We start from the raw sequence: 72,089 nt of genomic DNA, 5'->3' as shown, positions 1-72,089 counted from the left end.
TCTCCGGTGGGTCTGGGGTTCGAGTCCCGCTTGGGGTGCCTTGCGACGGACTGGCGTCCCGTCCTGGGTGTGTCCCCTCCCCCTCCGGCCTTACGCCCTGTGTTACCGGGTAGGCTCCGGTTCCCCGTGACCCCGTATGGGACAAGCGGTTCTGAAAATGTGTGTGTGTGTGTGTGTGTATTTTCCTGTAGTAATGACAAATATTTCTGTACCATAGGAAAAGTTAGGAAATTCTGAAATTATTATATAAACTAGGAGAAAACAAAAAGAAAACTTCATATTTGTATTACTTTTTTAGTATTCATTGGGCATTTTGTCCTGATATTGAGAAACCAGCACTCATATAACTTTCCTATGGGAAAAAATGGTCTGATGGTGGGTGGGACTGATACAATTTCTGTTCCAAAACAAATACTTCATATCTTGAAGGTGTCTTCCCAGTGATTAAATCAGACAACCTATATCACAGTTCAAAGAGCAGGCAGAGTACTTGGGAGCACCTGGCTGTGGAATCGGTTGCTTGCATTTCAATGTGTGGGCGGCAAGAAATTGGACAGGTTTCTTCTAGCCCCCAAACAGCAGGTGGCTTTGTCAAGCCTCTCAACCACCTGTGAGCTACAGCTTGCCAGAAGTGATGATTCTGCCATCAGTGTATTGGCACTCAGCCCTCTTTCAGACAGAAGAGGTTCACTGGCAGTGTAAAGAGAGCTCAAGGTTGGTAGGGATGTAAATGAGAAGAGCTAATGTGAACTGCCCTCTACATCTGGCAAATTCAAGACTGTCTAAACATATCAAGCCCAGTAAAACACCCAAATGGGGGAACCTGAACCAAGTACAATAGCTCATCAGGAATGGCTTAAAGGGGACAAAAATTATCTTTTGGATTTGGGAATCCTCTATATTCCTAGCATTATCCCCTTGCTACATATATAAAAGCTGCATTTGTACAATATTTTCAAATATATGTAATTTACTTAAGGGCATCACTGCTGTTTTTGTGATACTATTCTGCTGCAGTTCATTTCTGTGATTTAAAGGGGTTTACACCTTTTCCTTAATCTATTTTCCCTGAACACAGAGACCACAAAGCTTGGAGGACAACTTTTTCCATTAATTTACCACATCGGTTCACCATCATCAGTGTTGGATCTGTTTTAAATACTCCTATGTGTCATGTGCATAGACTAACCAATTCTTAGTGGATAATTAAGGAATTATTATTATGTTTACATTTACTCAAATACTAAATAAGTTGTGAATAATTACTTATTTTCTTGTAATTAGCACCTGCCTTCTTATTACTGTTGCTTAGACTTCATTATTGCAAGTTGTGAATGCCCTTGTATGGATTTGAATATTTTGTCTTTTTCTGGTAAAGATATCATTGTCTTCATAAAGCTAGTGTTTTCACTGACTATGCAGAATATGTTAATGCATTACATATAATGGCATGGTGGCACAGTGAGTAGCACTGCTGTCTCACAGCAGCTGGGTGGTGTGAGAAGATGTGGGTTTGATCCCTGCTCAGTGTCTGTGGAGCTTGCATGTTCTTCCTGTGTCTGTGTGGGTCTCCTCTGGGTGCTCTGGTTTCCTCTTGCTGTTCAGGTTGCCCCATAGTTTGTGAATAAGAGAAAGAGAGAATGTGTTCCACTGATGTATAGATGAGTGACCCATTGTAAGTAATGTATCTAGCAGTGTAAGTCACATTGGTGAATAAGGTGTGTGGGCTCAAAACACTACATAGAGTTCATTGAAAGTTGCTTTGGAGAAAAGCATCTGCTAAAAATGTAAATGGAAACATGCACTCATAGTCTACCCCCAGAAAAATGCTGAACATGTTATTACACTGCTGAAATGCTGATGAACCCTATCAAATTAGCAATACAGTAAGAGGCTGCAAATGCAGGATGGACAAAGTTTCATTAGCTTTGAAACACTGAACCCAGTTCAGTCACACTGTGCGTATTGAGGGTATCTTATGGGTTTTCAGGTTTGATCAAATTCTTCCACATGATGAAAAGAGCATGTAAATCTTTTTCGGTCACTTCATCCTTGACACTTATTGAAAGCTGAGTTAGATCCAGAGTCCTCAACAGCAGCAAAGTGTACAGTTACCCCCTCAACCTGTGACTTGAAGCTGCTTCTATTGTGTATACACTTCTTAGGTCAATAAATACAAAAAAAGAAAACAGCAATACTAATATTATTCATTACAGCAGCACACATCAATATTAACTGCAAGTATATATATAAAAGAAAAAACAGCATGCAGGGCATTCAAAAAAAGAAAATGGCAAAAAAAATGCAGTCCAAACACACAAACATTTTCAGAACCGCTTGTCCCATACAGGGTCGCGGGGAACCGGAGCCTACCCGGCAACACAGGGCGTAAGGCCAGAGGAGGGGGGGGACACACCCAGGACGGGACGCCAGTCCATCGCAAGGCACCCCAAGCAGGACTCGGACCCCAGACCCACCGGAGAGCAGGACCCGGTCCAACCCACTGCGCCACCGCGCCCCCGCAATCCAAACATCAAAATACAATTAAATTCATTCTTACAGTTCTGTGGCAAGTAATACATTAAAACCACGCACGAAATTAAGGCGTTGGTGGCCCAGAGGCGACAACATTCCACCATTGCTCATCTTTTTTTTTAGTATTTTACAACAGCCAGGTACAATCAGGTACACAGCCATACAAAAGTGAGGGCTGATATGAGGTCACACCTCTTATATACCAAGAGTTTACCAAAGAGTCAAAATATTGATTCATTTTACACTTCCAGCTTTACCACCAGGATGTCTGAATAGCTGTGACAATAATAGCTGATTTTTTTTTTTTTTTTAATATTTGCTGAGAGCATCCATTTCAAATGGTGGAGTGTACAACAATATATTTGTATCATATGTAGGATACAAGCAGGATGGGGAACTAGCTTCCTACACATTGTTGAAACATTCATTAAAAATTCTTTTTGACACATTGCATTTGCTTCCTAGGTCAATGAGGTACAATAAATGCAACTTTTGTCTGCTCAACACACACTGTGTACGTTATGTTAATGTAGTTAAGGTAAATGCACACTTCCATTTTCTGTGCAGCCATTAGACCAGATGAAGAAACACTGGGATAAAATTTTCTGTTCATACTCAGGTGAAAATAATGTAAGAAAAAAAATAATAATATCAAAATAACATAAAAAGATGTATCACAACTGAAACTTCTCTAGTTCTGTACTTAACTAGTATCTAATCAATGGTGTATTTATTATGTCCCATACCATTAAAAGTGAATGATTTTCTGAAGATCTTGGACTGATTTAGTACTGTAGAACTCCCTGAGATATAGTGAGGGAAGAATTTATTCTGTATACATTTACAGTATTTTACATAGACATGAAGGCACTTTGGCTATAAAGGAAATGTCCTCACCTTGTTTAATTCAGACATACTGTGAAATAATTCAGATATCAAAAGAGTAACTTCACCAGAACTCTCTGTAGTGATGCGTATTCCTCAAGGTCCAGATTTCGGACCTCTATTTTCCACACTGTACATTCTGCTCCTTACTATACAGATGTGTGCCCTGCAGTTAATAGAGAATAGTTCATAGCATAAAGACAACAATCAGTACAATTTGGGGATCAATAAATTTTGCAAAGCAATACTTTTAAATTTTTAAAACAAACACACACGCACACACGCACGCACGCACGCACGCGCACGCACGCACACGCACACACACACCATCTGAACTGCTTGTCCCATACAGGGTCACAGGGAGCTGGAGCCTAACCCAGCAACACAGGGCGTAAGGCTGGAAGGAGAGGGGACACACCCCGGACAGGACACCAATCCATCACAAGGCACCCCAAGCAGGGCTCGAACCCCAGACCCACCAGAGAGCAGGACCTGGTGCAACCCACTGCACCACCACGCCCCCCATTTTTAAACCATGTTTTTAAAAATTTATGTTCATGTCTGAAGGTATATTTTAGATATGTCATTTAGTCATGTGATGTTACCAAGATGAGGCATTTCCTGATTCTAACACATACCAAATATGACTTACTTCTCAGTGGTGTTCAAAACAAAAATTAAAATGCTCTAATGCCTTTCTATCAGGTTGTTTGTATGTCACCAAGAGTGTTTTCCAGCAACTACAAAACACTGGTACTTGCATTCTGACCAAAAACTAAATATTCAATTTTTTCATTCCAACCTTACTGTCATTTCACTATGAAAATATTCAGCATCACAACTCCACAAAGTCTGCTTCATTCACAAGAGAAACAATAAATAGATATTATTTTGCTCAAGCCTCTCTCTGACTTGTGACCCATTAACTGTTCCTCAAAATTAACTGTTCCTCAAAATTAATTAAAAGTCTCAGAAAAGAGACATTGCAATTAATGCTTCAAAATCTGAAAAACAAAGAAATGCCAATTTAAGTGGATTTTTATTTTCTTTGTTTTTTTTTTTTAAAACTCCTTTAAGCAATACTTTACTTCTGACTTATAAGTTGGACTATGTGAAAGTAATTATATAAAATGAAACGTGAAAGTCTGAAATGAAATTGTTAACGATATATTAAAACGGGTAACAGTTCAGTGAAAGGTACGTCTATACTAAATTACAAGTGCGAGTGAAAGTGAAGTACTTAGAATCACTGTTGGAGACCCTTACAGTACACTGACTTTAGAAGATTATCCAATTATGCTGAGTCTCAGTAGAGAACAGTGCACGATGGCTGTGGGCTGAGCACTTCACTGCTTCCAAACAGGTAGCTTTCCTTTTGTACTTGATCATACCTCAGCCTTTGAACCAGGGAGCAGAGATGACAGTTTTTATGTCTTCATATAGGGGGTGAAAATCATACGCAGCTTGCATTGAGCCGTTATGACATCTCTTTCTGCAAAGTGAGTCTGCCAGTGAGCCGATGAAATTGTATAGTCACGCCAAAGGGGTCTTTTCAGGACTATTAATACTAACATGTACTATTATATTAAAACAATTACTGATAATAAATACATAAAAGATAAGTAACATATCAGTCATTTATCCTTGGTTAAATAAAAATAAATAAATATTAGTTTATCTATGAATGATAACACAGCAGATGCAGGGAAAGTCACAGTCCAGAGGACCTGAAAGGTTAGGCAGTCTCAGTCAGATAGCTGTCAATGGAAGTCCTGTAGGTACGTAATAAATAAGCAACTCTGGCCCAAGTCCTTGCTGCCCATGCTAACCTGTGGTTTCATAACTTTGCAGCTCTCCCATGAGGAGAACACAAGCATCTAAAGGAGCTGCTGCACTGAGCAATGCTCTGTTATTCGAGGTACAGGTGCTCCTCGACTAACGATGGGGTTACGTTCCGATAAAGCCATTGTAAGTGGAAAAATAGTAAGTTGAGTACCGCACCTACTGAACATCATCGCCTAGCCTACCCTACCTTAAAACGTGCTCAGAACACTTACCATAGCCTACAGCTGGGCAAATTTAAGCAGGAGACACACATGGGCGTTTAGTAGGCATGACGGGAAGCAAAAACAAATTAATAAAACGCTTTCAAGACAGTATCGGTTGTTTACACTTGCGGTTGTTTACAATCGTTTGCGTGATCGCTGCAGAGACTGTGAGCGTGGATGAGTAAATGCTGCGGCTCACTGCCATCACCCAGCATCAGGAGAGAGTATCGTACCACATATCACAAGTGCGGGAACAGATCAAAATTAAAAATTCAAAGTATGGATTCCACTGAATGTGTATTGCTATTGTACAATCGTAACTTGAAAAAATTGTAAGTAGAACCATTGTAAGTAGAGGAGAATCTGTACTGCAGTCTGAAAGAATTATGAGAAATTACAAAGACATAAATTACTACTGTACCTCTTCTAAGGATAATATCTGTGCCACAGATCCTACATAAAAATCATTGGCACAATCTAGTCACATAGTATTGTACAAACAAATCTGGACACAAAACCACAAACAAAAATAAATTGAAATCATGCCCATAAGTTACATTATAAAGCAAAGTAAAAACAAATCACACAAACAAAACACATTTTTAAATCAACTTAAGCATTGTTCTATCATTACATTTCACTGTTTATTATGAAAAATTTTGTTTCCAATTCAGACATTTTTTTTAAATTCATTAACAAAGTATTTCTAACAACACCACATTTAGTAGATCACTAGGGAAATTAAATCTAATATATTCGGAGCTCAGACACTGTGTGAGGTTTAGATCTCCCTCCTGTCTTAACGTGCCTTTCGCAACTAATGCTGGTCACAGGCACACCAAGTAATATGGTCTATGGTTCCATACAGGGGTTTCTTTATTGCATGAGCTATAGTCCAGTCATATGGGAAATATAACACCCAAAAATGTTGTTGTGGAATTGTTCTTTGCATGTGTGAAAGATGCATGAGATTGCTTGGTGACCTGTTATGTTTTTAAAGAAAATGAAATCTAAAAAGTTTAACTGTGTTTTAGAATCAATTTTCGATGTATGTACCACATCTAGCGGATTTGACTTTTACACGCCATACGATAGCATACATTACATTAGACAGATCACATTAGGCAGATGTATTAATTAGTTGTTTACTACACTTAATGCATTTCACAACAGGGCCAAGGAGGAAATGCTAAACTAATTACCAAAACAGACAACTGAAGAACGTATTAAGTGCCCAAAGTACTGCATTTTGTTTTTAAAGTTTTATGTGTCTGAAGTCACTATTCTCTACTTACACTGTCCTTTCAAAATCAATAAAATAAAATGTACAAAATTCAACTAAGCATGATGCATTAACACACAAAACTGTTGTACCATTTGTAGCCAAAATCAATGGAAATATGCACAAAAAAATCCATCCAAAAGACAAATTACAACATCAAAAACCACAAAACTGGGCACAAAATGAGTGAATGCATGGATAAGGCCAATGATTCATTTGAGTTCCCTAACAGCAGTTTTAAAATTTGGGCATGCTTCTCTTTGCATGGACATTTCCCCGCAGGCATTCTAGCTGAAAACCCAAATAAATATACATTTTTTTTTTTATTTACAAGAATGTATTAACATTACATGTACAATAACTATGGCATATGAAGAATGCTAATCTTTGACAAAGATGGCTCATGCTTTAACACACAAAGTTCCAATAGTACAAATACATGTTCAATGTTCACAGCACATAAAATACACCAAGGAGAAACTTTTTATGCACAGGATGTTCCTTTTCAGAACAGAAGCCTAAGACTGATCATAATACATTTACAAGAATCAGCGTAATACAGGATCAGTACTGCAATAATGCAACTGTAATTAAGGAAATAATTGAGAGAAGAACGGTGTTTTTCTGCTACAAACTATTTCACCCTGCAAGGGCCCACATCCAAATTCCATGCCTCATTTTCCAAGGCTTTCAGGCATAACTGTAGTCAGGATGGACCCATCATGCTTACAGTGGTGTAGCTGAACTTGGAGAGCGAGGCGCCGGTGGTGGCGATGTCATCGTCAACTTGGTGGAGGCGCCGGCAGGGCTTTGAACAGCGGGTGAAGGTGGAGAGTAGAGCTTTGCGGAATCGCTTATTCATGAAGCAGTAGATGATGGGATTGACACAGGCCGAGGTGTACGAGAGCAGGTGAATGAAGGAGATGGGCGCCCCGGACAGGGCGCGATGGGCTGATTGAAAGTCAAAAGCCTTCCAGGTGTTCACAGAGTACACGGGCATCCAGCAGATGAAGAACATAGTAACAATGACAATAAGCATGCGGATCACTCGTTTCTTAGCCATCAACTTAGCCTCCGAGGTGTTGCTACGTGGACACTCTGCCTTGGCTGTGCCCACTGGAGTCAGTGCTGACATTTCCAAAGCGTTGGGCTTTTTTGCCACCTGAATGTAACAGCCATCATCCTCATCACTGCCAGATGACATTGTACCACTCAGACCATTCTTAAGACCTAAGGGGGAGAATAGTGAACACAACTGCAGCAGCTAATGGCAAACCATTTCTGAACATTATTTTTCATTGTACAATATGTGAGTTAAAAAAGTTCTGCTCCAGAGCTGCAGATGTTGAGTCATTACAACTGACAAAAGTTGTACTGAGTTGTAGTTTTATCAGTAGTACTAGTACTTCTACTAATCTTAATAACAATAATAATAATAATAATAATAATAATAATAATAATAATAATAATATAAGGCGTACTTACAGGGTATTGTAATTTTAATGTACAGAATGTTACTTTCTGACACTGAAAGGTGTATTCATTCAGTGATTGAAAGAACAGTATATATTGTTTAATTTTCCATATTTACACATACTGTATATAATTAAATAAACAATTTAATTACCGCTAAGTACAACTGAACACACACAACTGAACACAAAAAATTCTATTTATGGCATATACATGTAAAGGCATAGATTGTACACAAGTGGCACATATTAATATTTGCACAAAGTTGCATTAGCTAGAACGACATTTCTTTATTCACTTGTGCAGTTGGCTGCTTTTGCAAGTGATATATACTTTTCAAAACACTGAGAAAAGCAGACTTAAGTATTTTCAGCTTACCACCTCCTTCTCTTTTTTGCCCAAGTTCAAACCGTATTCCGCGATAGAGTTCCCGGGATATGAGTCCATAGGCAATGATCATCACAACTCCAGGGATGAAGAACAGGACAAACAACAGAAGGATGTACCTGAAAAGAAATGATGTCCAGAGGCAAATAAAATCCTTTCGGTGGAAAGTAGAGAACTTTGCACAGGGATCTGACAGGAGCCGAATACTAAGATACATGTGAAAGTCCAGAAGGAATAAGAAGAGCACGCAGAGCTCTGTGAGCACAGACAGCTCCTCTGAGTACTCACTGGCTGACTTTGGCAATTAAAGTTCTTGGAAGGTAAAGTAGCTGAGAGTGTTCAGCAGACCTTTGCAGTCTTCAAATGAGTGACGAGAGCATAATAAGTCATGAACCCCTGTCTCTCGGTGATACTATACAAGCTGATGAAAGAACTTCCTGGCTCACAGATTCTAAATTTGAAATGGGCTAAGCAACTGAAAATTAGCAATTAAATAATAAATATGTAATATGACGATAGCAACTGAACAGCAAATTATATAAAAATTCAATGAAGCAATACAAAGGTGTTAAACTGATATTACAGAATAAACTGAAACAGTTGAGAAAGCAAATGCTCATTGATTTTCCCCTTGCTTTATATTTTGTTCTTTGTAATTCTTCCTACCTCACTACTAATATTTTTGCTAGCAGTCACACTGTTAATGTCTGAAGATAGTTTCTACCTCACAGCTGTCCCTCTGTACCTGAAGCAGATTCCTTCCAGTGTTTTGCTGTGCATTTTTTATCTGTTCTTCCCTTGTGGAGGAAAAACACAGCCTACACTCACACTCTTCTATTCAAAAGCTAAAGTGATTCGGCAGGGGCTTTCATCATTTATTTGTTGAATTTCAAATCAATAACTGACACTAAAGGCTTGAATTAATTAGGGTCTGAAACTTAAAAATAAATAAATAAATAATAAGAGAGGCTTAACAGGAAGTGTCCACAGAATGGCCAGGGGTTGTGAACAGACTCATTCGACCCCTTACATCTCAAAGTAGGAATGCCTAATAGACTTTTTTGAGCGTCTGCCCATTCACTGCTGTCAGCTTTCAACTTATTGGACAGCATAAGCAGTGCCCGAGTGGACAGAAAAGACACCTGTCCTGCAGATTGCTCATCATCAGTCTTGGTCCTTCTGTCCCTTCTTATTCTCTATTAACAAGTGTACTTGGGAAAGTTTAAACTGGAGCATTTTTCTCCTCTGCGGTGTCCTTATTTACTGATTTAATGCAGCATGTTTTTACGAAAAATGTCTGGAAAGAATGTGTTCTGATCATTGGTTTCCAAAACCCAACAATACATACTGTAATTATCTTCTGTCATTGTCGCCTTTTCCGGCATTTAAATTATACTTTAACTTCTCTCCAAAGCGACTTACTTTGCTGAGCAACTTTCAGTTATTTATCCACATATACAACAGTGTAATTTTCACTGGAGCAATTCATGGCAAGAACCTTACTCCAGAGTACTACAGCATGACTACAAATCTGAACCTGGGACCTCTGATGTTCTCTGACCACAACGTTACCTGCTGCCCAAAGTAATTAATTGAAATTCAGATTCTTTAAATAATGCTTCTCAGTTGCTATAAATGAAAAAATTAGGAAGTACTGTATAAAAAGCTGCTCTGTAGGATATGAACAGAGATGGACACACAGACACACTAGCTAAACTGGTGTCTACCTTAGTGCTAGCTGAACTGGCTAACTGGCTAATTGAAAGCAAAGTAAGTTGGTTTTTTGCAGTCAATCACTGCGGAGTGCCACAAAGGCAGAGCCACAACTCATAGTCAGTTCTTTCTTTGCTGTATACATCCATCTTGAAAGTTCCAGAACTCACCATGACTGCTCCACCTGGCTCCGCGGCCAGCTCAGGCGACACATGTGTGCAGTGACATTATTGGGCTTGCTGAACGTTACCAGGGCACTGAAGATGGGGTAGGGGGTCATAAGAAGGAAGGAGATCACCCATGTTGCAGCAATCACCCGGTAAGCATGGGAACGGGTCTGCCACACCCGGGACTTAAGGGGGTTACAGATAGCACTGTATCTCTCAATTGCTATGGCAACCAGGCTGAAGGTGGAGATGCTCACTGAAATCCCTGTGGAGAAATAAAATGATGAAGAGAGTCAGTCACACACTCCACAGAACTCTCTCCCTCTTCTTGATTAACAGAAATTACACAGCACTTTGGTTAAGCACATAAGAGTCTAAACCGGGAATTGTGATAGTATTGTATCAGAAGAAAAAACAAAGAATGAGGCTCTAGAAAGTGTTGTGTTTCACATTATCGGGCTCAAAACGCAGCTGAATCAATATGTGTGATGCACAAAATGAGACTGCAATCAACCCTGCATAATGGCATCCTCAGCTACTCTAACTGCAGTACACTTATACACACTGTGAGGGTTTTTGCCTCTCTTTAATCTCTTGCTTTCAACTGCCTCCACACCTTTTAGCCTGATCCTATTAACGGCAGGTCTGAAGAACAAGAACAAACAGACACAGTAGCATTTCAATCACCTCATCAGACCACCTTTCCAAGTGCAGATTGTATGGACACAGAACAGAGCCTACAAGGTGCCACACGAGGTTTAATTGACATATTACTGCACAACAATTTTTAAAAACCACTTAGCGAATAGAATGGACTGTTGCCCATCGTTGCCTGTGGAGCAACACAAATCCGTTTACATGAATCCCTTGCATAAAGGGGTTAAATGTGAGTAAGGATAACTGTTTTTCAAAAGTGTTGACAAAAAACATTGCTATTGCCATTCATCACGAGTCTTTGTGATTTATGTTTTATTCAGTGTGGCTGTTAAAAATGTGTAGAGATTTGTCACATTGCAAAATCACACTGCTATTTCTCTTTAATTACTTAGACTAATATAAAAAATTGCCTGTGGATATCATAAATCAATTAGCCATACATAATATCCATTGCCAGTTTTACTACACATGTTTATCCATATGCAGTTTAACCCCAAATGAGTAATATCTTTCATAGGGCAGATATAAGAGAAATATTCCATGAGTTTTCTTGGGAAATGCAAGCCATTCCAAAAAGCAAGATTAATAAATGTAGAAATGATATGTAGAAAATAATGATAAATGCAGAAAATATTGGGGTATTAGAATAATTAGGATTATAAAGAAAGGCAGCACAGTGGAGCAGCAGGTAGCAAAGGTGCCTCACAGTGCATGGAATATGCGACTGGATATAAATTCAACCCCCACTCAGCTTGTGTGGTATTTCTGGATCTTCCCTGAATTCTCATGTATTTCCATCAGGTGATCTGGTTTCCTCTCACAATCCAAAGACATGTGTTTCAGGCAAACTGGTGACTCTGAACTACACGTGAATGTGTTCAGTTACCGTGCAATGGACTTATGTGTCATCCCAAAAGTACTCTGCCGCGTCTACAGCCTTCTGTACAATAAGTGGTTACCGACAGTGAATGAGTACTGAAAGATTTATAAAGAGACACTGAGAACAAATTTTTTATTTAATTAATTACTTTGGAGCTATTCATGTAAAATACTAGTCTGAAGACAAAACAATTCTGACCCATCATATCAAAGAAAAATATGCTCACCCAAAGCTCCAGATCAAACTGTTTATTGCAGAAATTGTCCTTTGTGATATAATTCTTTCCCCTCTCACCACAGTCACAACTATCGTGACACTGCATGGAACTGACTCCATTGAATTCCAGGAACTGTCTTACGAAGGTAAACTGTTATAAACACACAAGACCAAAACTATCCTACTCCATGAAAAGGCAGGAGAAAATGCATTTCTCAAGCACATATTTCTTTTTCATTCTTTTTTTTTCTGCCCAGCTTTTATATGACTCCAGGATCCAATCTTCTCATAGGTAAGCTGTAGCTTTCCATTCAAGTGCAATACATAACCAGCAGATTTTAAGAGGCTTTCTGTCTTCTGAAATTCTCAAGAACAGAAACTCATGGCAGAGGACTAAAGGTCTGCTTATTACACTTCTTTTATTTATCTGACCCCCTGCCCCCATTCGTAAAGTCTTAAGAGGAGAATTAACCAGGAATGTTTCTAAACATAAAGGCAGCCCACAGTTCAGTTCATATGACTGGTGTTTGACAGAACTGCAGGAATTTCACAACTTCTATTCTATTTGACAAAGGTCAGAACGTAATCAGAGGTCAGAGAGAGTTTCTACAGACATTGGATAGTCTTTTGTTCCAAAATTAAAGACCATCGAAACAGCAAATGACGCATACAATCTATAATGAAGATTCTATTTTCCAGCATAATAAAAGTCCATGGTGTAACCTATTATCTTATAATCTTTATGGAAAAACTTCACAAAAGGCTGGGAAATAGAGTAGATTTCCACCTTGTCATGAAGTCAGATTGTGACAGAATGCTTACATGACTAACACCATACAGATTGTCAGTTGATGTTGCAGAATTTACTAAATCTGTGATTTAGAGTTTATTTCAAAGTCTAAAGAAGTCCAATAGGTTATTTGGGATCAAAACTACACATTTTTTAGAAACTAGTTTAAATTATAAATTTAATCTTTTAAATGTTTCAATTAAATCCAGTCAAGTTCATCTGATTTTTGTTCCATCACACTTTGTTCATGTTTTGTATCCTTGCATTATTATGAAATATACAGTCTCTCTAAGCTAAATTCATTTGGTTTTAGCCTTGTGCTAACTGCATATGTTTTATACAATAGTAAAGTCACTCTAGCTGTTACGCAAGTTTTCAAAACACAAATTGGTGAATAGGGAAACAATGTCAATGTAATACAAAACTCGCATTGGCTTCCAGGCGATTTCATCCCTAGCATAACAAACTGAATGAGCTGCGCTCGGAGTAACACTGAAGTAAAGCTGAGTGCAGAGGAATACTTGTGACATTTGAAGAAAAGGTTAATTTTATAAAGAGTTCAGAAATTACAACTAAATTTTAATTCTTACTTTTTTGTATGTTAATAGTTTAATGCATTAGTACAGTACCAAACTTTCCACACCTTTTATCAAGGGTATTTTACAGTTGTTAATGCACCTGAAACGACATGGTATCTGCAATGTGTTACATTTATTCATTCAGCAGACACTCTCTAAAGTGACTTCCAGTGAACTCTTTGTAGCGTCATCAGGCAACATCTTATTCACCCAAAGTGACTTACAATGAATCACTCATCCACACACCAGTGAAAAGCACTGTCCCTCTGTTACTTCCTCACACACTGTGGGTGACACTTAGAGTCACCAGTCTACCTGAACAGCATCTCTTTGGACTGTGGAGGGAAACTGGAGCACCTGGAAGAAACTCAAACAGACACAAAACAAGAAAACTACAAACAGACTGAGTGGGGATGGAACTCAAGCCCTCTCTGAGATAGTAGTGTTACTCTCCGTGCCACCAAGCCACCCAATAATTTAACAGTATTAGTAAAATATATGTATTTTTAAGGGATGACTTAAGGAAGTGTTGAATTGTTATGTTATAAAGGTATTAGGATAGGAATTGCTTCACTTTATTGTAATAAAAAGGCTCATCATAGGATTATGACTTCATTGTTAGTCAAGGCTATACCAAGCACAGAGAAAATATTTCACTAAGGTTTTAGGGCACTGCTCTATATGTATCCCAACTGCCAACTGACTGGCTGTAATTGGGACTGTAGACTGCATTTTTTGTACAATGTTCTACTTAATAAAGCTCTTCTCATGACATGTTCATAACATGGTTATAACAATATTATGAAAGTATCATAAAGACAATGTAAACATATCTTTTGCTGTAATATATTTTCTATGAATTGATGCTTTTTGGTACTCTCAGACTGTAATTAACAAAATAAATTAAACATCCACTGAAATGGAACAACATTTACAAATTATAAAAACATTAGAGTTCTAGTTTTTTTCCTTGATAATCAGAAAAAAAGATTGCAGGCTGTCCTTTTTTACAATCTAGAAGTGTCCATTGCAATGTCTACCACAAAACAACAAAAGGCAATTACCCATGAAGTAGGCAACAATCTTGCACATGGCAGCACCAAAGATGAAGTCCTCCAGCAGGTTAGGGATAAGGGTGAATGGCATGCAGAAAATTGCCATAGTCAGGTCACTGACTGCCAGGGACAGCAGGAAGGAGTTGGTCACTGTGCGCATACGCTTGTTTACCAACAGCACCGTAATGATAAGCAGGTTCCCGAAGACACCCAGTAGAAAGATGAGTGAATAAAGCAGGATCCGCACAGAGTGCATCTCTGAAAAGTATAGAGACAATGAAAACCAGAGTGACAAATCTTTCCATCTTACTATAAAGGAAAATTCAGAAAATTTTATATATATATATATATATATACACACACACATATTTTTTTTAATACAGTGCCAAACTTTCCATACCTTTCACTGAGGATATTTTACAGTTACTAAGACACCCTAAACAACATTGTATACTGTCCGCAATGTGTTACATTTATTTATTTAGCAGACACTTCTCTCCAAAGGGACTTCCAGTGAACCCTGTGTAGTGTCATCAGCCCACACCCTATTCACCCAAGGTGACTTACAATGAGTCACTCATCCACACTCATCCAAACACACAGTCCCTCTGTTACTCCCTCACACACCATGGGTGACTTTTACGATGATGTATGATTATATGATTCTGGTTTTTATTAATTTCAATTAAATATCTCTCTTATGGTGAGAATGTAAAAAATCCATTAATCTATCCATTTTCATTGACAGCTTGTCCTGGTCAGGGTCATGGGGATCCACAGCGTATCCCTCAATCACTGGGCACAAGGCTGAGGGTCACCAGTTTAATGCCAACTCACCTCAACTGCATCTCTTTGGAAGGTGGGACTAAACCGGAGCACCCAGAGGAAGGATGTAAGAAATGTTGTTCACATATAATAACTATTCTTAGATCCTTTTAAGTTGCTAAAGGTCATTTTCACATCAATTGTACATAATGAAAGCAGACAATATTGTGAAGGCTTCCCTTGCACTTTTAGCATTCTGTAAGCAACTACACCAAGCATCTTTAAATACACTACGGACACTTTTCTTTAAAATGCTACATGCCATAAAGCCTACTATCAAAAACCAAGCGGTACTTTTATTGGCAATTATAATTTAAAAAATATGGCAGTTTCAAGATAAATAAATGTTCAAAGATCATTAGATAATTGAATTGTGAGATCATAGTTGGCTCTTCAAAGTTGTCGTTATCTCAAGAAATCGACAAGAATTTTTTTCACGTATAGTACATTAAGCTACATAATTAACTAAATTATTATCTCACTTCAATTAAGACAGAAGGTGTACTGATCTCTGTCAGAAATATAGATTTTAGAGGGCAATCTCATTGAATGTTTCATCATATCAATTCCAATAATAGCATTTAAGCAGTGTCATTAGAAGCGGAGCTGAAACTACATGAGTCTCTACTCAAAGTGCTAAAAGAACCTTATATAAAGAGGCTATTTTCATGTCAGCCTCTATTTACAACACATCCATCTGAAAATCATGCTTAATTTTTCTCACTCCTTGCCAAAACAGCACGGGCTCCAGTCATCAGAGACACCACAGTGATACCGTATCTACAACCAGTCACCTGCAGCCTTCAGCACTGACACTGGCATAAATTAACCCTGGCATCTCACTGAATGGTTTTTCACAAATGGTAGGAAATTCATTGAAGAGTAAATTAGCTTGCGATGAGACGCAAACTAGAACCGAAAATTTGAAAGGCTTTAAAGGATGTCAATGACTGAATTCACCTAAGGTTTTAACACCAATGTTTTTTTATTATTAATTCATTAAATAACTTTTTCCATCTTGATAACTTCCATTAATGGGCTCATTCTGTACTCCAGAATGAATCCAGTGTGACTTTCTGTATATGAAATTTTCTCTTGCTGTCTCTCCTCTCTGCCAGCTGTTTGCCGTCTGCTCATTCTCTGGTGTTAAAACACTATGTGTCAGTGGATTAAAGAATCTGGACATGAGATAAAGCATGCTCCGGGTCAGTCAATCCCCAGTCGTACCTTAAATTGGATCATGGTCTTCCTGGGGATGTCAGCGCATGAACCCTGAAGTCAACTGAGCTTAAGGGATTAGAGACACATGAGTGCTCTTTGTAGCACCAGGCGAAGCTAAGGACAAGTGATCTGAGACACGAGGGACAGATTAGCTCTGCGGCTGACTTCCCTGGGACACTATTTAATTCAAAGCTCACCCATCCATATGCTTATAACAAAGTGGAAGGTAGCTGCTGGTAACAGCAGAGCAGAAAGGCACAAAAAAAAAAATCTGAAAATGTGTTTGTTTATGGTAAACACAGGTGAGAAGGTGTTTGAACAGCCCTTCATTTAACGGGCTGGTGAATGTGCTGCATGGTCCAACCTGCAGTGTAATGTCTGAGAAGTGGTGGCTGAATCAATGACCTGCGAAGGATTTGCAAACTCATTAAACTTACATGCGAATGCAGTCAAAGGACTAACATCAAACTTTCATGACATTTCATGAAAGAAATTACTTGAAGCATGAATTGTATAAATTTCATACCACTATGTCCTTTTTACAAATCAGGAAGTCTGAAAAACTTTTATCTGTTTCCAGGGTGACTTTTTGCTGTGTATTAGAATTTCACAATTATCTGCGTTTTTAAAGTACATAGTTCAATAACAGAAAACAGCATTAACTCCTTTAAAGACAGCTAAATAGAAAGGTACTGTTAAGCTTACAAATTAATACTTTTAGTTATGTACTTCTCTCAGTTGTTCTGAATAATGGGCCAAAGCATGTGGAGAAACAGTTATGAACATGCAGATTTGATGCATGTTTAAAAAAAAAAAAATCATCAACCATTAGTAAAGCTTCATTACAGATTTTTTTCTGATTATTACAACTTCATTGACAAGCCTTTTGGTGAACTAAGCACATTTGAAATACATATATCTACATACTCACCTAATCAACTACATTCACAAGTAACAGTAACCAACTACACACCATTACACAGAGCTTTTCATAGGCAGCCTTTAAAATCACACATAAGGTGTTGAGGTCATTAGGACAGGTAGCAGTAAACAACATCCCAAGTGATTCTACACACAACTTGGATATAATTTTTAGATATGATATTTTTTTAAGAGACAGCGGGTGCAGTGGCGTAGTGGGTTGGACCGGGTCCTGCTCTCTTGTGGGCCTGGGGTTTGAATCCTGCTTGGGGTGCCTTGCGATAGACTGGCATCCTGTCCTGAGTGTGTACCCTCCCCCTCCAGTCTTGCACCCTGTGTTGCAGGGTTAGGCTCCAGCTCCCCGCAACCTCGCAGGGGACAAGTGGTTTCAGATAATGTGTATGTGTGTCATAGGGGGTGCGGTGGCGCAGTGGGTTGGACCACAGTCCTGCTCTCCGGTGGGTCTGGGGTTCGAGTCCCGCTTGGGGTGCCTTGCGACGGACTGGCGTCCCGTCCTGGGTGTGTCCCCTCCCCCTCCGGCCTTACGCCCTGTGTTACCGGGTTGGCTCCGGTTCCCCGTGACCCCGTATGGGACAAGCGGTTCTGAAAATGTGTGTGTGTGTGTGTGTGTGTGTGTATGTGTGTCTCCAGTATGAGGTAAATGCTGGCAGAGATATGCACACTGCGTTCCTTACAGGACAGTCCTCAGTGGTTCAGACTGCGTGCGTGTGTGTGTGTGTGTTTAAAGAAATGAAGGCAATACCCAGGCAGGAATTAGTGAAAGGGCAGAGTGAAAACCAGACAAAAAGGTATTTTTTCACACACACACTGTCTGAACCACTTATCCCATACAGGGTTGTGGGGAGCCAGAGCCTAACCTGGCAATAAAGGGCGTAAGGGTGGAGGGGGAGGGGACACACCCAGGACAGGACACCAGTCCATCGCAAGGCACCCCAAGCAAGGCAGGAGCCGGTCCAGCCCACGGCACCACCGCACCCCCACCAAAAGGTATTCTATAAATTTAAATGGTACATATAACAATGTTAGAACACGTTCTTACCAAGCAGAATAAATGTGAATGAATCACATGTACTTTAACTGATCTATGGAATCTATTAAGCAGTCTAGATTCCAAACCCAGGATGAAAAATTGGATCAATAAAAACAATAACAGTTGATGATGAAATGCCATAAATATTACTGTATATTGAATTTTGGATTAGACATTTGTGTTGTATATGCTACATCCTGCACTGTCCTCTTATCAGTATAAATGTCTAGCTAAAGATTCAGATAATAAAGTTAAGAATGTTTTCTTTTCTGCTAACAAAACATATACATCACTCAATATCAGATTTTCAGATATAATATATATAGGAAAACCAAATCACTTAATATCTATCTAATCTTACAAGACAATATACAGCATATCTGCAATTGCTTTAACAAATAGCATTCAGAATAAGGGTTGAAATACATTGAGCAGATAGATATATGGGTCTTCCACAAATCAGTTTTATTTGTATGATTGCTACAATGTCTTTGATGTAGCAATTTTCACAATATTGGTAAACCACTAAACTGACACATTCCCTGTTTAATTTTGTGGTAAACACGCACACACCAGCTGGAATTGCTTGTCCCAAGTGGGATCACAGAGAGCCGGAGCCTAACCCAGCAACACAGGGTGCAAGGCTGGAGGGGAGGGAACACACCCAGGACGGGACACCAGTCCATCACAAGGCACCCCATGCAGGACTCAAACCCCAGACCCACCAAACAGCAGAACCTGGCTAAACCCGCTGCACCACCATAATAAACAGATGTAAATAAAATATCTAAGTACTGAGCTGAAAATTAATAAGCAAGCAACCTGATTCTGTATAATGACTTGTCTTATTTCTGTAGATACTTTTTGGATAAAAACAGTAGAGTGAGCAGCACTTCCTACTTGCTACACTTCCAAGATTTCTTTGTTCTGTGTTTCTATACTCTCTGTATATTTCTGTAAATATCCGAAAATAGCGGAAATGAAAACTGCCTCAAAATCTTGTATTTCTTAAAACAGCCAGTTTTTATCCCATGAACATTAGTTATTCATTTAGGTGGTGCAACACATGTACTTTTGACTGGTACTACATATGCATTTATACCACTTGAGAGCCAATGGGGGTTCTGGCCCAAGCCAGGAGGTGGGAGCATCTTCACGGACGGCTCCCAGGGACATGCCTCTCCCCTAATTGAATGATGATGGCCAGCTGGCCCCCTTAAGGAGCAATTCTAAGGACTATAAAGGCAGCTGGTCTGAAAACTCAGGCAGCAGTGTTTGGTGGAAAGAGTTTTGGTTCTTGTCAGGTATTGTGTTAGTTGTTACTAGCAACCCAGAACAGTCTGTTGCAGTGTTGTTTATTTTGGTTCAATAAAACCCATTTTTCTTATAGCGCTGTTCTCTCTGGCTTTAGTTGTTCCCTGTGGCTCCCTCTGTCCCAAACCCAGTAAAAACTTATATAATTTATAATCTGCATGGAGGGTCTTACAAGAAACTTTTGTCTAAATTAATTATTGCAAGTAAATGGTGCCACCAGCTGTTCATCTATTTGTGCTTTTAAAAACATATCTTAATATATCCAACACACTTGTCAAAAGAGCTGTCACCTGTTAATAAGGGATAACATCCCATGGTTAAAATGATTGCTCCCTGAGAGTTGAGCACTGCAGCAACAGTGACATGGTGATTCTTTTTTTTCTTATCTGGTTCAGTTTTAAATGACAATCTTACTGTAATGGTTTCCACAAATCAATGTATTGTCAATTATCTGTGTAAAAGGGACACACTGACTGAATTTGAAAAGGTAGGACAAGCAGTTTCAGACAGTGAGTGTGTGGGTGTTTGTGTGTGTGTTTTTGATCAGCAATCTATCAACAAGTGATTTTTTTTTTTTTTTTTTTTTTTTGTGGCACAGTTGATATTTCACACTGCTGTGTAGATTAAATTTGTCTTGTCATAACAGAGGCAAAAATTTTACCATGCAATATGTATCAAAAACATGATTATTTACAACCTCACAGACCCCTAGAAGTTAGTTGGTCCAAAAACAAATTAGGACTAACAACCAAATTCACATGATTCATATGGATTCACATATCATCACTTAAGACAATATTTTGATGCATATTCTTCCACAACTTCTTTGTCCTTTATTCATTATTACATTTCAAAATGTGTGTTTCATTTTAAAAAGACTTTGTTCATGTGACTGAGAGTCCAACCCCATAAAGCCTACTAAGGGAAGAAAGAACATTACTTATGAATAAAATACACATCTGTTGAAAAAACCTGAGAGCGTAGGTATTTCAGTGGTATAAGAACTTGTCAGGTATTGGGGGACAGAAATGATTAACTATGGTAGTCAACCAAGTGCTACAGGTTTGCTTGGCAATTGGGGTATATGCCCCTTTCTCCTTGCTTTACTTATGGAATATTTACATGGAAATCTGATGCAAGCAGAGGTATTATGGGGATAATAATAGAATATGCCCATCAATAACCACAAAGGATAACTGTGCTGTTGTGTTTCAGCAAAGGTCTATTTTACAGAAAGGTTAAATAAAAGCTTGTGTGAATCAATCTTTCTGAACATGCATTTAGCCATTATGTACGCTGTCTGTTAATAAGTGCAAGTAAAAACCTTGTGAAGTGTATTCAACGCTAGAACGTTTGAAGTAAACAAAAACCTACCCCACCAACCTGTATGAAATACAGATGCTTAAAAAGGGTGCCCAAATTGCTGGCATATACTATGAAATATAATGCAATTCATTTCAATTAGTCTAACACATACTTAGATAAATAAAGAATAGATTTTCTTTTGGGGCATCTAGAAATATTTTCACAGACTGTAAAAATGTATTCCACATTTGTGTGGGACTACACCCCAGTGTGGATTTGACAAACTTGTTTACTGACACTATGTCTGTGCAGAAAGGGGTTATTATTTATTTGACACTTCTCTTCAAAGCAACTTGCAAAATTGGGTTTGCATACTGAGCTGCTTTTACCCATTTATACAGCTGGATTATTTCGAAAAAGCTTATTGCAGGAAGGGAGGGATTCAAACCTGGATACTCAGCTTGCAAGGCAGCAGCTCTAAGAGCAACATTACGTGCTGCCCCAGGGATGTGCTCTGTAACAAACAAAAAATGCACATCTCTTTTCAGACATCAAAAAGCCTTTTACAGACCTGAGTCAGTAAAGCACAAATAAACCCTATGTAACTGATGTTCTGTGTGGATGATAAAAGTAAACTGATGCTTCATGTTGTTCCAATACTGCCCATGTGTCAAAAGGGCAATGCTGGAGAAAGATGCTGGAGCTCAGGGTGCGGAATGGGAATGGGTTCCTTTCATTTTTGGCCAAGTGACATGATCTGGCACATCTAAAATGTATTGTAATAAGGGCAGACATCATTAATTAAGTTTATGTTGTAATCTACATAGCAATTACTTGGAATTTTGCCACCGCTAAAAACAATAAATTACATTAATGGACAATACTGAAAAAAGTGATTTTTGTCTAAAGTGCACAAAATGATAGACCTGCCCTCATTCCTACTACAAGGAGTGAAGCTCTATTGTCATTATTACTGTATGAAATCATGGTCAAAAGATACCACGTGGCGAGCTGGAGCCTAACCTGGCAACACAGGGCATAGGGGTGGAGGGGGAGGGGACACACCCAGGACTGGACGCCAGTCTGCCGCAGGGCACCCCAAGCGGGACTCGAACCCCACACCCACCGGAGAGCAGGACCCACCGGAGAACGGCCCCGCCCCCCAATACTAATGCAAACTGCATATTTCAGTTATTTTTATTTTTTTTTAAAAAAGTGATGCAGAACGTCTTCATTATGAATAGTATTTTAATTAAAATTTCACATGGCCAGATGTATTAAAACATTATGAAGACATTTTTTTATCCAGTAAAATGTGTGATCTTGTCAAAGGTCTCAATACCTTTGCAAGCCACTGTAACTACAGGGTGCCTTAAGTCTGTTGTGATCAGCAGACGCTATTCATACTACATTTTACACGAAAAAAAATGTTATTAAATAGAGTAAATAATAAGATAATACTTGATATCTTTTACATTCAATGAATAGGATAAAATAAAACGGAAAGCTTTAATAAGTAATAATTTAGTTCAAAACGCAGTTCGGCATGTGCGTTTTTTTTTCCGTCTTGTACCTTGCATTGAAGTGTATTTCATTAATACATGAGTCGGAGTTGATCTCTAATAATAATAATAATAATAATAATAATAATAATAATAATAATAATAATGTGGGTTGTCATTCGACGTGGGACAGGCAGTTGAATAATTAATAAACATGACAAGTCACCTGTCAAGTGTGATGCAGTCTTACCTTTGTGCGAGGGCGGCTGCAGGTTCGGACCCACGGACACGCTCCCGCAGGCGGAGATGTTCACTCCATCAGCGGCATTCGTGGCCGCGCTCAGGGACGAATTGCTTTGTGCTTTCATACACTCCGCAAAGGAGGAGTCTTCTTCCAACTTTGGTACATCCATTGTTCTTTTAGTCTGAGAATATTTTAACCCGCATTAACAGAAATATGACTATAAGCACTGGACATAATGAGATACAGAATTATTTTGTTGGAAATACGCAATAACGGAATCCGTGCATTTATAACCGCATTGATTGTAACAATGGAGTAACTTCTGTTCTTTTCCGGGCTGAATGAATGAATGAATGAATGAATGAATGAATGAATGAAATATGACGTGGGTCTCGGTTCCACGTGCCCTACAATGTTGGTAGGTATATAACGCTGTGTGCTGAAGTGAGAATACCTGGAGATCCTGCTGTAGCAGTGATTTGTCACTGATCATTAAACTCTTCTCGTTTCTGGTCTTCGCAGGGAGGCACGTTCACTTATTGAATCCCCCCTTTTTCTCGCGCAGCCTTTGATCACCTTTCTCTCGGGGACTGTGGGTCCGCGGAGCACCGAGCCGCTGCTCTCGGTGAGATTTATGTCAGAGGCAATGTCGTGGGTGGAGGGACTCATGCTTTGGGTGGAGAGAAGTTCACCCATTCTGCCGCACGTTACACGGAGGTCCGCGTAGAGGCGCTGCAGCGCCACCTAGTGCTCCTTCCTTTGCATTGTACTCTACGGCCTGTTCGTGCATTTAAACCGAGAACTTGAAAATACGGTTGTACATAGTTGCGTGTCATCAATAATACATATTTTTACATTTTCTGCATTTTACACTTATTTAATCCCAGCTGTCGCACCTGTGTATGAGCTTTATTCTTGCAAGTTGCGAATAAGTAGGAGGAAAAAACAGATTCCATTTGATCCAACTCATTATCCAGTCAAAATGCATTAATTAAGAGAAGTCAATTTATTCGGCTTTTAACTAGTCTCATAAGACTAGTCTGAGGAATCCCAGCCAAGGTGACTTCATATTCCACAGATATAATACTTAACATCACTCATAGTCAGTCAGTCAGTCAGTCAATTGGATAGATAGATAGATAGATAGATAGATAGATAGATAGATAGATAGACAGATAGACAGAATCTTCTAAACCAAAGTAAAGCATGTGAAATTGTGAGGGTTTTCGTTCCCTGTCCTTTAAAAAAACTTATCAACTTACTCATTACTTATAGAGGCTCGAAGGCATTAAGTTGCAGCAAAAAGGACCGTCAGTCTTCTCTCACAAGCAAACAGCTACATTAGAGAGAAGGGACAATGAAAGAGACAGATGAAAAGGGAGTACCACTGCATCTCTTTCAGGGACTCATTTCATTTTGGATTATGCATGAGAAGTTATACTCAGAGGAGACCCTTGGAAAAATAGTGCAGGACCAAAGGATAGAAATTAAACTTGTTTTATTTTCACTCGTGTTCTTTATAAGGACCAGAAAATATATGAAATGTATAAAACAATTTGATTTACTGAGCTCATTTCTCAACTTTTATTGAATTAATGATTACATGAAGGGAGGGTGCGGAGCACAGCGGGTTTGGCCAGGGCCTACTCCCTGGTGGGTCTGGGGTTCGAGTTTTGCTTGGGGTGCCTTGTGACGGACTGGCTCCCCGTCCTGGGTGTGTCCTCCGCGCCCCTCAGCCCTGCGCTGCCAGGTTAGGGCCCGGTTCACCCTAAGACCCTGCTTAGGGCAAATGGTTTCAGACTCTGTGTGTGTGTGTGTGTGTGTGTGTGTGTGTGTGTGTGTGTGTGTGTGTGTGTGTGTGTGTGTGTGTGTGTGTGTGTGTGTGTGTGTGTGTGTGTGTGTGTGTGTGTGTGTGAATAAAACAGTAGCTCCAGAGGCAAACCTAACATGCTGAAGCTCCAAGGCATTTTTTTTCAGGAGCTTTAATTTGCAACATTTCGGGAGCTTAAATTGCCCAATTTTATACTTTGATGAAAGCAACAAGTTCAGTTCGTGAAGATCTTTGCTGTGGACATCTTTTCTGCAGAAAAGGATTACACCAATGGAGAGAACCACAGCAATAGTGACATGTAACTTCTTGAATGAGAGAACGACAGGAGAGCTTAGTGACAGGAAAGGGTCGTCTGGGCTGCTCTTGATACACTGACTTTTTTGTGTTTCAAATGACTTGATCATATTGCATTTACAACCCACAAGACTTAGGGAACAACTAAAACACACAGGTTTGCAAACAAAACTTTTCAGTAGCGGATTGACAAATGATAACAAAATAAAACAAACCTTTTATTTATTTATTTTTTGAAAGTAAGGGTACAAAATGTATGTCATCACCTGAGCTTACTCTCAGGCTGGATGTGTCTTCTGTTCAAATATTTGCTTGAGGGCCATCCATAATGGAGCCCTGCGAGTCCTCTGTCTGTGCATTAGTTGGTCCGCGTGTGCTGTCTGGGGCAAGCACCCGTGAGTGTCCCCACTGGGCTGGCCCGCACGCAAGACTCTGCGTCGCCTCGGAGTTCGTGCCTGGATGAATGGACCTGGCACCTGAGCGACCCGTCGAGCCCATCAGCTCCACCAGGCACTCCATCTCAGTCTCAGCGCTGTCGCACACACCGCCTGTGGTTGCGTCATTCCCCACTAAAGGGGTCAACGTGTCTCCGCTTACGGCTGAGATGTGTGCTGCAGAGAACATGTGTGCAGCGTGTACAAACTGAACACACGGTAGCTGTATGGTCATTGAGGCTGGCAGAATTAAAGAAGCAATGGCTTCAACTATAATGACAAAAGTTTCACAACTTAAACATCATCAAAGCCTCTGCAGAGGAACTGGCATGAACTGCACACTCATTCACACAGGAAGTAACTTCTGTTTAACAGCAAACAAGTGTGCTGCGCAGGTAATATTCAGGTTATTCCTCTTCCTCTGTCAAGGATTAATTTTATAATACATTTCCATTATTTTTAGTTGACCTTCTCTATATTTTGCATTGCATTTCCCATTGTCATTTACCCAGCTGTCCAGCAGACCATCTAAACACACATATACCTCAAATTTAGAGTCATCAATCTAACTGAAACACAAATCTTTGGACTTTGCAAAGAAACAAGAGCACCTGGCGGAAACCCTTATGAACAGAAGGAAAGCTATCAGATTCTAGAAAGGATGTTGACATGGTGTTCATTTGCACCAGCCAGCTTTTACAAACTTGTAGTTTTGTTTTAATTACGCCATTAACTTTTCAGATGCTTGAAAAATGCTTTCCATGTAGAACTCCCTGAAAAATGTAAATGCACACCTATGATGAGCATATGTGATGAAAATATAACATTGTTACACCAAATAGGATACAAGGATTGTGGGGGGGGGGGGGGGGGGGGGGGATTTCCTTTAATAAAGTTAAAAAAAAAAAAAAAAAAAAAAAACATGAATGACTGATCATCACACCTTTGTTTGCCAACTTGAAAGATTATAAATGTCTTACATCATGGAAAACTTAAAACCATAAAATTACGATTAGTTCCCCATTTCGAAATACCTATTTATGAAAGCACCTCATCATTTATTTTAGTCTGAGATAGGCTGCACTCACAGTCCTGTTCAAGACACCTCTGTTAGTTATTTTGGTTTTTTTACCTTTGACATTGTGCTTATTTCTCTGCTTGCTGTGTAGCAAAGTGTAGTTTCCTGTGTTACTTGTCGGGTATTTCCACTTAAAAGGCCCAAAGTGTCCAACTGCTGCCCACAGCTCTTTTTCCAATGCTGAGACACTTCACCGATCTTTGCTTAAAGAACCCTACTAAATTTATGAAATGCATATACATTTCATAAATTTGTATATATAACATACTATATACATATATATATGTAACATACTAAATATATATAATTGACTTTTTAAAAATATTTTCCAGTATACTTCAGGGAAATAAAAATACCTTTTAAAAAGCTTTAGTCACAGCTACATATTTTCCCTAGTTTCCAAATTTCTGCCAGACCCTTTTGGTAGAAAATAAACATCCCAAATCAAGTGTGACATTAAATGAGAAACAAGAGTTATTAAAATGTCTCAATGCCTTTTTTCCCAAAAAAATCCGTTATTGAACATAGTAACTTCATGCAACTCTTATCCCATCCTCACGGCTCCTTGGTCTTGCCGGTTTCCTGAGTAAACCTGCAATGTGATGACAACGGAAAGTCAGACGCGTCCAATAATTTGTACTGTAAAATGTTTTAACGCTGTGGATACTTTTTGACTTGCCCTTGTATATCTTGAAAACATATTTTGACAACTAAATTATTAAACACGTATTGTACGGCAACTCTTTTTGCAGTTGTCTACCAACTTGTCAGGTGTTAGAGGAGCCAAAAATATTAAAACAGTAGTGTGTGGAGCTGTACACAAACACTGAGAACATTAGTTTTGAGTTCTGCGGGGACACATCGCCCCTCTTTATTCCTATGCCACAGGGAAAGTGGTACAGGGCACTCTCGAGTTACATGCCTGCCTCCTTTCTTGTACCTAAAATTTTTGTAATTTCTATCTGTTGCAGTGCATTTTAAACTTCTGATAAAGGGAAACAAATCAATAGTATGAATGTTCACAGTGGGCTTTTCATGATAGACTTGGACATTCGTTGTATTACCTCTAGTTAGAGACACTAATAGAAGTTCAGCAGCGGAATTAAGCAGCATATTGCGACAAAAACGGTATCCATCTTGAGCCATCTGCTTCTGTTTCTCTGTTGCTCTCTTGTGCTCTCAGCCTCTGAATTGAGACAGAAAAACCTAATATGTGTACTAGCAACACATGATCCTCTTTAAAGTTGAGCACAAACTTGGAGAATCCAGCCGGCCTTGCCGACAATTCATCAATCTATTGTATGATATTGTTATTAATTTATAAAATAAATCAATTATGGAATTACAGTTTTATTTAAAGTCAATATTTTAATTCAGTGGCACTCGTTCTGAATTGTACTGAAAACCAACCATAGAATTGTACACTACCGCAATGTCCAAAAAACTAGAAAGATTTAATGAAATCTCCACTATTTCAGTGCTTAGCTCACATCATTATTCAAAGTGACAGTTTGTGAGATTATTTTTTTCAGAACTTTATTTAACATGAGGGACTATGTACCTTGAACGGGTGCTGTTAATGAGTCATACAACGGATGGATACAGAGTGTGTAGCCATAACCTTTATGTCACTTTAGTGCTGTCACTGATGAATCCACCAAACATCTACTGAAACTAACAGGAACTATCAAAATAATATATTGCTATTGCTAATATAATGACAGAACAACAAGTTACAGGACTTTTTTGTTTGAGCGCCTCATCTCGGCATTCGTAGCTGGCCAAATGGACAAATGTACTGTGAAGCTGCTTACCTCGAATGAAGAGCCTGATGAAGTGACCCATTCCCGTTTCTCCACTGTCACAATTTGCATTACACTTATACTCTCCTGCGTCATCCAGAGTAAGGTTTTTAAATTCAAAGTGAATCAGTCTAGTCAATATGTTTCCAGTGCTTTTGTTTAGCTCTGATACCTGGGTGACATATCTGTTTATGTCCGTTAGTTCTGCACAGTTGTCTGAGGAATATTTGCACCAAAATGCACTTTGCAGTCTACATTCCATCACTTTATATGTAACGTTGCAGTGGAGCTGCAGTTTATCTCCCTGTGTCCTGTTGAACACTGCCCGTGCATAAGAGACACTGAGACTCCCTGCAAAATGGAATAAAGTACATTCGTCACGGACAGTAATACATGATATTTCAAAAATTTATATCACAAATTCGTCCCCTGCTCTTTAAGAATGCATTAATCGGAACATATTTCCCATTGTGAACTCTATATGTTTCTAGGACACTCATACATGGGTTTAGATTAACATGTCTAGTAAAGTCACTTTGAGTCTTTTGTGACACTACTATGGCTCCGGTGGGTTTAAAAGAAACGCGTTACTACTTACCTATGCTTACTGATGGTGGGGTGTGCAGCAAGAAAGTCACCAAAGCCAACAGTGCTCCTGTACTTCTGAACAAAGACATCCCGAATCGCACATAGTCTCGCTTAGGATAGATGCGTGACACAAAAGCAAGTGTTGTCACTGTTAACTGTCAGACAAAGGACAAGACTGCTCTTCTCTTCCACTGAGAAAGGAAAAAAAGTCACCCACAAAGCTATTTTCCACTAACACCTGGTGCAAAAATAATCTACCAACTGCTTCCATTATGTGACAAACTTATAATACGGTGGTCCGTTTGACCACATCTCTCTAGAACCCACGCTTTCAGGCCTGTGCAGAAAACCAAAGGAAATGAGGCTCTGTGTGTATGTGTGTGTGTGTGTGTGTGTGAGAGAGAGATTCTTTTGCACGTAGGCCTGCAGAATTTTTATTCCAGATGCAATTAGAAGTATTGGAAAATGTGATTTATGCTGTACCTCATGGGTGCAGAGAACTAATCCCTGACCATTACGTCAGTGCTTCTCACCTACTAACGTGTTTTTACAGGAAGGTACTGAGTGTGAAGAGGTTTAAGTAATCTACATGATATCTGCGACATGTGTCACTAGCAAGTACAATCTGCAGATTGCCTCCCTTTAGTGTTTTTTTTTTCCTTTTACAGTTCAGTCAACATTTAAGTATACTTGCTCCAAACAACTTTTTTTTCTTTGGCTTCTCATAATTGACATTTTACATTGTATATGTTTAAGTAAATGCTGGAACATTGTCTCTAAATGTTGGATTCCTACAAATAGCAACACTTTGATATAAGAGCTTCACAGAAAGGAGTCATTCAGTTAAGAGGCACTGAGCGATGAAGTCCAACGTTAGACTAGTACAGGTACTGTATCTGCACAGTACACAGTGCACACCCATTAACGCCCAGTTTCTTTCCAAACAGCAGAAGCATTGTGTCTCTGGTGTTTAAACGTTCCACTAGGCATACTGTAACAACCCACGTTACTGGTATTTAGGTGAGAAGATGTTTTTGTGCAAATAGTTGCATTATGGGTAACTTGTAAATAGTGTGTGTAACCACTAGGGGCATTTAGGGGGAAAATGATGGGGTGACTGTGTCTGCCAGGGTTTTGGAGAGAGTGTCTGGGGGTGCTAAATATGCTGGTTGTAGGTGTAGGTCCTGGAGGAAGTGGGGTCCTTAGATTGAAAGCATTATTTCCATGGTGTCAGTGTTCTAGTACCTCATTTGTCATGAATGCTCCCTCTGTGCCCTTCTTTGCCCCATCCGAACCCATGGTGAAGAGTGCCATAATATTTATTAAGGAAGTTCTTAATATGTCCTAACAATATTTAATGTCCTCTGTTGCTTTTGTACAGGTGGTACAGTCAGTAAGTTCTACCACTGATAGCAATGTGTTGTGGGGTTTGAAGCTCAGAAGTTCATAATCAGTTGTAAATATAGCATTTTTTTTTTTTCATTATGTCAAAAGAGGTTGCAGTGTTGGGGGTTTTCCATGTGATGCGCTGCATGTCTTTGCTTCAGTGTCGTCTTCAGATGGTCTGTTAAACACGGTCTGTTGAAAACTCAGTCATCACGACCTGTGTGTGGGTCACTGTGTGTGAAGCGGGTCAGCGCTGTGGGGGCATTCGGCTCTTCTGTCACTCTTGACAGCTTATAGCGTGTTTGAAAAGATAGCGGTGAGGCAGGAGCATCAGCATCAACAAATAAGCTCTGGACAAACATCAGCCCTCTGTGGAGTAGTGGGGATGTGCTGTGTGAAGTATTCAGTGTGAAATGATGTTGCATGAGCCCTGAGATGCTGCAGGGCTGAAGAGCACAAGGCACAGCTGCTGCTTCTCTAGTAGCTCAGCTCAGGCTCCTTGAAGGCAATCACAGTACAGTGTACGTGTGCTGAAAGATGAAGTAAGAGTATAAACTGGGCAAATGACTTCCCTTTCTCAATGATTCATGTTCAGTAGCAGTTTAATGTTTTCTTCTGGCTCTCACTGTTTGCCTTCCATTACAGTTTCTCAGCCATCTTTTTTAACTTACATTTATTTAGCTGATGCTTTTCTCACCAATAAACTGTGTGTAGCATTATGAGCCCACAAACCTTATTCACCAAGGTGACTTAAACTGCTAGATACACTACTTACAATAGGTCATTCATCCACACAACAGCAGAACACATGCTTTCTGTTACTTACACACTGAACAGCATATCTTTGGACAGAAACCCACACAAACTGGGGGGGGGGGGGGGGAAATCAAACCTACATCTTCTCACACCACCCAAGTGCTATGAGACAGTAAAGCTACTTGCTGTGCCATTGTGCCACCCAAGCTTGAGCTCTCTATCAGAACACAGTGAGCTGGAAAACACTAAAGAGAGGTGCCATTATAGTAGATGGTTTGTCATCAGGCTTCCAGGTAGCAAATAATTTTATCTATTGTAGCAATGATTTTAGTTTTTTTTGTTGTCTATGCAGTCTTTTTTTTTTGTAAACTTTGCATTACCAAATGGGAACACCCATATGCAGGGACAGCTGGTGATGTAGTGGTTTGAGCTATTGTCTTTGGACTCCAGGGTTGCTAGTTCAAATCTCTCCTCTGACTGTAGTACTGTTGAGTAAGGTACTTATCCTCAATTGCTCCAGTAAGATTACTTTGCTGTATAAATGGGTGAATTAAGTTTGTAACTAAAATAATTATAACCTATTTATATTTATTTTTCACATCATATCTCTTATTTACTTTCTCTTGCATTGTATATAACATACCTGTACAAACATATAATGTCTAGTGTCTATTTTGTATATTGTGTACTTTATACTGTATATATTTTTTTATCTGTGATATTTTTTTTTTATCTGTGTCTTGTCACTGTCATTCTGTCTGTGCTGTGGAAGTTTCTGTCACCAAGACAAATTCCTTGTATGTGTAAACATACTTGGCAATAAAGCTCGCTCATTCATTCGTTCATTCATTCATTCATTCATTCACCTCAACAGTGTGAGTTGCTTTGGAGAAAAGTGTGAGCTAAATGCAGCATACCCTTCACAATGTACTACCACAGTACATGCAGCACTGAAAAAAAATCTAAGATAAAAGTGACTAGGTGGTAAAATGGTAATAAAACAATACTGATCACAGTATTTGCATATAACAACACCTGTCCTTCTCCCTTTGCCAGCCACTGTTCTTTCCTCTATTTCTGCCGGAGTCCATGTTTACATAGCAACTCCTGTTACACAGCTGGAAACTGACGGTTATGAAATTGAATACAAAGTTTTTTAGTTACATTGATACTATAGTTAAGGGGGGTGCAGTGGCGCAGTGGGTTGGACCACAGTCGTGCTCTCCGGTGGGTCTAGGGTTCGAGTCCCGCTTGGGGTGCCTTGCGACGGACTGGCGTCCCGTCCTGGGTGTGTCCCCTCCCCCTCCGGCCTTACGCCCTGTGTTACCGGGTTGGCTCCGGTTCCCCGTGACCCCGTATGGGACAAGCGGTTCTGAAAATGTGTGTGTGTGTGTGTGTGATACTATAGTCCGTGTGGAGAAAACCGGGCATCATTTTTTTTTTCGTTGCCTAGACACAAAATGCATTTCATGAACACATTTCCGAATGATTTCGATTTCCCAAGATTTATGAACTCTTAAAGTTTTCTCATTCAAACTCTACCATCAGCAAAACTCTGTGCACCCGCAGCCCGTTTTGCACACGCTTCCAGGCTCTTTTTGAAACTGTTTTGATTTAAGTTCAAAGCCAAACATAACACAAAATTGTCTGGGAGAGCAAACTGTTAAATATTGACAGCAATGCCATACTGAAAATATATTCAACATCTCAACTAAGCAAAGGAAAAAAAAAAAAGAACACAATAGACAAGCAGATGTTATCCTCAACAGACATGCCACCAGTGTGCAGAGTTTTGAAAAACTGAACTCGCTATTGAGCAGCTTTTGTGCTGTGCTGTACAGCTGTTGCGACGCAAACGGGTTTCAGAGAAGTGAGACAGTTCGTCTCGTCTCGTCTCCCCTCTTACCGCCACTTCCCTAAAATAAAAGCACGGCACAGACACTTCGCACTGCTGCCAGTAGAGGGCGTCACAATCCACCACTGTACTGCAAAAGAACCGCGACGGGCCAAAGATCCTTAAAGGAGCCTTAGAAATGGTGCGACTTCTACCAGCAATTGAAATTGTTTCAGTTAAAACTGCAATGTTAGAAATATCTCATCAATTTCTATAAAATAAAATATAGTCGCGAAAATAGAACGAGTTTGGACTCTATAGGATGCATATAGAATACCTCCACTGACCCTTTATTATTATTATTAGTGCAGACTTATATGATATTAAGATATAAAAGCGTCCAGAAACATTATTACATTCTTACATTCTTTCTTTGGGAAAATATTGCTACTTTCCCATTAGCACCTGATTGCAGACCTAACTGGCAGTAGCATACATTCGGACCTCACAAATGAAGTTCTAATCAGTTCTAATCTATGACTCTGTAAGTAATTTTAGAGCCATACTGACAACTGTCCGCAGTTTCAGTTGGCAGAGGATAAATTGAAGCAATGCAGTACAACTGGATATTGTACTCTCATTTGAAAATGTGAAAAAAAGTATAGCATTTTTTTTCTGTTTGAAAGAGCACATGCGTGAATAGCCCAGAAGGTGCAGTGACGAGGAGCCCATGTCATACTTAAATATTTGTGGTCCATGACAGCATCCTTATTCATTTAAGGAACGTGCTCCTATTAATAACAGCTAACACCCTGAAACACAACTGGTGTAAGTAAAGTGACATGTGAGCTTTGGTTACAATGACACATATCCAGCAAGATGCTTAACCCAAGAAAAAAGGTAGTCGAACCCAGAGAAAGGAGGTCCCACTTTGTGCAGAAACACAGTACTAACACTCAGTCAGTCAGCAAAGTCAAAGGAGGTGTTTCAATTACAGCCACAGCCAAATACTCCTTAAATTCTGATTCATTTAGCATGTGCACTGTCCTTCATCTTTAACAACATTCAGGTGACATCTCACACTCACACCTTATCCATAACTGTTGGTCCAAACACAGGGTCATCGTGGTCTGGAGCTTATCCCCAGCGGTGGGTAATGGAAAATAGCTCAGTACTTTTAAAAAGTGTACTGAAGCGAAAGGGAGTATTATCAGGTCAAAAAACAACTGAATGCCTTCACAACATCCTTTCATACATTCGGTAGTCGAATAAAAAAAAAAAATCCAAACTATCACTGAAAACATAATAATAACAACAACAACATATACCATTTTGACAATAACCCTAACAAACAAATAGGTTCTCAACCAATGTAACTGGAATTGTGTGACAGTTAACTAGGTTGTTTCATAAGTAGTCTTTGTGCCTGAGAGAGGGAAACCTTTGCTTTACTGTTACATCAGTGTAAACATCCATATGTAATAATAGAAAGCGCAATATTTTTTATTCAAAAAGTAGTTGACTGGATAGTCCTATTTTCGCCTTGAACATAATCTGGGAAACACAAGATGAATTTTAGAATAAATATCTGTTTCCTTAAGTAGAGCATATATTATTATGATAACAGATTATATGTTTAGACCAAGCAAACAAACAACGCTACCTAAGTATTTCAAAAATGAGGTGAAATGATCAGAAATTATCTTACTGGTTCCTCCTTGGTAAAACGATTCCACTTGTTTCCTGCCAAATCAGGGTTCCCTTGTCACTGTAAACAACACAGATTTGAAATGTGTCACCAGCTTCAGCACTCTGTAAGAGGGAGGCACCTGTACCCTAAATGAGGAGTTGGGTAGTGACTTGTGGTTGGATTCTATCAATGCTCTAGAGGAACTATCTTCGAAATCAGGGATCTGGTGTGGTGGGCGAAGCAAAGACCTGAGACAACTGTTACTCCCGGACTCTTGAATGACCAAGTGAAGGAGATGAACAACTTTCCACGACTGAAAGAGAGATCACAACAGTTAGATGCCAGACCCAGTGGGAAGTGGAGGATCTCAGTCCTGAGTTGTAAGGTTGCACGTCATAATGTGAACATCTGAGTTTTGAAATCACTGTTCCGTTTTATTAATATTTCTCTTTTACAGAGCAAAAAATGGCAATTGTTTCTGTTTCCTGTACCTACTTGTCAGTAAAACATTCTCAGTATCAGAACAGGAGGAAGAAGTCCAGGGAGAACGTTAGGTAGAAGGTGGATCGCAGCTTCTTGCGGATTTTCCATTTTGTTCGACAACAAGTCAACAGTGTTAATGTCATGCCCACGCCCAAACAGCCGCACCTGTCCCGGATCAGAGCCGCAGGGTATGAAAGAACCCAAGCCTGTATACCTGGTTGCGGAATCTCATCAAGAAAAATAGCTTCTCCTGCATATGAAACAGAACCTCACCTACCTCCTCGTCCTTTGCCCTTCGTCCCTCATTCTCAGCATCCACGGCTCCAGACCTCCTGCTTTGCCTGCTCAACATCGACTCCAGTCTCGTCCCTAGCACGTCTGCACTTCAATCAACCCACGCCTGTGCCCGACTACGACTCTTGCTTGATCCTTGTTGTGCTCACAATAAACCAACATGCACTTGGGTCGTCACCGAGCCCTTTGGTCTCTGCCACCATCACTGACAGTTTAAAACTGCCTCTACAATCTCTGTCTTATTCCTCATCTCTTAAATCTGGCACTACAACTGCATTACTGAATTATATAGGAAACACCTATTCAACTTGAGAGATCAGTATCAGGGAAAACAAAAGAATTTCCTTACCTTATTTATGCTTAGAGTAGAGACTGATCACTTCAGACAGGTTTCCCCGGGCTCACCAGGTTTGTCAGCCCATCCTCATCTCCAAAATGTCTGATTTGATGTTGACACAAAGCTTCATCCACTGATCACGACGATCCTGGAGTGGAAAACAGGATATACCGTATCTCAGTAAGAGTCCCAGTTTGGTTAATCCTGAACATTGCACTTACTTTGACGTTCAAACATCTCAAGGAACTCTGAGGGATCCATTTGCCATCATTCCAATTGACTTGTTCCCTTTCCTTCCAGGCTTTATCTGTCACTAACTTAATTCTGATCCAAAAAATCTATAATTTCTGAAATGAATATAAATTTTGTCTTGTGTGACACAAGTACTATAAGACACCTTAGTTGGTTCTGGAGATGTAGTTAGGCTTCTTTGCTTTTGAAAACAAATTAGTGATTTCCAGAAGACATATTTTCAGAGGGAAGTGCTGAGAAGCTTGAAAACAATGTAGGGTAGTTCTAACTTTTCTTTTGCCTGTTACTCTATATTTAATGCATGTTTTTGTACATGTTTCTTGTGCAACTGTGTTGTAAAAACTGAAACAGGATTTAGAGTTGAAGGAGAGATTCTAATTGAATTAATTTGCATTCTAGGCAGCCATCATGCTGGACCTTTGCAAATTACACAGAGAAGTCCATCATTTTCATGGTCGCTATGGAAACAACCTAGTTCCGGCTGGCACGAGGCTTGAGCGCTCATACTTTCAGGGTGGAAACTAAACGAAAAGCTGGCACTCCACCAAAGACAAAATCTTGCAAAATCTTTGTTCCTCGGGGTAAAAGGATCAGGAAGATGGCTGTGCGCAAACTTCTTAGCGTAAATATATTTTCCTGCAACTGAAAAAGAATAACAACAGCACTCTGATCAAAGAACCTTGAACTTATTCCCTTTCATACCCTATATAAATTTTGAGTACTGCGATTGCATACTTTCTCAGTGATTTAATCAGTCTTACAGCTATAAGCAAAACAGTGCCTTAGTGGACCTACCTATTGAACTGGGCTCTTCTCTGCATCCAGCTCCATTCGCTAGCACAGTGCACACCTCTGCATCTCAAAAGCTGTCCATTTTCAGCAGTCATTTATCCAGTATAGCTTTGCGGTGGGTCGAAGACCGGTCCAATACCACCGCAAAGCTATACCACCACGCTACCCGAGACTGTATCATCTAGGGCCGTCAATTTTAATACAAATTTATTACCCTGAACACACTTATGAAACAAAACCAACAACACCACAGGGCTGAGCCATAGCACTTAACAAAAAACAATAGAAGAACACTTTGACTTTGTGTAATCAGTAACATTAACCTCATTACATCTAATTAAAATAATTCTGAGAAAAGGAAAGAGTACAGTTATGACACCAGATGCTGTAGCTGTTTCTGTCAGAGAGGATGAAACAGTGAGAAATTTTCTTTTTCTAACAACCAACTCATCCCATGATAGTCCGTTCTTTTCACCTCATTTTGTTTAATTCAGTTTATCACTTTTTACGCATCAGTCACAAAGGCCAAGGTAGTTGAAAGAGAGTGAGAAAAGTTGTGTCTGAGACACTTTATCACTGCCATTGCTTCACCATGCGTCTTATCCTTATTGTCACGCACACAACCACGTGCCTAACGACCGCACCTGCCGTGGATCAGGAAGACAGGTATAGAGGCGGCCCCGGCGCACCTGTTCGCGCAGCTTCACTCCGAGAAACCGGAGTTACAGCGGCAACGGATCCGCAACCTCGTCTCCTTGGTTCCCCCGCGCTTCCGCCGGCCTCCCTGTGCTCGTATATCCACTTTTCTGGCTTTTCGACCCTTCCCTCCCTTGGCTCAGTCAGTCAGTGTACTCGACCACGTCTCCTATCGTATCTCTCGTACGAACCTTGCCTGTCCCGGACTATCATGCCTGGCTACTGGCTCTGAAAATAAAGCACCTGCAACTGGGTCCGTCGCCTCTGTCTTCTCTCTTCCACCATGATACTTACATGACTCACTGTACATTTTTGATAATTAGCAATACGTTGCATAGAGGAAATCACGCATGTAGTAGAAAACCGAGTAGTTCGGGTGCAAAAATAAGCGAAGCCCAAGGTGCACTGGTTAAACCAAGTAGAAGCAGGCGTGTAAATCATAATCATTTATTCATTTTAATTATAGATTACAGATTTAGTATTTATGAAATGATTTAATTATACATGAACAACGAATGACCATCCCTGAACTTTTTTTTAACACACACTGTGACTGTTCGGTCATAAGAGAATCAGCTCGACAGTGTTATATTAGCAGTGTGCCGGCTGTGCCCGCTACGATGTACCTATACCCTGATCGTGTACCCTAGCGTTGTGGTACCCGCTCAGTCTGCTGTGTCTACTGATCGATTCGATGTTGCCGGCGATATGGCCGCTTATCGGACTCAAGCGCCACCCACGACGGTCCTTTAGCGTCATAACTAGGGACGGGCGCCTTTGGCCGGCTTTGCGGTCTATGGGAGGGACACTGTGCGCTCGGAAAGACGCACAGAGAGTCTCTCTCTCTCTCTCCCACACAGAGACACAGGGTGGGCTACTCATGTCCGGCGGATTGCACGCGACACACGGACAGCAGGTACGTCCGTTCGCCTCCCATTCGGTTTCGCGGTGCGCGCCCGTTCCGTTGTTCCGCTGTTGAATCGCTGAGGTGCTCATGAGAGCATTTGAAAGCACCGCGCTGTACGGCGGGTACCCGGTGCCTCTGTAAAGACTGTGTTTGACGCGAAAACGCGTTAAGTAGTTCGTATTGATTTACATCATAAGCATAAACGTGTTGTATCGCTGGACCACAGTCCTGCTTGCCGGTGGGTCTGGGGTTCGAGTCCCGCTTGGGGTGCCTTGCGACGGACTGGCGTCCCGTCCTGGGTGTGTCCCCTCCCCCTCCGGCCTTACGCCCTGTGTTGCCGGGTAGGCTCCGGTTCCCCGTGAGCCCGTATGGGACAAGCGGTTCTGAAAATGTGTGTGTGTGTGTGTGTGTGTTGTGTCGCTAAGATCGTGTCCATCATCAGAGTATATCCTGTCTGTCCTTCATTCATTATCGCTACTGCTACTCCGACCAGGTCGCGTTGGTCAAAAGTAATACAGCAAAATTTAAACATGTATATAATCAATCATATGAGTAATTAACCATATTCGACGTCTAGGTCTGCTGGCGCATAAAGCCTTTTTAGCTATTGACGTGCGGTGGAATCGAAATTGTTCTGATCGTTAATTACATCATGATTATAACACTTGACTTACGCAACTCTAATTCATCTTTATGTGACTTTGGATTCTAACTTAAAAGCAAAAATGAGTTATTATTTTTCATAGCATGTTTTAGGTGTAGATTTAGGCAATGTAGGATATACGGGAATGCAGTGCCTGCGACTTCAAATAAGGAAAGGCGCTCTCAATGAACTTGAATGAGCGAATGAAATTATGCAGTTAATTTTTCTTATATTTCTTAACAACCTGTCCGATTTTTGGAGCCATATGGTATTACCAATAGCATTTAAAGGAGGTATAGCCAGGCAGGCTTCATTTAGGAGTACAGTACAGTCTAGGATGAGTCCATCTGTTTGCATATTATCGAGAACCATTTATCTGGTGCACGGTCATGATAGTCTGGACCCTATCCTGGCAGTTGCACTCACACACACTTCACTCACATATACACACACTACGGCCAGTTTAGAGTTATCAGTCTGCCCAGAATGAGCATCTGGATTGTGGGAGAAAACCTGGGCACCCAAAGGAAACACAAGGAGAACATGCAAACTTCCCACACACCTTCTGAACCGCTTGTCCCATATGGGGTTGCAAGGAACAGGAGCCTAAGCCAGCAACACAGGGCATAAGGCTGGCAGGGGAGGGGACACACCAAGGACGGGACACCAGTCCGCCACAAGGCACCCCAAGCAGGATTCGAACGCTAGGCCCACCGGAGAGCAGGACCCGGTCCAACCCACTGCGCCACCACACCCCCCATGCCCACTGAGCCACACTTGAACCTCAATTCAAGTGTACAGCACAGGGGCAGTGAGGCACCAGTGCTACTCGCTGCACTACCATGCTGCCCTGTAACATAGTAACAGGAGGATCAGTGTGTTTGTTTTCTGACTCTGCTCAGATTAGTGCTTATGTCAACATATCTGGAAAATTGGTGAAATTTTGGCTTGTGTTCATTTTACCTAACACCAGTGTTGTAGTTCTGTGTTTGTTTTGTCACATGCTTTTCCTTCCAGTGCTTCTGTGTTTTGAAACAAATATTTACCAGAGAGATAATCAGAGAACAGCCATGGAGCAAAGCAAAGCAATGTTTGAAACAAACACACACACACACATTTTCAGAACCGCTTGTCCCATACAGGGTCACGGAGCCTAACCCAGTAACACAGGGTGTAAGGCCGGAAGAGGAGGGGACACACCCAGGACGGGACGGGACACCAGTCCGTCGGAAGGTACCCCAAGCAGGCCTCAAACCCCAGACCCACCAAAGAGCAGGACTGTTGTCCAACCCACTGCGCCACCGCACCCCCATGTTTGAAACAGACCAAAAATAAATATTGTGGTGTCACTTTAGTGTGTGAAATCTGGGATTTGTGTATTTCAGTGGCATTTGCCAAAACAAATTTGAAAGCCGAGCTTTTAAAGTGAACAGCAATCTCTTCACTTTAAAATGCAAACATTATTGCTCAGTGACAGTTTGTTACTAATTTTCATCTTTTTACATTTGTTTCACTTATTTGTTATGCTTTCTTCTTTTTGTGTCATTTCACTGTGCTAAAACTGAATGTGTCGAGCGGACAGTAGCTGTCACGCGGAATCGAGGCCGCGGGAAAGTCTGGACCCAATTGCAGGATCATTTATTTGGAACCGAAGAGTCAGGCGAGTTCTTGTTGTCGGGGACGGGCGAAGAATCGGTCAATCGGCGGTCAGAGTGGGAGCAAAGATCCATAGACGAAGTCAGGGCGTGAGGCAAATAATCAGAAGCCAGGGACCGAAGAATAGGGGCAAAGGAGGCCAGGACATAGGCGCAAAAGGTGATGGTTGTCTCCATGAGATTCGGCAAGTGCGAAGGAGCTGAAGAGTGCCTTTTAAAGCTGAGTGCTCTGATTGTCATCAGGTGTTTGGTCGGTGTCAGGTGCTGTTTTTGCGGTGTGGGTGTGGACATGACGGTAGCATGCTTCGTCTGTTCTAAAAATAGTAAGAATTGTGTAATTTCATACTGCTAAAATAACATCCATATGTCTTGTTTCCCATCACAGCAGCTATATCCAACCAAGGTAAAAATATATTACACATCAAAGAAAAAGGCACACAAAAAAGCAAACAGTAGATTTCCAATAGTCATACAATGTCATACCAATAAAGTAACAGATGACAGTTTGATGTGGTACATAAGGTATGACATGACAGTACTCACATAGAACTTACCAAGATATTGCACATGCTGTTAGACTTGGTGCCCTTTCATACATACTGCTTATAGCACATAGGGTCATAACGGCACTTGTCTGAGTGACCCACCATTTTGGTTAAGAACCACAATCAATTGTGAGATTAAAGAATTCTTAAATGTGCTGATGTTACACTTTGGAACTCTAAATCGTCTGCTCAAAAGCATAACCAGGTATTCGGTGAATAGCATGTTGTAGGGCTCGAAGAATTTTTTTTTTTCCCCCCCCAGAACTGCTTGTCCCATACAGGGTTGCAGGGAACCAGAGCCTACCCAGCAACACAGGGCATAAGGCCAGAGGGGGAGGAGACACACCCAGGACAGGACACCAGTCCATCACAAGGTGATCCAAGCAGGACTCAAACCCTAGACCTACCAAAGAGCAGGACTGTGGTCCAACCCACAGCACCACCGCATCCCCAAGGCTCAAAGAAATGCTACGAGCAAATCATTTCATGCTCTTTCAGTAAGCTGCCAGAAAGCATTGTTCAAGGAGCTGGGCTGCAGTTTTAGAACAATTCTGAAGTATGGTACATATCCTAGCCTTAAGGCTAAAAGAAAGGAAACTGCATAACGTTATAATTGCATAACGTTGTGAAATACCAGTGTGAAAAAGGAAAATAAAATCTAATTACTGTCACCAAAGCTTCTCAACCTGCAAAGGAAATAGATGCGTTGCTGTATCCTACTGTGGATATAATTAATGTGTATATTCCATGACAAAGATGCATCTATTATCGAGCGTCTGTAGGAATGTGCATGTGCTGGAAAAACCAGTCCGATTCATTGAAGCTCCACCTCGCAAATTACGGGCCTTAATGAAATGAATCAGGAGGATGGCCGAAAACAGCTAGGTGACAAAGTGACAGTGGGGGATTACAGTGTTGTGTTAAACTTTGCCAGCTCTATTGGTAAGGAAAGAATTGTACCAGTAAATAAGATAGAGACAAATGTCTGACTGAATCAAATTATACAGAAAAATATATATACACACACACACACACACACACACACACACACACAAACACACATTTTCTGAACCACTTGTCCCATACGGGGTCGCAGGGAACCGGAGCCTACCCAGCAACTCAGGGCGTAAGGCTGGTGCGGGAGGGGACACACCCAGGACAGGACGCCAGTCCATCCCAAGGCACCCCAAGTGGGACTCGAACCCCAGACCCACTAGAGAGCACGACCCAGTCCAACCCACTGCACCATCGCACCCCCATTACAGCAAAATATAAAGCTGAATAATACTGAAAGCTAATCAGAAGTACAGAAAATGTTCTTTGACATGTCTGTAAGGTTTGTCCAGATGTCTTGAAACTAAATGAGCATCTTCAGTGCTATAGCCGTGCGTGCGTTAGTTGCCGCTAGTGTAATTACTACAAAATAAACAGACATTTTTTTTATATATATATTTTCACATTTATTTGTTTAGCAGACGCTTTTCTTCAAAGCAATTTCCAACGAACTATGTAGTGTTATGAGTCCACGCACCTTATTCACCGCAGTGACGTACACTGCTAGATGCACTACTTACACTGGGTCGCTCATCCATACATCAGTAGAACACACTCTCTCTGTCACTCACACACTATGGGGAACCTGAACAGCATGTCTTTGGACTGTGGGAGGAAACCAGAGCACCTGGCGGAAACCCACACAGACACGGGGAGAACATGCAAACGCCACACAGACTGAGCGGGGATCAAATCCACATCCTCTCGCACCACGCAGGTGCTGTGAGACAAAAGATTCAAAGCTTGAGGACTCAGGTATAGATAAAGAACCAGTTTCAGTTTTGTGTTTGTTTACTGCCTTCATGGGTGTTTTTTTTTTTTTTTTTTTTTTTTTTTTTTTTTTTTTTGGCTTCATCCTTTGTACTGTTGATCACAAACTTCTTGAACCCATATCTTTGCTGTGGGATGAAGGAATATGGCTTAGCTTTATTCGCAGAACATATACTGTCACATTAATTTTTATGATACACACCTGGATTGCGTAGCACTTTGACCAGTTGAACAAGAATGTAATAATATATTTTAAGTGCTGATGGTGTTTGTGTCTGCTTGTGTGAAAAAGCCCACATGATGTTTTGCATATTGCGACCACTAAAGCATGTAATTTCCATAGCCGTTACTCTGAGAATAGGCTGTGTTCATAAAAACCACAGTTTAGCTTCAGATTACTGCAAAACACTTTTTTTTACCTTGTCAAGACAACAGATTCCACAAGATATATTTTTGACAGAGCATATTTTCTCTTTAACTTGTTACTGTTAACTGTCTCATTTTTTTTATTTTTCTGACAAGAAAAATACACAATTTTTTTTAAATTCACACACACTGACTGAAACTGCTTGCCCCAAGTGGGTTGCGACGAACCGAAGCCTAACCCGGCAACACAGGGCCCAAGGCTGGAGGGGGAGGGGACACACCCAGGACAGGGCGCCAGTCCATCGCAAGGCACCCCAAGCAGGACTTGAACTCCAGACCCACCAGAGAGCAGGCACAGGCCAAACCCACTGCACCACCAGGCTCCCCACTTTATAAATTCCCTATCATTTATTTATTTATAGTTAACAACTACTGAAATAGATTTTTATGAAACAATTTTTCTTTGTTCAGAATTGTCCTCACCTGCTCTCCAGTGACTTGTTGAACTGATCAGTGCTGTGGGGCAGTCAAGCAAAATCAAACGCCAGCTCAGCAGAATATGTATACTTTCATAACAATATTCGTTTGTCACCTCTTCTAATAATGCAGGGCACACTTTGGCAAGACAGCTTTGAAGCTGTGTCCTGACAATGCACCTTGTTGTTTTGCATTTTTCAAGGGCTGTTCCAACAGTTAATTTGCTTTGGAAAGTTTAACATGGTGTTTTGGGGCAGCACGCGGTTACTTAGCAAACAGAGGTTCTCTGGTCCCTCCTGGTGCAGTGCGCTTGACCACAGTTGATGCCATTAAATATCCAGTTGTACGATTTTAAGTAACTTGTACTGCAGAAACATAACATTATAAGGTGTCATTCATCTTCAGTAACTGCTCATCCTGAGCAGGGTTGCAGTGATCTGGTGCCTATGCTGGAAGCACTGGCTACAAGGGTGGGGGTTACTCCCTGGACAGGATGATCATCTAGTGCAGGATTCCAACACACGCAATCACTCACCCATTCACACAATGAGAGCAATTTAGAGTCACCAATTCACCTGATGTTTTTGGATCATGAAAGGAAACACGAGCATCCGGAGAAACCCACGCAATACAGGCAGAACGTCCAAACTCCACACGTTCAACATCAGGCCCACATTCTCTCACACCACCAAAACACTGTGAGGCACTAGTGCTACTTCCTGCACCACTGTGCCACACTATAAGGTCTCAGCTAAAGAAATAATTCTAATTACTGTTTAGTACTGTTAATTGTCGACATTGTGACTGTGTAGCGTTGACATATTTTTTTCTGCATATCAGAATCATTTTTGTTACTCCGCTGCTGATGTGTGGTCAGAAATGCAGGCGGTTATCCTCTACAAAGTATAGCCGTCTTTATTTTAAAATAAAACACAAAAATTGAATGAATACTATGCAACACACACACACACACACACACACACACACACACACACACACACACAGTGTCTATAACCGCTCGTCCCAGTACTGTGCAACTTAAAAAGTAAATCATACCCATCAGGTCTGCGGTGCCCTTTAGAATTGCTCTTCCTAAACATGTGAATCAAAACCATAGTCTGAATTAAATAAATGACTTCAGTGTGAATGTACATAAATAATAAAAAAAAATAGGAAAAAAATCTAAAACATGATCCTTACAGATTTCTATAGTGACCATCAAATAAATCATACTGTAGGTAAGCAATAAGTTACCCATTTAATATTTTTATAAAAAAACCGATAAATGAGACCAATTGACTGTACTCAAGAATCACATGTCTGCATCCAAATCTCTCCTTCTGTCAGGATGAAGCACTTTTCTGCAGGTAAATTTGTGTAATGCAGATGTTCAGTGCTGCTGAGTGAATGTACCCTTTTCAATATTGTACTCTTGTGTTTCACCTTTCCAGGCTTTGCGCTAACCTTCATCTCCAAGTGACACTGGTGCCAAATAGCTTCTCCCACCATGAACTCCTGTATGAGCCATTTGAAACAGGTGGCAGTATATGGGATGATCGCCTGGATTCTCTTGTTCCTATTGGTCTTCACGTACATCATGCAATCACAAAGAGATAATAGCCAGTCTTTGAATTTCTACAAAGAGACTCACCACCTTACCCCCGTGAAGGGCAGCGGTGTTATTATGGCTTCAGAGCAGGACATCGCTCTCCTAAAGCAGGACCTCAATCTAAGGAATGCAGAAGAAAATAAGGAAAGTTACCTAACTGAGGAGTACAGAAGGCAGGGTGTTACCACAGAGGGACATTCTCCCACTCTATTGAGGAGCAAAGTGAGAGACTCGCAGCCTTTGGAGTCAAAGTGGGAGGGAGATGCCCAGGGGTCTGCAGGTCAGCAGCACAGCCAGTCAAAGCTGCAGTACAGAGGGATGAGTTACTTCTCGAGGAATAGGTTACTGATGAGTAGCTTGTGGAAGGGCAGCGCATCGCAACATATGTTAAGTTCACGGCTGCAGAGAGTGATTCACTCATACAAGAATTTGAACAAGCATGGTGTGGTCTACACAAGGAAACGCTCGAGTAAGCTGAGTGGGCAGGAGCTGCACTGTGAATTGAAGAAGCGCGTTCATGTCCGGACACTGAACGGGAGCGAAGCACCCTTCTCCAGACTTGGTTGGAAGGAGCTGGTGCCACAGAGACCTCTTGATCAGCTCTTTGATCCAAAATTAAAAACTTGTGCCGTGGTCGCCTCCGCTGGGGCTATCCTGCGCTCTTCTCTGGGAATGGAGATAGGTGAGTTTATGGCTGACACGTGTGGGCACCTCTGACATGCAGAAATATACGCGGTTGAAGCTGCAAGTTGTTGTCTCACTAGCCATTGTTTAATGTGCTTTTTCTTCTACGCATCATGAAGTACACGCAAATTCGAAGGAGCATAATTGATATGTACTTCTTTAATGAATCATTTCATGAATCCATACTCTACAAACTGGCTACAGTTCACAGCCCGTGTCTGCGTCCACGTCCTGTCCTGTGTATTTATTTACTGTCTTGTACTCTGTTCTGTGTTGCACCATGGTCTCCGGAGAAACGACTTTTCGTTCCATTCTATACAAGCTATATAGAGGAATGACAAGAAAAACAACTTGAACTCCAGCTCTGTGAAGAATGACAGAGGTAGAAATCTACTGCACAAAAAAGGTTCAAGGATGTCATGAACAGGCAGAGTGTTGGACTTCCTTAAGGTGAAGTTTTGTGAAAAATAAGCATACTTTGACATGGAACTTTTGGAATGTTTTGGCAGTTCAGGTTTGGAGACTTTACAGTGGTGAATGCCTTTCGAGTTCCTAGTTTAATGTAAACAATTATCGTAATAGCATCTCTGTGGTGAAAAAGACGCACGCACGCACACACACACACACACAAAAGCAGTCTGAAACCGCTTGTCCCGAGCGGGGTCGTGGCACACCGGAGCCTAACCCAGCAACACGAGGCAGAAGGCTGGAGGGGGAGGGGACACACCCAGGACGGGACACCAATCCGTCACAAGGGATCCCAAGCGGGACTTGAAACCCAGACACATCAGAGAGCAGGCACAGGCCAAACCCGCTGCGCCCGGCACCCCCCTTGTGAGAAAAAATACTTTTTTGTTACAGTACTGAAATCTGGCCTAAGATTATGTATGTACAGTAGTTAGAGAGGGAAAACAAAAATAGAGGAAACCGCAGACAGATTTTCGTATCTGTTCATCGGTGAGCCACTCAGGAGCAGTCCGAGCCTGTACTTGGCATGCAAAGTAACAACACATGTGACAGCATGCTCGCAGAGCCACAGAACCAGTTCGACTTTTCATTTTGCATGAGCTGCTGGTCCTCATTTTCAGCAACGTTAACATTCAAAATTCATAAAGAGGGTTTTTTTTCATTTACTGTTTTTAAAAAAACTAAACAGCAACAGAACACCAAGCCTGTTATTGTAGGTTTTCTATTTTAAAAATAATGCAAAAAATTACTTATGAATTGGATTTCAGTTTAATTTATTTTGTTTTAATTAATTTAAAGAAAAGTTTGGAGTTAGTGTCCAGTGTGTGTGTGTGTGTGTGTGTGTGTGTGTGTGTGTGTGTGTGTGTGTGTGTGTGTGTGTGTGTGCGCGTATGTGCGATTTCCACCCCAAATTCAGATCCTTTGATTTTCATCAAGTTTCTTTTATAACATACAATCTGCAATTTTGTGATGACTTAGCAGGCGTCAGCTGTTTCAAAGTCAGCTTCTTAGTCGTGTACCTTTCAGCACTGGATGTATTATTGCATTGATTTGTTTCCGTGTCTTTTCTTCACTGAACACACCGAAAAGGTGGCACCTGTGAAGTCGTGTGTGCGTGTGTGCGTGTGTGAGTAACTGATGAGCACTGCGGAGTATGTTGCTGCCATCTACTGTACCCATCTACTGTACTGTACTGTGCTCTGACATCCTGCTTCACGATTCTAGTGTCTATCTCAGGTACTTTTACCTTTGTTTGTTTCTACATTTCTACACATCCTTGTCCTGGGAACAGTTTCATTCTTTTGTTGTCTAATGCCTTCTGGAAGCTGCTGTAGAGTTAGCTTTTATGAATGAACGTATGCATTTATCTATATTTGTGCTCAAACATTTTTGCTTATGATAATAAAGGAGTAAGTACATTACAAGCTCAACTTGTAAAGTCACAAGTCCATAAGTCCAACCAGTCTGTCACAATCAATAAAAGCTTAACGCAGAAGTCTGCTAATTTATTCATGGGTTACATTCTGTTTTTTTTTTTTTTAAAAAAAGAAGTCAGATTAAGTATTCCTTTGTCCTAGAAGCACAGGGTGCAAGACAGGAACCTCATGGACAGGGTACCAGTTTGCAGTACTTTTCATTTTATTAACTGTTATTAACTTGAAGCAACACACATCACATTTTCAGAACCGCTTGTCCCACAAGGGGTCGCGGGGAACCGCAGCCTACCCGGTAGGGCCAGAGAGGGAGGGGACACATCCGGGACGGGACGCCAGTCCATCACAAGGCACCCCAAGCGGGACTTGAACCCCAAACCCACCGGAGAGCAGGACTGTGGTCCAACCCACTGCACCACTGCGCTACCGCACCCTCTCTTGAAGCAAAATTGAAGTTTATATTAAAATGACTAAAATAAATTCTATAAAAGTGTGGGATGTAGCAGAGGGGCATGGTGGCGCAATGGCACAGTGGGTTGGACTAGGTCCTGCTCTCTGGTGGGTCTGGGGTTTGAGTCCTGCTTGGGGTGCCTTGCGACGGACTGGTGTCCTGTCCTGGGTGTGTCCTCTCCCCCTCCAGCCCTACGCCCTGTGTTGCTGGGTTAGGCTCCGGTTCCCTGTGACCCTGTATGGAACAAGTGGGTCAGAGAGTGTGTGTGTGTGTGTGTGGGATATAGCTTTTAAAAAATCCGAAATACTGCTAACTGATGGCAAAAAGTGAAAACACGCCCATTTTTCTCCCAAAGCATAGAAATTTTAGAAAATAGAATAGGGATGAAAATATATAGATGAAGAAAAAGAAAAACAGATAAATAAAAGAAAAAAACAAAACAAAAATGAGCATCACTTCCTCACTCACTCACTCATTCTCTCACTCATTCACTTTCATTGCTACTGGTCGTTGTCAGAGTCAGGGCATTCCACAGCCTATCCTGGAATCATTATGTGCTACGCTAAGAGGGGTACAATCTGGATGGAACATCAATCCATTGCAGTAAGGAGCATCATATTGATATCAATTGTTCTTCTGGTCCTAGATAACCATGACACCGTGCTCCGCTTCAATGCAGCACCCACAGAACGATACGAGAAGGACGTCGGCACTAAAACCACCATCCGCATCATTAACTCCCAGGTACCGCATGCATCTATTTCTTGCACCCCTCGTTTTCATGCATTCACACACATTTACTCATTTTTGGTTTCACTGGTCCTGGGGGTGTGGTGGCGCAGTGGGTTGGACCGCAGTCCTGCTCTGTGGTGGGTCTGGGGTTCGAGTCCTGCTTGGGGTGCCTTGCGATGGACTGGCGTCCCGTCTTGGGGGTGTCCCCTCCCCCTCTGGCCTTATGCCCTGTGTTACTGGGTAGGCTCCGTGACCCTGTATGGGACAAGCAGTTCTGAAAATGTGTGTGTGTGTGGTTTCACTGGTAGCATCCATATCCTGTAGTGAAATATTGAAGTTATCACAATCTGGATTTTACTAAGTATTTCCCCCTTGAATGACTTACAGATCTTGGCCAGCTCCACCCACTGGTTCAACACCAGCAGTCTGTATAAAGATGTAGCGCTGGTGGCATGGGATCCAGCACCATACGCTGTAAACCTGGAGACGGTGAGTCTCTCGCTCTGCTGTCCTTGGTAATCAAAAAATCTCTTCATTAAGAGCCAACTGATGGAAAAACATATGATAATGTAGACATTTCTATATTTATTTAAAACATTACACTGTACTTCATGTAATATATGTATCATTTAACAGCATTGTGAGCAAGTATGGGTCATTCACTGGGTAAAGTGCGATTTCTAACTGTAACTTGTACTGAAATGAACCTTATTTGCAAAGACCTGAGCACACATGTTCATGTGTATTTCCCCATGACTGCGGTTTCCTTTTTTAATGTGACTCACTGCCAAATCTACCATGGCACAAATACACTTATTCCATCCTGAATGACCTAAAAAGTGTTTACTGTGGTAATGAGAATGCTGTTTATTCTTCATGCAGCTCTTCTTAAGAAACACTTGGGCAGTGATTTTATATTGTCGTAATGCTTATGCTGTAATCTATGCTAAGTAGTGTATTAAGCAGTAATGAAAAGAATAACTTGAACAATAGAGAGGAAATAGCAGTGCAATTCAAATATGGAATTCCCAGATTTCTTTCTGTATATTATAGAAATGACTCATCTTTATCTCAAGACAAGTTTATCATATAACCCATGGTGAGAGAGCAATCGTGTGACTGTTCATTAAATATCTCACACTGCTGATATGTGTCATGGCTGGTTTCGGAAGGAAGTGGCGGACTCAAGTGCGGAGTGGAATTCGTGCTTTATTCAGGGAAATTCGACAGACTTTGTCACAGGACAGGCAAGAAGTCTTCGAGGTGCAAACGTCGTTACAGGGACAATCCAAAAGGCAAGGTTGGTACACAGGCAAGGGGTCGATGATCATAAGGAGGTACGAGGACTAAGGACTAGGGTTACGGGACAGAGAAAGGACTCCGGGATCAGGGAGGAGTAGAGGTAAGGAGGTCGCAAGCTACAAGGCTGAACAAGGTCTTTTATGCATCAGTCTGTGCCGCGCCCCAGGTGTTCCGCGTTGGCACGTGTTATAATTTGTGAAGTCGGTAAAAAGTATGTTTTGAGCAACTGCAGAGTATGCAGCCTCTACAGTTTACTTTTTGGCATTATGGCACTGTTATTTTTTCCACACGGGGTTTTCTTTCCAGTTCAGTTCTGTTTTGTTGTCACATATACGTGTATACATTTATATACAGAACCTATTCATAAAGTTTATTTTCTGTGCAATGTTGGAAAGATGAATGATGACACGGAAATAAAGTTTTATTAGAGACCTTATGTTTACAGTAGCTCTGGTGGGTCGAGTCCCGGTTGCGGTGCCTTGTGATGGACTAGTGCCCCATCATGGGTGTGTCCCCTCCCCCTCCAGCCTTACGCCCTAAATTGCCGGGTTAGGCTCCGGCTCCCTACGACCCCACTCAGGACAAGCGGTTTCAGTCAGTGTGTGTGTGTGTGTGTGTGTTTACAGTATCAGTGAATAAGTAGTATGGAGCACACAAGACACATATTCATCAGTACTAAATTTTCAGATAATTTTTTTGGTACGAAACTCTCTCATAAGAACCCTTCATGTGTACAGACATGTACATGTAATGTGTCTCTGTGTATTGGCTCAGCTCAGTTTTAGCCACGGTCCATTCTGCACAGACCGTATTCATAAACACTTTCTGTACTCTCTGTAGTGGTATACAAATCCGGATTACAACTTGTTTGGGCCATATAAAGAGCACCGCAAGAGTCATGCTGAGCAGCCCTTCTACATACTCCACCCCAGCTTCATCTGGGAGCTGTGGGACATCATACAAGGTAACACAGATGAGGACATCCAGCCGGATCCTCCTTCATCTGGCTTCATTGGTGAGTAATGATTTAATGTCGAGTGTACAAAGCATAACCTCAATTCTTAAAATTCTTCTCCAGTTAACACAGTTTCATTGTCTGATCAGAAGCACATCACATGTATACACGGTAATTTTGCCGACACTAGAACTTGCATTGACGTTGAGATGGAGAAAACAGCTCTGGCAGCAGCAACTGAAAATTAGTTAGCTTTTACTACCTTGGTCACTGTCTCTGTTCCATATGCTTGATTCAACATTTCAAGTCTCTGGTCTACTTTTCCTGAGCTGTACACAAAATTCAGTTGCACATCTATGTCTCGCATTTGGAGAAACATCACTCATGGCTGTAACGGGGATTAAACTGTTGACCGCGACAGCTCAAGAACTAAACTAGTCCTACTACTAGTGTACAGCCACAAGGCCTTCACCTTGACTCCCCCCACTGTCACGCAGCCACTTGTATACATGGGACAGGTGCAGTACATAGTCAGTCAGAATTTTTCAGTCAGCCCTTGGATAAAGATTTAACTCAAGATCAGAGGAATAATTTGTGACATGGCTCTTCTAGCCCATGAATCTCTGCGTTCAGAATACCCACAGTTCAGGATCCAAAACCATGGATATTCTGAGCAGAGCTGTGTAATTATACCTCTTTCTGTTTTTTCATTCCATGCTTACTTGCTGAACTCACCCAGTTAGCCCTCTGGTTACCATTTTTAAAAATCTACCAGCTGTCACTAATGGATGAAATTGATTCAAGTTTTATTATTGTTTTTTTCAATATGTTTATAGCATGTAGCCGATGTCTTGAATATGCCCCTCGGTTTATTTTGCATGTTATACGCATGTCACACAGTCCTTCATCACTGCTCCACTTAAGACTTTAAATGAATGTTACAGTTTGTCATGAAATTTGCACACTGCTAGTGGAAAATCCATCACACCTACTTCTGACACACGTCTTCACACGCAACATAGCACATTATGGAAACTGCTAACGTAAGCGTCCACTGAAAATTGCGTCAGAGCTTTTCTGGTCAGCACCTGTCAGTGTAGCATATACTATACTTACTTTTTTATTTCTCGCCGCCTTCTTCTTCGAAAAGTTTTGTTTAGCCCAGTAGATAATGCCAAGATCAAATGGAATACATAAGAAAAACTTGATCCACACACTTCTCTCATTTTGTCTGTTTTCGAAATTTCTTCTTTTATAAACATTGACAGCAAAAATTACAGTATACAGTACTGTGCAAAAGTCTTAGGCACTTAGGTGTTTCACAAAAATATTTGTTTTAGATGCTTATTTAATGTCTTCTGCATTGGCGTCAATGGGAAATAGCATATTTTAGATTTCCAAGTATCCTTTTTGCCAAAAGTTACAGTATTACAGTAAGGATTTTGTATGTCGTTAAAGAAAGAAAGTATATATGTAGACATAATGAAAGCACTTGTCCCAAGCGGGATCACAGCGAACCGGAGCCTATCCCAGCAACACAGGGCACAAGGCTGGAGGGGGAGGGTTCACACCCAGGACGGGACGCCAGTCCATCTCAAGGCGCCCCAAGCAAGGCTCGAACCCCAGACCTGCTGAGCCAAGCAGTTGTTGACAATGGATGGTTACTAAGCTTTGTAGGAAGTTCATTAATTAAGAGCATTGTTTTTGGAAGCATTCTCACTTTACAGCTTTTTTCCCCAAGTGATTAAAACTTTTGGACAGTACTGTGTATACATATAGAGCTTATCTAATAGTAATTGACAGTAATGTTTTATTGTAATGATTAGTCTATAACCTTGACAATCCTTACTTTTTATGTAAGTATTCTACTGTAGTTTAAACTGCTTTTAGTTTAGTCCTTTTTGTTTGTATTTTTTGCTGTATTGTTATTGACTCATACACACATTTGGAATTTATTCAGTCCCACACATGATTTTCTACTTTAGACTTCTTAGTAATCACACACGCGGCGAGCCAAAGCCTAACCCGGCAGCACAGGGTGTGGGACTGGAGGCGGGAGGGGACACACGCAGGACAGGACACCAGACCGTCACAAGGCACCCCACGCAGGACTCAGACCCCAGATCCACCAAAGAGCATGACCCAGTGAAACTCACTACACCACCGCACCCTCCTCTTAGTAAACAGCTCTGACGCTTTCGTAAACAGCCTTTGGATTTTTATGTGTAGTGGGAGTCCTTTTTATAAAATGTTCAAGGCTAAGGCACATCAATAGGTACTATACAGAGTGTGTATCGGAATAGAGGGAGCAGAAGATGTGCTCTGCTATCAATTTCCCTAAACAATGCCTATCTTACAAGTGTTCTGGGATACTGATCCTACCACTCATGCCCCCTGACAAAAGGAGATCATCATACTGCTTTTTAGTGGCTGTCATATAGCGTGTGAGTGACAGAGAGAGTGTTCCATGTGTACAATGACTGACCCATTGTAAGTAGTGTATCTAGCAGTGTAAGTGACCACGGTGAATAAGGTGTGGGCTGATAACACTACATAGAGTTTGTTGGAAGTCGCTTTGGAGAAAAGCCTCTGCTGAATAAATAAATGTAAATGTATGTAAATGCCATGCACACACCCATTTTTTCTCATGGCCAGTTTACCTTTCAGTTGCTATTCAATTCTTTTACTCTCTACAGGCCAGTCTTGGACAATGTGAGTTATTTTTTTTTTAATATTTTTTTTTTAGTATTTATGATTGTAAAAATTTTTACAGTCATAGTGAATTTTCGCTAGGGGGGTGCGGTGGCGCAGTGGGTTGGACCGGGTTCTGCTCTCTGGTGGGTCTGGGGTTCGAGTCCCGCTTGGGGTGCCTTGCGACGGACTGGCGTCCCGTCCTGGGTGTGTCCCCTCCCCCTCCGGCCTTATGCCCTGTGTTGCCGGGTAGGCTCTGGTTCCCTGTGACCCTGTATGGGACAAGTGGTTCAGAAAGTGTGTGTGTGTGTGTAGTGAATTTTCTTGTCACCTTTGTGGTCAGACTTGCATTTCATCACATCAAAGAAACCATATTAGATCTACCTGTACAATGGCTATTCTCAGCACTTTCCATTAAATGCACACTGATCTGGTACCTCCTGTTCTTTAGGGGTTCTGCTGTCAAAAAGCAAATCCTAGTGCCACTAAGTCCTAAGACATGAAGGACCCAGTGCTGAGTTTACTCTGGTGCATAATATCGACAAAAAGTTTAAAATTTCCTCGGGCCTTCAGTGCACAGGAGCAGGCGCTGCTTATTTATTACAAAAACTGCTTTGGCGGTTCAGTCAGTACTTTTAATACTTTACTGTGCTCCAATCTATGGTTGCCCTGTGGCCTCTGATATGACACTCTAATTATTAAGTAAGTACATAAATATTTAGTGTCTGGGTACATAGCAGCTCAGATTGAAGAGAAAGATTACGTGTTTCAGATGTTGGAACAAGTATGAGAAGGAGGTTACACAGATAACTGCAGAAGGTCCTTGACACTATAGTGTATACTGGCAGGATGTCAAGTGCACATTAGGATGTGGTGTCTATAGAAGGGATGTTCAAATTATATTATACTAAATTTAAGTTAATTTAATTAATTTTTGGAGAGGGTGCGGTGGCGCAGTGGGTTGGACTGGGTCCTGCTCTCCAGTGGGTCTGGGGTTCGAGTCCCGCTTGGGGTGCCTTGCGATGGACTAGCATCCCGTCCTAGGTGTGTCCCCTTTCCCTCCGGCCTTATGCCCTGTGTTGCTGGGTTAGGCTCTGGTTCCCTGTGACCCCGTATGGGACAAGTGGTTCAGAAAGTGTGTATGTTAATTAATTTAATGGAGTGTTTTTCTCATCAGAGTGAGACAAAGAGCTGAATAAAGTTGTAATTTAAATATAGTTATGGAAAATAATACAAAATTACAGATACAACATATATATTTAACAATAGATTAAACTGGCTGGCAACAGTGGAGAGGAAAACAAAAAGCTCCCAAAATGCATCTCAGTTTTATCTGCTAAGTAGCTTTATGATGCAGCTAGGATGGTTTGAGTAACAAAAACAGTTTGGTTTCTAAAGAGTGAGATGAAATCATGTGTGAAATCTGGAGAACAACTTTAAGATCTTTTCCAAACCACTGACAGGTTGTCAAGGTTTGTTGAGGAAAAGAGTAACAAGCTTACTGAACAAGGAACAAACTTTAGTGAACCTGCACGAATATTAGGTTCTCTACTATGATTGCACATTGTAAGACCTTTTAAGATTTTTATTAATTTTGAGCTACATGAAAATTAAAATTAATGTCAATCACATGATGACAATGGAAATGTATCATTTTCATACTCCTACTCAGTATCGACTGTTGTTTACCTCATCTCATAAACATATGCATTGCTCATGATCTTATTGATCACCAACACTCAAACACCAGACAAGGGATGTAGAAACCATGGAATTGAACTGAATGAAGGCAGCCCCACACCCTCTGTTCTGTTTGACTGCGCTTTACTTACCTTTGTTGTCATGGGTAAATACATTCAGTCTCATGTAAACAAAAATTTTAGGTGAGTGAAGATGAGTTTTTTTTTTTTTTTTTTTTTTTTAAATTTTACTTAAGTTTTATTTTGAGGTTTGTAAATGTGCCTAAGGATATGTGGTTTTGTGGTGGTGTGGGAGGCAGAGTACAACGACAGCAACTTCGGCTTGTAGCTCTTTCAGAAGGGCAATAAAACTTACAATAATGTGGATTACACTGTGATGGACTGGGGTTATGTTCAGGGACTATCTCTCTTAGCCTTACGTCCAGTGATACCAGGGTAGACTGAAGACCGCTGCAAATCTGACCAGGACAAGCAAGAGTGAGTGACTCAGTGAGTGTAATATGGATGTTGAATAACTTTTCATTCAGTGCTCTACCCGTTACACTCTTTAATAAAATGTTGTAGAATCTTTTAAAGAGATTGACTTTTTCCATTTTGAATTTGTTACATTTACATAGATTTCTGCACAAGCATCTGCTACTTTTGCACAGTGCATTTGATAAAATTACACAAATTAAAATATTTATGCAGGTACTGGAATGTAAAAAGTCAAGATTATATATTTTCTCTTTGTATCATGATACATAATTTGCAATTAGTGCACATCATTATACAGTATTAGACGTTTATTCTTCATTACATTAATGGTAGCACAAAAGTGAAGTGGGGCATCCATCCAACAAATTTAACACTGAAAAAACATCGACAGTCCACAATTCTTTTATAAGCAAGCATCTGAGTACTTTTAATGCTGATTTTGCTTTGTGCACTGAATAACAAGGACCCATGGATGGGTTTGAAAGTTGCTGGTGAGGTGTAGCTCATCACTGTACTCTGTACATAATTAGCAGCTACTGCAGGGGAGCTTAAACAATAACATTTCATGATAAATTTGGCCATCATAACATCCAGGACAACACGAATCTTAAATCCGCATCAGTCCAGCAAATTAGTAGGTACCAACAAAAAACACTGTTAATCTCTCATTTTGAAAAACATCTGACAAACATCAAGCTAATGCAGATTTTTTCATGTGCACACTTGCACTGCATAATAAGGATGACCCAGAGATGAGTATGAAGGTTGCTGGTGAAGTAGTGCAGTGCATCGCTGCATGGTTGCATTAACTGGGCAGAACTGCCGTACTGCAAGAAGCATATGGGACAGCAGGTGGGGGCATCCTCAGGTGGCACGTTTCAGGGGGGTTGCTACTCTCTGCCCTGGGCATGGAGCATTCCAGATGGTGTACCTCCCTGGGCACCTGCACAGCACACGCCACTGTGTTACTGCAGGTCTTGCGGTTGAGACGGATGACTGTGGTCTTGGACGGCATGGAAGACTGGCCATTGTCAGTGCTCCTTTGCTTGCAGTGAAAGAGGATCAGTAAACACCTGTAAAACTGGAGCATGAAACCCAGCGCCTTTAGTATAGACTCTGAATTGGCATCCTCAAAACATGCAAATAAATATTCACACTCCTGATATGTACATTTTTACACTATGCAATTCAGCTGCTTGTGTTTGCCAAAGAACAGCCAATTTATTTTATGATTCTTTATTGCAGGCATTATCCTGATGATGATTCTGTGCAAGGAAGTCCATGTATACGAGTACATTCCCTCAGTGAGGCAGACGGACCTCTGCCACTACTATGAACAATACCGTGACGACGCATGCACCCTTGGGGCCTATCACCCTTTGCTGTACGAGAAGATGCTGATCCAGCGCCTGAATATCGGCTCAGAGGATGACCTCAGGACAAAGGGCAAAGCCACGTTGCCTGGGTTCAGCACAATGGACTGTGGGGCCTGACCAAGGCGTGTAGAATCTGAAGAGTTCAGACCGCGGTAGAAAAACCACTCCTGTGTCCTTAAAGACACATTGTGTAGCAGAAGAATCTGAAACCTAAACCTCATCCCACCCTTTACAAACAATATTTTGGACAAAAAAATCTAATAGGATTTAATCAATTCATGTGCAAATCTAAAGAAACACTAATAGAGAAAATAAGAGATCAGTGGCTATAAGACTGGTATGAAGACGTTTGACGTCTGCTTTGGAAGTGAACTTTTAAACCTCTGCGAAGGGGCCTTTTTAATCCCAGGTGTCCTTTTTTTGTGTAAGTGGACTTAGGAATGGGATTTTTTGTGTAGGGGTTAGGGATGACAAGGTATGGTAAACTGTATGGATGCAGTCTTTACATAAACATTTTAGTATGTAGTGGTGATTTACCAGATACAGTAGCATGTGTCCAGGTTTGTGGTGCAAGAACATCGTGGCTCTTTTAAACACAAGGATGGTCATGCCTTACTTCTACAGCCTTTAAAAACTGGTACCTGGGAGGCCTTGTGGATTTTAAGCATTTCTCTTGCTAAGTATTAAAAATCCTGCTCGCAAGCTCTCAAAACCTAATTAGTAAGTTACACAGTGATTGGAACTGGATTTGAAACAAGATGTCTGCAAAAGCGCATGCAGTTCTCAGAATAGAGATTCATGTATATATTGATTACGAGTTTACTTTTGAACCAGAACATTTTAGACTACAGGTTCCTGGTTCAAGCACCATTGCTTTAGTAAAATAATGATTTTACTACCAAATGATTTTTTTCATACTCAGTTAACAATTAGTAATTGTATTTTACAATATAAAAAACATGCAGCAGTGGTTTTGAAACATTGCAGAGAAACAATAAGTAAATTACTATTATGCAGTTTTAGCTTGTAAACACATATGTATTCAGAATAACATTTTATATTTCTGCAATGAACTGGCACCCCATCCAGGGTCGAGATTGCTTAAAGTCCTATGCTTCCAGGACAGGCCTTGGACCACAGCACCCCGGTTTTAGGGGGGAGAAGGAAAAAATGCAAATTAGCTGCATTTACAATTCATTGGTTGTTTACCTTTAAATTAACACACACACACACACACACACACACACACACACACACACACACACACACACACACACACAGTCTGAAACCGCTTGTCCCAAGCAGGGTTGCGACAAACCGGAGCCTAGCCTGGCAACACAGGGCACAAGGCTGGAGAGGGAGGGGACGCACCCAGGACGCCAGTCCGTCACAAGACACCCCAAGCAGGACTTGAACCCCAGACCTACCAGAGAGGGGGACTGCGCCACCATGACACCACACCCCGCCTTTAAATTATCTGAATGCTAAAACTTTTTTCTAGTTGCATGGAGAAAATAAAAGGTGTCACATGGTTTTTTGTAGGTGATTCAAGTTAATCTGAACACAGTGTAAATGAGCTAGTTTATAAGAAATTGCAAGGCAGTGGTTTAAAAATTCTAATTTCTTTTATAGGTATATAAAACTATATACACACACACACACACACACACACACACACACACACACACATTTTCTGAACCGCTTGTCCCATACGGGGTCGCGGGGAACCGGAGCCTATCCGGCAACGCAGGGCATAGGGCCAGAGGGGGAGGGGACACACCCAGGACGGGACGCCAGTCCGCCGCAAGGCACCCCAAGTAGGACTCAAACCCCAGACCCACTAGAGAGCAGGACCTGGTCCAACCCACTGCGCCACCGCGCCCCCTCTATAAAATTATAATACTATTATAATATTGTAAAAATATAATATTTTTAAAGTGAGGTGAAGTTGGTGGGCTAGTAGGAGGTATTGAAACAAATGCAAATAAGATTTAGTAAATGGCAGCTATAAAACTTTTGAATTTATTTGTAGCTTCTGAAGCATTCCTATGGTTTTTAATAACATCGGTTACAATTTATGACAGATTTTTTTTCTGTGGTGGATTATATCAGTTTGTCACAAAACTATGTTGCTAGAATTTCAATAAAAATCAAATTATACCCCCCAGTCATTTATTTAAATCATTTGATTAATCATTTCCTTTTTGTGGTTGGCACAGTTCCACTGCAGGTAGTACAGGTGCCTCACAGCATGAAAGCTTTGCATGCGGATGTGGGTGTGAAATTGTCTTTGTGCAAAGTTTGTGTATTTTCCCCGTGGGTTTTAGTTGGGTGTGGAGTGTGATTTTCCTGTGATGTCTTGACATCCCTTCCCATCATGGTGTACCCTGCCTTCAGCCATATGCTTTTGGGATAGGCTCCAGACCATCATGACCCTGCACTGGATAACTGCTTGTCTAATACTTAAAACTGAAGGAATGGTTTTCAGATTTGTGATTTCTCACACCATAATTTGCTAAAACAGAAACATGCTCCCAATACATGAAAAAAGTAAGCATTTAAGATGTAAAAAAACACACCTTCCAAAAATGGTCAGGAAGTCTGAAGGACCCACTTTTACCTGTTTGTTCATAAGGATGTAGATAAGTGGGTTGATGACGGTGCTGCTCTTTGCCAGAATGGAGGGCACCACACTGGCAATAGGTGGGATGATTCCTGGCCGCCCAAATGTTGCCATCATAGCCACCACACCGTAAGGCATCCAGCAGAGCAAGTAGCACACGACCGTGGTGATTACCATGAACAGGATGTGGTACTCCCTCCGCCGAGCTGCTGTTTTCCGGATCTTTCCAACCTGTGATGGAAAACAAAATAATTAAAAACACAGTTTTTTTTAACTACTATTTTTAATGACAACATACTGATAGAATCAGTAAACCAAGAAAATATAAATAAATAAAAATGCAAGTAAATGTAGCACAAGGGATAAAGGTTAGAACAGCTTGCAGCAGTAGGTATGTAAGAAGTTAAAGGAAAGAAACAAAAAAAAAAAACTTCAAAGTTTCATGAGGATTATGATGCACATTGAATACCAGCATTTCTCGTGGAAGTAATTTAGTCAGTTAAGTCAACCACACATTTATGAAAGGAGCTTCCACAACAGATAATGGGACGGGAATATTTCCTACCAAATGTACAAGAAGAACCAATGCGCATTTTGTTATTAAAATAACATTTCAGTTGTGATTTAACTGGGGTATAGGAGACGTCAAAATCTTTGTTAATAAGTGAACATTCGAATGATCACATTCCGGTAAGCTTGTATCCTGTCACATTTCCAGAACAAATGTCTCGAGGTGAAGGAAGCAGTCCTGCGTTTAATACACCATTGACTTGACTCCAACAAAATCCTGTGAAAGCAGACTGGCATAAGGTAAATTTTGTAAATGACCTAAAAAATTTTCTTTCTCGATATTAACAGAGCTATAAACAGAAAATACTTTTAGCACATACAGAAATCCAGTCATCATTTCTGAAAGTCAAGTAAAGGTCATGCTCCACTGTCCCCCTCAATGAATCAGAAGAACAAATTACAGTGTTTCATAATGGATTATAATACATGTAGAGATCCTATTCCTAGACCTCTCCAGAGAAATTAGTTGTTTCTTCACTTTGGTTAGTTCTCTCTGGTCAGTTCACTGTATTTTTAGGTTTAAATGAAAAGTCTTAATAGTAGATATTTACTGAAATCACAGTTAAATATGCAAACATTATTTCGAAGATGCTTAAAGCTTAGCACTGTTTCATCTACCACCACGAGATATAAACATGTCGTCAGTGCAAGTATTTCAGAATTGTTCTTTTTCTCACCCTTGCAACTACTTGAGTACTAGAAGAACAAATACCCTTCTAAAGCACTTACCTCGTTGTCTGGGAATTCCACTACCAATTGTCTAAAATAATCTATAAAGCTCTGGGACTTTAACTACAATCACTTAAAATGAAAGATGCTCAGTTTCTGTCTCCATGCAGGCACGTGTGTTTGAAGGGACAGGGGACACAAGTTCCCCCGAACTACTTTCAGACTGACGTGGTGGAGAAAAGCCTATGGAGTGTGGCAATGTAGAACATTCACCTGCTTGACAGCGTACAGTAGCCTCCCGTAGCAGTACACCATGACCAGAACGGGCAATACCAGGCAGAAGATGAAGAGGCAGATGATATAGGAGTGAGACTGTGTCGTTCGTGCCGTCCAGGTCACAGAGCAGCTCGTCCCTGCTCCTTCCAGGCCATAACTGCTCCAGCCCAGCAATGGGGGCACAGTCCAGAACAGTGAGTAGAGCCATGACCCTCCCACTGCCAGCAGAGGCTTTCGGTACTCTTGAGCCCGCTTGTTGTAGACGGTTAAGGTGCTGTAGCGGTCATACGAGAGCACGGCCAGGGAGATTAGTGACACGATTCCTGTAAAAAGAGCAGAAACATCAAACATTATAGCAGCAATTTCACTTCTGTACAAAAAACTTACTTATCTCTCAAAAGGAAAATTATTTTAAACTTTCTGTACATAAGCATAGGCACTGGTACTTTCAACTACAATAATCAGTTATATGTATATATTTATATACAATATAAGTTCCACAGATGTCAAAAAGGGTGAAACAGAGATCTATTGCCTAAACAACAACACACACACACACACACGCAGTCTGAAACTGCTCACCCCAAGCAGCAGTGAGCCAGAGCCTAACCTGGCAACACAGGGCGCAAGGGGACACACCCAGGACGGGACACCAGTCCATTGCAAGGCACCCCAAGCGGGACTCAAACTCCAGACCCGCCAGAGAGCAGGCACAGGCCAAACTCGCTGTGCCACCACACCCCCAACAACAACAACACAAGCATGTTTAATAATTTGTCCGATCATTGCCGCTTTTTTTGTCTTTGGCAGTAAAAATGATATTATAAATTATTATTATTATATTTTAATACCAGCATGCACAACTTTGAAATCTCATAATACACATCAGAAAGACTCATTTTAAAATGTCACTCTCAGATGCACACACAATACCTTTACTGCAATTAAAATATGAATAATTACAATATGAGTACTAAAGCCCACATGTATCAGCTTTTGATCTTTAATTTTTGGTACTGGATTAGCAACTGGGCTGCAGTTCTGCTACTCCTAACAAGTTCATTGTGTATTTTACATGGAAATTTAAAAATAATATTTCCCCCCAGTGAGCACACTTCCAATAGCTGACCAGACATCAAAAAGCAGAAATTTTTGTGCATAGTCTCAGTGGATGGGTGAGAGGGCTGACATTCCGATGTTGTTTTTTCTATCATGCTATAGCGCAGACAGTTTTTCAAGTTTTCTAGGTCTATTCTGACCTCCAAAATGATGACACATATATATATATATATATATATATATATATATATACACTACATTCACACCATAAAGCTTCATTATCTTTTCTGATTCAATCTATACAAATTTTGTCTTGTAAAATTCAGTAGATAAAGAGCTGAATAGTTTTCTCTCTTGGAGGTGGAAGATGAAAAAAGACATACTCAACTCAAAGCAAAATGTGCAAAAAAAAAATAAAGCTGGAAAAATTTGACATGACATGTTAGTTAGGTAGGGATCATACAGTACTTGACATGGAGAAGCAGGTAATCTAGTGGTCGAGGACACGGCTGCATGTGGTAACCCTGATACCTGTTCAAGTCAGGAGGGGCTCTGCAAGGTATTTGATTTGACTCATTCCAAAAAACTATGCAGCTCTATAAATTAGTGATGTTGGGAAAAAGTGATAAAAGTTGAGCAAAGAAATAACAACGAGAGAAACGTTTAATGGCACATCCTCCATTTCCACAGAAAAGCCACTAAACTATTACATTATTTATGCATTTCCATTATTTCTCAGCACATTACACTGCTGGAAGTCTGCTTTTTTGGAGTGAAAAAATAACATAAAACCATTTTAGTATGTACACAAACTAGTCATGATTTTGTAAACACATATTCCTAAAAACGAAGAAGATCTTAAAGGGTTGTTGTGTCTTCAACAATGTACTGCTCAGTTGCCAAAAAACAGCAGATGCAACGCAGGTCCACTGATCATGGAAACTGCTAAACTACTTAATACAAGAAGGAAGCATGTCAAAAATCATGACTGCACATTCCAAGAATGGACAACCTGAACTGAAAAAGAGGAGGAGTGGTAAAAAATTACCACTGACAGGGATAGATAGACAGTTAATTAGACAATTGCTTAAAAATCACAAAACAGCAGCCTTGAAAGTGAATAGAGTATAATAATGAACGAGCACCTTACAAAGGCATTTTAGTCAATGATGTACATTCAGTGACACAAACATTGATTTCACAGGATTTTTCAACATTCAAGCAAGATTTCCCTTCATGTAGACGGTTAAATGGAGTAGTTATTTCACGAAAATTAGACTGAAGTCCAACACTTTGCCTGTTCATGACATCCTTGAACCTTTTTGTGCAGTAGATTTTCACCTCTGTCATTCTTCACAGAGCTGGAGTTCCAGTTGTTTTTATTGTCATTCCTCTATATAGCTTGCATAGAGTGGGACGAAAAGTCGTTTCTCCGGAGACCATGGTGCAACACAGAACAGAGTACAAGACAGTAAATAAATAGACAGGACAGGACGTGGACGCAGACACGGGCTGTGAACTGTAGGCAGTTTGTAGCGTACGGATTCATGCTGGGTTAGCTGTTTGACCGTGCCAGGTGAGCGTTGGGAGGCAGTAGGGTGTTGAGTACTCTGACTGCCTCAGGGAAGAAACTGTTGCAGAGTCCTTCATTCCTGAGGAATTTTGCATCCTCCCAGGACATACAAAATTTAAAGAGTTATATAAGCTGTTATCCTGCTCCATCTGATTCCATCCTATTATTTGTAATTTTAACCTTTATATTGCTTTCATAGCCGATCATTTTTTAAAAAATGACTGGCATACCTTATAATTTTAAATTTTTCATTTGTAAGGAATAGCAGGAAACAAAAGAGTTGCTCTTAATGCACTTATCAGTCCTAATCTCTCAGGCAAATATACATTATATTAGGAACGGACTCAATCACTGAAAAAAGTTCATACGGTGAAGTTCATAACACAAAAAAACACATAAAACTTTCCAACTACACCAGCATTGGAACAACTTTCTCTGAAGCACAGCAATGAAATGCAGTAGCTGTTTCCATATTAAAAAAATTTGTGGACATGTCATCATTCTACTGACAATGATTTTTTTTTAATAATGTAATAACATATTTACCTTAAATATGTGAATTTACCTGGTAATCCTGTTGGGAGCCACACTTTCCATGAGAAAGCCAGAATTACGCAATCAATATAAATTTTTCACTAGCACTAACAAAATACAAATAGGCCTCACATAATAAGCAAGCACACTCTTCTTATAGAACAATATGTTCTAGTCTTTAGAGTCTTACCGTGCATTCCCTAGACAGCTTTTTAAATTCCTATTATTTCAGATATAGAACTTTTCAGCAATCAGTAAAATCACTGTAAATGACACAATTTGGCATTATTATTATTATTATTATTATTATTATTATTATCATCAGTAACTGAAATAGGTATTTAACTGACACCTGGATACCAGGGACTCAGACCAGGGAACATGTGCAAAGCCTGTTTGTGGGAATAGTGTAAATACAAACTTCTGAGTAGTGGAGATGCATATTATGGTCTGATGAGAGATTGTTATCATACGTTTATACACATATGGAAACAACTAAAGGAACTCTACACCTCCAAAGGGCTGGATACCAACAAGAAAACTGCCTGATTGTTCCATAATGGGGCAGGACACATTTTGTCTCTGATTATAACTCTCTTATAGTGAAGGTGCCCCCCTGCATTAAACTGATTCTTTATTCATAAAGAATTTATAAGGCAGATGGTTCAGAAATTCAAAAAAAAAAAAAAAACCCATGGCACTTAGAAGAAACCTTACAACAGAAAAAGACAAATTGAATGAAGCAGGAAATTTTGAAGATGTAGTTAAAACATTTTAAAAGGTCAAAACTGAACTTCCAGAGACAAAAACAGCAGAAATATCAGCTGCAAGAATTGTGGGGAAACCTTGTATTATCATCTTTACTTGTTCAGTTCAACTGATGACATCCATGCACACACGGCACTGTAATCATTGTTTGGTAATTGTACCAATGATCACTGCTGCAAAGCCATATCTCCTCTTTCATCTTGCACACCATCCCACCTCATCACACCTTGAGGTGAGCTGTGCCAATTTATGTGATCTGTAGGAAGTTACCGCCTGACCTGCAGCAAAAGCCTGGCAAGGATGGTCCTTCAATTGTTATATACTTCAGTTCCATATCTGGGACTTCCTGAAGTAGGACTATCTGAAATATTCCAACCCTGAACAACCCTGTCTAAACTGGACTGCCAGCAAGGCAACTGACCAAGACCATGAAGTCCAGTCTGCTCAGTGGCTCAAAGGTGGACTAAGTTACTATTTCATTTTTACCTGTACATTTACCTGCATCAAATAAATGAGGTAGTGGTTACAGCTACTGCCTCCTGATCCAAAAGTTACAGGTTCACTCTCCAGCTGTAGTGCTCTGAGCAAGGTGCTTGCCCTAAATTGTTCCAGTAAAATTACCCAGCTGTATAAATGGATGAATAATTGAAACTTTAACATTATAAGTGGCTTTGGAGAAAAACGTCAGCTGACTGAATAAATGTAAATGAATATCTTGTATCAGCTTCGCTGCTGAACACAAGAACTTATTTTACTCCAAAAATGGTATGACCTGCCAACAAAATCCTCTTCACAAGTACAGAAGGTGAATTTTGCTGGGTGTGGCAGAGCGACACAACAGGATCAGCAAATTTATAAGCAATTAAATTCTGATAACGGTAATGAATCCTACCTAGGAGGCCATTTTCAGTAAGGTTATTTTACAGGAATTCTTTTCTTTCCTGCTTTTCTTTATGTTTTTTCTTTGTGGTGAGGCAACGTTTTTAGAGGAATCAGTGCAGTGAATCGATAAAATTTTAAGGTGAATTTAATTTTTGTGTCGCAAACTTACCCGTTCGATAGAGCAGTTTAATGCAATAAATAGCGTTTCGGGTAAAGTAACAATGTGATGTATGGCATTTCTTTCACAGGTAATGGGTTTTGTTAGACTAAAGTACCCGCAAGAACATGTTCGTTAAGGCTGAAAACATTGTTGCGATACTTTCTTAGACTTACTGTCTTACACTTGAATGATGCTGCAAGGCAAAAGTGACGGAAAGAATCGGAGCCTCATCAGGGCCAAGAGCTGTTGTAAATTTTATTGTTAGTATTCCTTTTTAGTTGATCTCATCTTTGTCCAGAGCGGCTTGCACCGTTACTTTCGTGTAATAAGCGGCTTACAGCCATTTGCGCATGCCATGCGTACAGCAGGTTACCCGTACTGTAGCATCCCAACGCAAATGCCAAGTTGAACAAGCCAGGGCACCAGACTCTGCCAGAGAGAGAGCAGGAATGGGACTGGAACGCAGCACCGTCCGATTCCAACAAGTCGGTCCTAACCACTCTGCCCCCTACCGCAGGCGGCGGCTTCGTAGCATCCAAGGGGATGGGATGGGATGGGATGGGATGGGATGGGATGGAATGAGAGGGACTCACCGAAGCAGGAGTTGACGAAGCCGTACCACATGCAGCCGTGGCGGCCCACGAGCCAGCGGCCCCGCACACTCGCCGCGAAGCTCAGCGTGGTCCCGCACACGCACACGAGCATGTCGCTCACGCTGATGTTGAGCAGCAGCATGTTCACCGGGGTGCGCAGCGTCTTGAACTTGCAGAAGAGCACGAGCACCACCAGGTTGTTGAGGAAGCCGAAGAGCATGATGGAGCCCAGGAAGACGGAGACCACGGTGTGCCCGGTCCGAGAGAGGCTCTCCGGCGCTCTGTCGCTCCACTCGGGCTCCAGCGGGGCGATCGGCTCCTCGGCGCTCGCGTTCGCGCTCAGGTTCGCGTTCGGGGACTCGGAGAACATGCCGGTGCGGTGCGGTGCGGTGCGGTGCGGTGCGGGGTATTTGCCGAGCCCCTCAACTGCAGTGCCGCCTCGCCGCGACACCCGCCACACAAAGCGCACCTGAGGGCTCGCCGTGCGCACCTGTTCGGCCGTGTACCGCTGCACGCGGCATATTCATGAAGACATGATGATCAGATGGAAAGAAGACACGTGCAGTAAGATGCCGGAAGAGCGAAAGAGCGTGTCGGTGCCCTCAAAAGTGAAAAGACTCAGCGCAGTTTTTTAATGTTTTTCCTCGCAGGTAGGTCTAGGTGAGGTGCTCCTCTGGCGGACCTCGCACCCTTTCATTCCCGCTTTTAATGCTTGTCCGGTGAGAAGATCTCCGAGCCACGGATCCAGCGAATAAGCGCCAAGAGCCTCAGAGCTCAGAGCCTCGCCAGCCTCCTTTCACGCGTGTCAGTGGCAGTGCGCATCACTTTCCTCCTTTACCTCGTTACGAAGTTGTTGTCCCTGCCAATGGCCCTATTTGGAAAATGTGAACAACATCAAAAAACAAGTTTCGGTGAGCAACTGTAACTTTGGTAACGACAAAGAGAAATTACGTTTGACTCGAAACGAGGCTCACTTGACTTCCTCGCGCGCCGTTATAAATCAGCCGCGTCTGGCGATAACACGGCGCAATTTCTGAATGAAACGGCACGAGGTGACAAAGGAGAGGCGCTTCTCCTGGTCGATACCTGGTCGGTGCCTCACACAGAGCAGTAAGACTGCTGCCCATTACTGCCGCTGCGCTCCGATTGTCCCCCGCACCTCTGCGCTTCGGATCTCAGTGGAGAAAGTCGCAGTCTTGCCCGACCCTTCGGAAAAGCCATCCAGAAATCTGTATTTAAGGCGACTCGTGCGTAACGCTTTGTCGTCATGTAGAGAGCATATGAAATGGGCTCTCGGCATCCACAGTGAAGAGGCGTATTTTGTCAGCAGCCCTACTGAACCCAGCTGACCTAAGACATGGGTATAAAGGATGTAATGTGTTTAGTGCGCATAATTGATTTGTGAGTGTGTGTGCTGAACTCTGTGTATTTCCATCTAGAGACTGGAACTTGTTGGAACACATTATTTATATCCCAGGGTGTGTTTTATTGCTGTGTCTGTTATCACAAATATTCCGACATGGGTTGTGTGTAAAATTTAACAAATGGTAGAATACACTCAGCATTAAAATTCTTATACATGTGATGTAAAGTAATAGGGGGCGCGGTGGCGCAGTGGGTTGGCCCATGGTCCTGCTCTCCAGTGGGTCTGGGGTTCGAGTCCCGCTTGGGGTGCCTTGTGGCGGACTGGCATCCCGTCCTGGGTGTGTCCCCCTCCCCCTTTGGCCTTACGCCCTGTGTTACCGGGTAGGCTCTGGTTCCCTGTGACCCCGTATGGGACAAGCGGTTCTGAAAGTGTGTGTGTGTGATGTAAAGTAAGAAGTTGCCATTTCCACTGTCTTTACAGGAGCAGAGTTTAGTCAATGCTCTATTGATCTCTTATCAGAAACTGCTTGTCTGGTTCTGGGTCCAAAGCCTTTCCCAAAACCACAAACTTTATGGGAGGGTACACCATGGACAGGACACCAATCCATCGCAGGGTAATCACACACACTCTTTCAGCGACACTATGGGTAATTTATGCTCAACAGTTGCCTTTAAACGTGTGTTTGGACTGTAAGAGGAAATCACACCTGGAGGAAACCCATACAAATACACACCAAAAAAAAAGAAAAAAAAAAACTGCGCACACACTTAGACTGATTTAAACCCATATCCAAACCAATGGTCCATGATGTATCAGCACAACCCACTGCTGTACTGTGCCTTCCCAAGCCAAGCAGTAAATTATCCAAATTGTGTGGATTAATTACTTATGGGTAATATCTGTAAAAAGTTGACATGTTAGTTTAAACAATTAGTGTTTTCCTTTCTATTTTCAGTAGATGTAATCAATTTTAATGTTAGTCTTGTCTCCCATGTAGTCTGTGTAATGATTATGATCTTAATTAGTGTCCCTCTAGTAATTTCATGCCATTTTAGTCATTGTTCAATTAGTACTGAAGGCAGCTGCAGAAAAGCTTGAATTTCCTGAAGGATTATTTTGTGCCAAATATAAGCCCATTTCCAGAGGAACACATTTAAGTTATGAATCTGTATTACAATGACTTGCACAGATACTGAAATTATATAAAATGTCTGCGCTGTGTTTGTATGGGCTGTTCACAGGCCTTTATTTCAACTTTGGTAGGATTTTGTTGAGAGTTAAGAATCTGTGTGAAAACCATGTTGAGGATTTTGACACAGAAAAAATGTTTTCCATGTATCTATCTAACTGTTGAAAAAGTTAGCTAGATAAGTTTAGCCGATTCAACCATTTACAGTGAATGTCATCAAAAAGTTTTTTTTTTTTTTTTTTTTTTTTGCAGTTTAGTCTTTTCATCATCATTCGAGAAACAGAGTCTCATAAGTATTTTTTTTATAATGAACACATCTATAACACTTCTCTTCAGCTTTTTTTAATTTGGTTATTAAAAGGTCAGACTGATTTTACACACATCATCAATAAACATTATGATTTACCATAGAGATAAAAATACAAAGTAGCTTGCTTTTGTGTATTTTGAACTGTTTATGTTTGCATAACACTTTCACGGAATAACTAATTATTCATTGATTTCTTCTGCCCACGCAAATCTTTGATGTGACATCTATATTTTTCATGACTCCAGTTTGAATTTATTTACTACTTAATGTAATCATGAATATGGTGTTGCAGTACTGAGTGTGAAGTATGAAGGACAACAAACTATTTCATATTTGCATCACATTGCATAGCAACACTGAACACATTAAAATGCAGTTAATGTGACACATTAAAAGTCAGTCTTGTTATTGCAGATTATTATCACTTGAGGAGAATGGCTATTAAAACAGCTTTTTAATATCTTCATGACCTTAATGTTCAAAGTGTTTATTTCAGCTGAAGGCAAATTTATCTGCTGCTTTATATGGTTGGAAAAAAACACTTTTTTTCAGACGTTTGGTATTTGATAAACTATGGCATGTATCCTCAAATGAAAATTACACAAAATACCCCCAAAGCGTCCAGCCAATACTGAACTTTCCCGAGTTTAATCAGTGGTTTATTTAATAGCATATTACTTCATGTCTGAAATGTGTTTTAGAATTGATAAGTTATTCATCTCTGTTGGACACAGATGACACATTGTTTGTAGTCATTGGAAAACGCCTCCAAGAAATTAGGCATCAGAAAGGTATTCCATCATATAAGTAATATGTAACTCGTTCTTTATTCATGTTCACATGAGATTTTCTCTCTCCTTTTTAATCTTCCAGTGGTTTTCCTATGAGGTGCAGATATTGCATATGCAGACTGAGGTAATGTGCGCTGGATCTATTTATATCATGAAGGCTCAGACCTCTTATGCATCATATCTTTACGAGGATGGGATACAGCAGCAGAAGACAATGCCAGGTTCATCCATGAGTTTAGAAGAATATATGTCCAATGGACAAGCGGTACCCACAACTGAAGTGGAATAATGTTCTCTGCAAAATCCCAGTTTCTCATGCAATATGCTGATGGTAGTAGCTGCTGGGTTTTCTTAACACATACAAACAATACCGCAGTTTGGTAATTTTCTGGACAAGGTTTTAAACACAGAATGAGACTCCACTCAGAGAATCATTTAGGCACCATGATGGAAACAGGATTTGAAATCCAACCACAGGTATGGATGCAATTTTCCACTTTAGTATAAAACTATTTTGCTGGCTTCAAACTGCATGCACAATGTTGGGACAGCAATGATAGTTTCTCTTGAGTTTGATGAAGGGAATTTCTTTGAACATGAACTCTTTCCACTCCACGGATTACTGGAGGACCTCGTCAGTGGTAACTGGAATTGCTTACATTGTCTGTGTATCACATTCTAAAGAAAAGCAAATTAACTGGGAAATCTGGAATTGTTTTTCAGAGCTGCTGTAATACCTTTCAAAGATACATGTTTCATTTACATTTTATTTTGTATTCATTCACAGCAGCTGATTACTGTCCAGAGCCACTCATTGTCAGTGTAAATCACATTT

At 40.9% G+C, this 72,089-nt stretch overlaps 3 protein-coding genes and 1 long non-coding RNA gene across 6 annotated transcripts; 1 reads left to right on the top strand and 3 right to left on the bottom strand.

Annotated features, from left to right (window-relative positions):
- Window positions 1–7,456: 7,456 nt before the first annotated feature.
- On the bottom strand, window positions 7,457–23,218 carry LOC108920483 (cholecystokinin receptor-like). The gene is made up of 5 exons (XM_018729243.2): window positions 23,056–23,218; window positions 14,676–14,924; window positions 10,494–10,755; window positions 8,602–8,729; window positions 7,457–7,980 (listed from the first exon to the last, which is right to left on the bottom strand). Exons 1-5 carry the CDS (start codon window positions 23,216–23,218, stop codon window positions 7,457–7,459), a joined length of 1,326 nt encoding a protein of 441 aa, XP_018584759.2.
- A 3,821-nt stretch (window positions 23,219–27,039) lies between these two features.
- On the bottom strand, window positions 27,040–29,721 carry LOC108920526 (uncharacterized). Its single transcript, XR_001964999.1, has 4 exons — window positions 29,087–29,721; window positions 28,501–28,839; window positions 27,751–27,872; window positions 27,040–27,278 (listed from the first exon to the last, which is right to left on the bottom strand). It is a non-coding gene; the product is annotated as an uncharacterized LOC108920526 (long non-coding RNA).
- An 8,679-nt stretch (window positions 29,722–38,400) lies between these two features.
- On the top strand, window positions 38,401–59,141 carry LOC108920576 (beta-galactoside alpha-2,6-sialyltransferase 2-like). Of its 3 annotated transcripts, none has more exons than XM_018729435.2 (6): window positions 38,401–38,512; window positions 45,465–46,304; window positions 49,305–49,402; window positions 49,778–49,879; window positions 51,533–51,707; window positions 57,761–59,141. In XM_018729435.2, the coding sequence occupies exons 2-6, from the start codon at window positions 45,521–45,523 to the stop codon at window positions 58,006–58,008; spliced, it is 1,407 nt and encodes a 468-aa protein (XP_018584951.1). In that variant the 5' UTR covers window positions 38,401–38,512; window positions 45,465–45,520; the 3' UTR covers window positions 58,009–59,141. The 3 variants fall into 3 exon arrangements, with proteins under 3 accessions (XP_018584951.1, XP_018584953.1, XP_018584952.1); XM_018729437.2 differs by lacking the exon at window positions 38,401–38,512 and adding an exon at window positions 40,342–40,379; XM_018729436.2 differs by lacking the exon at window positions 38,401–38,512 and adding an exon at window positions 41,683–41,720.
- On the bottom strand, window positions 56,671–67,987 carry LOC108920578 (pinopsin-like). The gene is made up of 4 exons (XM_018729438.2): window positions 67,599–67,987; window positions 62,027–62,352; window positions 60,512–60,745; window positions 56,671–57,596 (listed from the first exon to the last, which is right to left on the bottom strand). The coding sequence occupies exons 1-4, from the start codon at window positions 67,966–67,968 to the stop codon at window positions 57,321–57,323; spliced, it is 1,206 nt and encodes a 401-aa protein (XP_018584954.2). The 5' UTR covers window positions 67,969–67,987; the 3' UTR covers window positions 56,671–57,320.
- Window positions 67,988–72,089: the final 4,102 nt, after the last annotated feature.

The sequence above is a fragment of the Scleropages formosus genome, chromosome 14 (genome assembly GCF_900964775.1).
Source record: "Scleropages formosus chromosome 14, fSclFor1.1, whole genome shotgun sequence".
In the NCBI taxonomy this organism is placed as follows: domain Eukaryota; kingdom Metazoa; phylum Chordata; class Actinopteri; order Osteoglossiformes; family Osteoglossidae; genus Scleropages; species Scleropages formosus.
The sequence above is the reverse complement of the archived record's forward strand: the minus strand, read 5'-3'. Positions and strand labels throughout refer to the sequence as shown.

What these genes read in the sequence shown, in the direction of transcription:
- LOC108920483 (XM_018729243.2), bottom strand. Translation starts at nt 23,218, where the DNA reads ATGGATGTACCAAAGTTGGAAGAAGACTCCTCCTTTGCGGAGTGTATG. An exon ending in GCAGCCGCCCTCGCACAAAG is followed by an intron (nt 14,925 to 23,055) that starts GTAAGACTGCAT and finishes TATACTTTTCAG; the next exon opens with AGATGCACTCTGTGCGGATC. An exon ending in AGCCAGGTGGAGCAGTCATG is followed by an intron (nt 8,730 to 10,493) that starts GTGAGTTCTGGA and finishes ATTTCTTTTCAG; the next exon opens with GTACATCCTTCTGTTGTTTG.
- LOC108920576 (XM_018729435.2), top strand. Translation starts at nt 45,521, where the DNA reads ATGAACTCCTGTATGAGCCATTTGAAACAGGTGGCAGTATATGGGATG. An exon ending in TCCGCATCATTAACTCCCAG is followed by an intron (nt 49,403 to 49,777) that starts GTACCGCATGCA and finishes AATGACTTACAG; the next exon opens with ATCTTGGCCAGCTCCACCCA. An exon ending in TCCTTCATCTGGCTTCATTG is followed by an intron (nt 51,708 to 57,760) that starts GTGAGTAATGAT and finishes TCTTTATTGCAG; the next exon opens with GCATTATCCTGATGATGATT.
- LOC108920578 (XM_018729438.2), bottom strand. Translation starts at nt 67,968, where the DNA reads ATGTTCTCCGAGTCCCCGAACGCGAACCTGAGCGCGAACGCGAGCGCC. An exon ending in TACTGTACGCTGTCAAGCAG is followed by an intron (nt 60,746 to 62,026) that starts GTGAATGTTCTA and finishes TTTCCATCACAG; the next exon opens with GTTGGAAAGATCCGGAAAAC. An exon ending in ACATCCTTATGAACAAACAG is followed by an intron (nt 57,597 to 60,511) that starts GTAAAAGTGGGT and finishes TTCATGCTCCAG; the next exon opens with TTTTACAGGTGTTTACTGAT.